This window comes from Sapajus apella, unplaced genomic scaffold (genome assembly GCF_009761245.1).
Source record: "Sapajus apella isolate SASKATOON/1434 unplaced genomic scaffold, GSC_monkey_1.0 scaffold5, whole genome shotgun sequence".
In the NCBI taxonomy this organism is placed as follows: domain Eukaryota; kingdom Metazoa; phylum Chordata; class Mammalia; order Primates; family Cebidae; genus Sapajus; species Sapajus apella.
Window position 1 is genome coordinate 4,625,951 of NW_022436945.1, and position 72,089 is coordinate 4,698,039.

At 37.4% G+C, this 72,089-nt stretch overlaps 2 protein-coding genes and 2 long non-coding RNA genes across 12 annotated transcripts in view; 1 reads left to right on the top strand and 3 right to left on the bottom strand.

Moving 5' to 3' along the window:
• Positions 1 to 29,801: 29,801 nt before the first annotated feature.
• Positions 29,802 to 32,410, bottom strand: LOC116546535. The gene is made up of 2 exons (XR_004266752.1): positions 31,134 to 32,410; positions 29,802 to 30,607 (listed from the first exon to the last, which is right to left on the bottom strand). It is a non-coding gene; the product is annotated as an uncharacterized LOC116546535 (long non-coding RNA).
• A 2,631-nt stretch (positions 32,411 to 35,041) lies between these two features.
• LOC116546541 lies at positions 35,042 to 52,962 on the bottom strand. Of its 2 annotated transcripts, XR_004266758.1 has the most exons (4): positions 52,838 to 52,962; positions 45,684 to 45,765; positions 45,202 to 45,295; positions 35,042 to 36,232 (listed from the first exon to the last, which is right to left on the bottom strand). It is a non-coding gene; the product is annotated as an uncharacterized LOC116546541 (long non-coding RNA). The 2 variants fall into 2 exon arrangements; XR_004266755.1 differs by lacking the exon at positions 52,838 to 52,962 and having other exon boundaries at positions 45,684 to 51,243.
• An 11,206-nt stretch (positions 52,963 to 64,168) lies between these two features.
• LOC116546609 lies at positions 64,169 to 65,761 on the bottom strand. The gene has a single exon (XM_032272808.1). The coding sequence runs from the start codon at positions 65,643 to 65,645 to the stop codon at positions 65,148 to 65,150; it is 498 nt and encodes a 165-aa protein (XP_032128699.1). The 5' UTR covers positions 65,646 to 65,761; the 3' UTR covers positions 64,169 to 65,147.
• Positions 65,762 to 65,890: 129 nt separating this feature from the next.
• Positions 65,891 to 72,089, top strand: part of CPEB2 (cytoplasmic polyadenylation element binding protein 2) — a 66,087-nt gene continuing 59,888 nt past the window's right edge. For 2 of the 8 annotated variants that reach the window (XM_032272779.1, XM_032272787.1), the window contains exons 1-3: positions 65,891 to 67,701; positions 70,583 to 70,873; positions 71,609 to 71,698. In XM_032272779.1, coding sequence (XP_032128670.1) covers positions 66,007 to 67,701; positions 70,583 to 70,873; positions 71,609 to 71,698 — 2,076 coding nt within the window. In that variant the 5' untranslated portion in view covers positions 65,891 to 66,006. The remainder of the gene's footprint in view (positions 67,702 to 70,582; positions 70,874 to 71,608; positions 71,699 to 72,089) is intronic. The other 6 variants (XM_032272784.1, XM_032272792.1, XM_032272796.1 and 3 more) reach the window with 3 other exon arrangements.

Sequence of the window (72,089 nt, forward strand, 5' to 3'; positions counted from 1 at the left end):
TAAATATAGAATATATTATATAAAATATATAATAAATTATATATTAATATATATTGTTTATATGGTATAAATAATACAGATAATATAATCATATTATATATTATTTCCAACACAAATAATTTAAATATAATTATAATTTAAAGATAGTAATATTTTGAGATGAGGAAGCTTTGTTTCATAATATTAAGAAATGATAACTATAAAAGTGCCAGGTATGGTGGCACACATCTGTAGTCCCAGCTACTTGCGAAGCTGAGGCAAGAGGGTCACTTGAGCCCAGAAGTTTGAGACTATAGTGCTCTATGATCATGTCTGTGAACAGCCACTGCACTCCACATTAGGCAACATAGTGAGACCCTCTCTCTAAAAATATCAATAATAATAAAAGCAACATTCATTGAGCATTGATTATGAAATGGACTAAAGACTTCACATACAAGGTTACTCAAGTTTATAAGTTGTTGAATAAGGTTTTAAACCCAGACCTACCTGTCTCTAAAGATCATGGTTTATTCATGACTAGTTTAGGCTTTCCTTCATGTTATAAAGCTAACATATGCATAACAAATAGGAGTTAATATTTAAGAAATGCTTCCTATTTGCCAGTCCCAAGTTTATACTTTACATGTATTATGGAATTTAATCTACAATACACACACACACACACACACACACACACACACATACACATAGATAGGTATGGATACTATGTGCATATATACAATATATGAATGTATACAATATATGAATGTATACATATATCCACATCTGTGTGTATGTATATTTACATACATACAGTTGACCCTCGAACAATGTGGGGCATAGGGGTGCTGACCTGCTGACACCCCCACAGTCATAAGTCCCACAGACTTAACTACTAATAGCCTACTATTGACTGGAAGCTTTATTGAAAACATAAACAGTCAATTAACAAGTATTTTGTACGTTGCATGTATTATATACTGTGTTCTTATAACAAAGGAAGCTAGAGAAAATACTTTTAGAAAATCACAAAAAGAGAAAATATATGTGCTATTCCTTGAGTGTAAGTGGATCATCATAACAACCTTATCTTCATTATTTTCATGTTAAGCACACTAAGAAGGAGGAGGACAAAGAGGAAGGGTTGGTCTTACTTTTCAGGGGTTGCAGAGGTGGAAGAAAATTCGTACATAAGTGGACTCGCAGAATTCAAACCCATGTTATTCAAGGATCAACTGTATGTATAATAGAATCATAATCTATAGCTTATCTACTTACGTATATATGTGTATGCCATATAGTACCATTATCATGTTCTTTATACAGTTCAGGAAACTCAAGTTCAAGTTCTCAGTGAGCAAACGGTCCTGCAAATGTGAGCCTCGGCAGCCAGAATGCTAAGGACAAAGATTTGCCACCTGCTAACTCTTTGGGCTTCCAGGCCTGTGTGTCTCTGCTAACCTGAGACCACAAGGTCATTAAGCACCAGACCTGTGCTGTATTTATTATCATATTACCATACCTAACATTGCCTGGCACGCTTCAATAAATATTTGTTGAATGGAACTGATGAAGTTCAGGGAAAACTGTTACCAAGAGTAGGACTAGCATTTAGAGTCTGTGAGATTAGAGGAGAAGTAACAATTTCTGCCAGAAAAAGAAAACAGCCTGGCATTTCAAGAAGCAAATTTAAGTCCAAATGTTTAGTGAACTTCTCAGTGTTTATCTTTCTGGAGAACTTCTGTGTTTCTGGCAGTGGGTCAGATCTGGAGAACCATATGCAGTAAAGAGGTCACTCAATCTCACCCAGGCTGTCGAGAACAACCTTATAACCCTCTCATTGTGTGCCTCTCAGCCCAACACTGCTCAAGGACTGCAGAAACAGAAAAATGCTTTGACTATATTGGAAGTTTGGGGAATATGCTTGAGAAAGAGTTAAATTCCAGGTTTTCAAAAGTTCATCTTTTATATTTGAAGCATTAAAAAAAAATGAGGACAGTGTAAAGAAGGTCGTAAGATTTCCTAATGAGGTGACCTAGATTCATAAGCATAAAATGAATAATTAAGATTTGTGAGGGGACATAATGTAATACAAACCATGGTAATATATAGCATCCAAATTAGACCCAATCCAAATCTGACTTGTTTTTTTTTAAGTAAAAGGCAGTGGGTTTGCATTTAGATATTGGCTTTTGATTTTGTTGTTGTCATTGTTGCTGTTATGTTTGATTTCAAAGAACTTCTGTTTTTTCTGTGAAGTTGGTATATTGTGTTCATACTTTGTTTCTCTTTTCCAAACAAAAAAGAAAAATATGCATGTGTGTGGACACATGCCTGTATACACCTGAAAAAAGAAATAGGAATAAAGGAGGAGAAAAGATGACTTCTTTCAGATAAGGAAGGGAACAAAGGCACAAATGAGTGAGAGAGAATATAGCGAAGGACCCAGCATGGTGGCTCACGCCTGTAATCCCAGCACTTTGAGAGGCCAAGGCAGGTGGATCACTTGAGGTCAGGAGTTCAAGGCCAGCCTGGCCAACACGGCAAAACCTGGTCTCTACTAAAAACACATCCAGTTAGCTGGGTGTGGTAGCACACACCTGTAATCCCCGCTACTCTGGAGGTTGAAGCAGGAGAATCACAGTAACCCAGGAAGCAGAGGTTGCAGTGAGCCAATATCACACTACTGCACTCCATCCTGGGTGACAAAGTGAGATTCTGTCTCAAAAGAAAAAACAAAAAATCGAGAAATAGAGAATATAGCCAACAGCATCCTGAGCTCTGTGTCTGGGGTTCAGCAGTGGGGCAAAGGGTTCAGGTCCCACAGAGTGACTATCATAAAACTTAAGCCATCCAAGATGGGCAATCAGGACTAGGCTCACTGCTTAGAGCTAGTGGCTATATATATATATATATATATATATATATATATATATGATTTTGCAACTTACAAATAAGGGGAAAAGTTCCTGCTTCCCAGCCCTACCTGGAGCTATGGATTTTAGCAGCCTTCAAGCCCAAGAGGGACTGGAGGGCCCAGTCACCACCTCACATAGAACCAAGCTGATTTGGAGACTAGATTTACAGCATTCCCATTATTGTTGTGTGTGAAACAGGATGCCTGAAATGCTATGATGAGACCTAGAGACTTACATGGGCCTGAAGGCAAGGTAAAGGCAATTTTTAAATCATTAGGTAGGACAGAATTAGCATAGATAGAGACAGAAAATAATGAATAAAATTCTCTCATTTAACCCTAGCCCTATTTCCTAGCCTAACCCTAATAGAATAGAAACCAGGAGTCAGAAATGCCAGATACCTCTGACGTTCAAGATATAGTGAAAGAAAGAATAAAGGTGTGTGTAAGAAGCAGTTTGACTCCTAGGACACCTCATAAATTCCAAATGAGATAACTACCCTCCTCATTCCCACTTATACTCAGGACTGCAAAAGATAAGGCCGCACTTGAACCATGGAATCCAAAGCCTCTGGACTCAGTGATACCAGGTACACTTGAGGGAAGAGTGCATAACTAACAATGCTCAAAAGGAGAGTCCAGCTCCCTTTTTCACTTAACTCCAGGAAAGTCATCATCTAGGTTTATAAGTCCAGGCAGTAGCCTTGAGGATTCTGGACTATTGATCCCAGGTGAAAAGAAATGTAGTTACTGGACTACTAGAGATTCTGCAAGGAACTAGCTGACTGTCTGCTCGGTACCCAATAGCGAGGCCCATAATTCAGAAAGCCCTCACCCCATGTGTTAGGCTTTCAATGGGCTTTTAAATGTCTCACTTCTCAATATAAATGGACAGCAAAGAACTGTTTTTTGAAGAATACTTCTAACATGATAGATGAAAATAATTGTTAAAAAGTATCAAAAAATAGAGGAAATGCAGTAAGCAAGAATAAAGGTTTTTAAAATATCTCAAAGAGGTAAAACATTACATTTATGAGGTAAGAACAAATACTATTTGGACAATAAGAAAAAAAGAGCTCTTCCAAATTAAAAATATTACAGCAAAAATTTCAACTCCAATATAGTATTTAAAATATTAAAAAAAGAAATCTCCTGGAACCAAAGTAGAAAGAGCTAAAAATAGGAAACTTAAAAACAAGGGATCTGTTTAGGAGAACCAACAGCTAAATATTAGGAGTTCCAGAAAGAAAGAGTAAACACAGGGAAAGAAATGATAACAAAAGAGTACAAGAATTTCCCATGATTAAAGAATATGAGTCTAGAGATTAAAAGACCCCATTGGTGTCTTTTACACTGTGAGTACAAGAAATGAAAACAGTCTCTCACCAAGGCATATTATTATAAAACAGTAGAACAGTGAGGGTAAATAAAAGACAGGGTCCACAGAGGAGAAAAAAATACAAAATTTTATACACTCTTGCATCAGAGTGGAACTGAACTTCCTTATGGGAACACCAGATTCTACAAGACAATGGAGAAATATCTTCAGATGTGGAAGGAGAGATAGTGATTTTAAACTTAGAAGTCTATACCAGGACAAACCATTAACCAAGAGTGATAGTCAAATGAACAATTTTCCAAACTGGCAATATCTTTAAAAATTACCTGCCATGAATTCTTTCTTTTTTAAATTTTTATTTTAGGTTGCGGGTGTATGTGAAGGTTTGTTTATATACATAATCTCATGTCATGAGAATTTGTTGCACAGATTATTTCATCACACAGGTATTAAGCCTGGTACTCAATAGTTATTTTTCTGCTTTTCTCCCTACTTGCACCTCCAACTCTCACATAGACACACTGTCTGATGTTCCCTTCCTTGTGTTCATGTCATTAATTCTTATTCAGAAAAAGATTAAGGTATGTTCTACCAAACAAAGCCAACAACCTAAAAAGAGAAAATAAAGAATGAAAAACTAACCTGGGCTCCAATGCAAAGGTAAGGTAATTCTCATGATGATGGTACAGGACGTCACCAGGCAACAGCTGCTCACAAAGATGTAAAGCTTCAAAAATGACAAACCTGTCTTTTTCTGTGATTATTCCATACACCACTACCCCTAATATATTGCCTTAATTTCTCTGAATATACTGAAAAACGATTGCACTTTGTGAGTTGTGGAATGAATTAATGATAGATACATGGAAAAACTTGGCAAATAAAAAGTGAAGAATATATTAACTCTAGAGTAAATAGTATATAAACTATACACATACACATACAAACAAAAAAAGTTGATCTTAGTACCTTACCTTGCTCAATGGTGAAAAATATTTACATATCACAGTGTAAATACTTATTTAAACACAAATGTGATGCAACTATAATGGGAGACGAAGAGATAAATACCCATCTTCCAAAGTAAACAATAAATCAATACTATCAGAAACAAAAAAAAGCAGCATATTAATATATAAAACCGAAAAACCAAGAAGTAGCAATGCGTTTATGTTATTTGGTAATACGGAAGTAAATACACAAAGAAACACTACAAGATTTGAAATGGGTTGCCCCTGGTTACTGATAATTTGGAGTGGATCCTAATACTGTAGAACTATTTGACTTTAAAAATATTTTCTCATGATGCTATGATAAAATCTAATTAAATTTAAAAGGAAAATATTCAAAAATGTATTAATATGATGTACTACATTAAAAATATAAATAAAAACAATAGATACAGGAAATGCATTCAACATAACAAAATGACAAAATATTCATTTGTTAATTCATGACAAAATGTTTATCAAACAAGTAGTAGATAGAATTTAACTAAAATTAACTACAAATATATTTAACATAATGTACCTTTAGAAGCATTGAAATTAACTGAAGAAATAAAGTAAAGCTATCTTCTTTTTAACTTCCATTTGAGGCCCTAGACAATGTAATAAGGAAAAAAATAAGAGGTATAAAATTAGAAATCAATATTTCTCCCAGTAAAATTTTCTCATAGAAACCCAAAGATAATTTATAGAACTATTTAGAATTTTTTTTAGAAGTTCAGCAAGATTTCTAGATACAAGATCTATATACCAAAGTCAACAAAAAATTCTAGCAGAAGTGCAAAAATAAAGATCTCTTTTAAAATGTTTATAACATCATGTTTGCAATAGGAAAATGTTAGAAACCACTTAAATGTTCACCAGCAGAAAATTATTAAATTCTATACTGTTATAAACAAAATAAAAATGAACTAGAATTAGATATGTTAAAATGAATAAATCTCAAAATGTAACAAAAAATGTTGTCAATGTTAAAAATAGAATGTTGATATATTTAAATTTGAACAATACATTATGTATTTAGAATACATATTTTTATGTATACATAGAATAGTTAGTATAGTTAGAATGTTAGTGTTAAGTTCAATTGTTAGACACAAAGACTGACGAAGTAACAACAAACATGACTGTCTGTTTTTCTCTCATGTAAAAGATATGCAGAGAGATAACCATCCAAGGTTTACATATGGCAGACCCACAAGATAATCAGCAACAGCATTCTTCCATCTGTCTCTCTGCCCTTCCCAGGAAATATCTTTCATCCTAAGATCCTAGATGCTTGCTATAACTCTAATCAGCATATCAAAGTTCCAGTGGCAGGATGGAGAAAGAGTCAAAGGAGAGGTTTTCCTTTATTTGTAAGGAGATTTCCTTCTAGTTACACAAAACACTACTACCCAATTTTGATGGCCAAATCTTAGCACTTAGCAATACACTTACTGTGAGGGCAAGTGGGAAATATACTCTTCCCTATAAAAATTGAGATTTACCTGTTCCAAAGAAGAGAAGAAGAGATTATGGTAAGCAATTAGGTAATGACAAACATCCAATTCACAATAATATTCTAATGGGATTTAGCATTATCTCTGATGAATGAGAACATAAAACAGGATGGAAAAGGAACACAGAGGGGTTCAACTGTACTTCTGATTATTTACTTCTTAATAAATATTATTTAAAGCAAGTATTTCAAAACTGGTAAGATTTGACATAGCGAGGTGGTAGGTTTGCGAATATCTGTCATATTTATTTTTGCTTTCTATGTATTTTTAATATTCCATGTAATTAAAAAATTAACTTAATGTTCAAAAGGTCAATTTTGTACCATCATTCTTTAATTTTAAAAAAGTAATCTAAGTTTATACACACATAGATACAAGCTATAAGCTATACTTAGAAGACACAAGCTTCATTACAAACTGTCTCTTATATGAGGCTTCAGTTATTTTAACTTTAAAATAAAACCCTAGATTCATCAAATATCTCAAGTTCTGACTGCCTCTAAAAAATACTTGTTGTCGTTATTAATCAGCATTAGGTGAACTCCTACTATTAATACATGGAAATAGCTGATCACAAGGCTTTTTTTCCAAGCAATGCATCATAGATTATACCCTGGGTATCAATTGCCTATATTTATGGTTCCCCATACAAAGGCTGATGCATTCCTCTACTGATTCAAATTGTAGTTATAGGAAGAAAAGTGGAAATAAGACTCTTCTCTTAAGCATAGAAGACCATGAATACATTATTTCACTCCGTTTTTGACAAATATCTGTTTGAGTTCACCCTACAGATCCCTGCTTAATTGATGCTTCAGCCAAGAACTTTATGACACTCCCCCACCACCACACACAGATTAAATTAGGTGCCATTTCTTTTAAATTGTTATGGTGGTCCATGATTGCTTGTATCTTGTACTTCCCTATGCCACTCATCCCATATCCTTCCCTGTGCTCTGAATGCCTCTTTGTTCATCTGCCCCATAAGACTCCAGATTTCCTTGAAGGAAGGTTCACTGTTTCGATCACTGTGGTATTCCCAACATATAGCCCTGGGCATGGTACATAGCAGGTGTTCAATAAATATTTTTAAAATAAATGAGTAACTGAATGTCAGTCTTCTCTTTCTAGTATTATCCTAAACACTGGTGTTGCTGCTTAGTCAGGATAAAGACCCTTGTGGTCCAAAGGCTTCCCTTGTTACATCTAATTTACACAACTATAAAAACACTGTGGAAAGCCCAATTGCCAGAAACTCACCCCTGCATGGTCATTTTACAGTAAGTACTTTTGGAATTTCCCTCAACAAAAATATCAGAATTTAGAGGTCTTAATTGCTGGGAAAACAATTCCCACTACCAACAGAAGAGTCATGAGGCACAGCAATTCACATTGCCCTACTGAAGGATTTAGTGTGGATAATGGATTACTGGAATTCCTAAATCATGAAGAGAAATGGCAAAGAACAAAATCCCTGTCCGATGCTCAGGCACCTCATTCATTTCTTGTTTTTCCAGTAAGTTCACATTAGACACAACCCTTAACTTTTTCAGATCTCATCTCTTGTGGAGATACATGCATCTTCCCAAAGCATTACAAAATCAGAGCCTGAAGCATCTTAGGCTATACGATTCCTTAACCTTCTCTGGCTCAAAAATCACACAACTAAAAATTTAGGGTTCCATCCACCTTTTACAAAGAAGGCAATATATTTAAGGAAACCATTGTTATGTTTATTAGCGATATATATATATATATTAGGATAAGATTAAAGACTTAAAAATCACAAGATGTATTGTCGAGAATATTGTTATTACTGTTTGTAGTGAATTAGTGTTCCTTCAAAATTCATGTCCACACAGAACCTCACAATGTGATATTTGTAAACAATGTCTTTGAATATGTAATTAAATCAGGATCTCAAGATGAAATTATCCTGGATTTAGAGTAGATCCTAAATCCAAAAACTGGTGTCTTCACAAGAGGTGAGGACACAGAGAAATACTCAGGGAAAAGACCATGTGAAAATAAAGAGGCAGAGATTGGAGTTATGCTGTAACAAGCCAAATAGACCCAGAACCCACCAGAAGCTGGAAGACTCAAGGAAATATCTTTCCCTAGAGCTTTCAGAGGGAACGTGACTCTGCTAATACCTTGATTTCAACTTTCTAGCAGCCACACCTGTGAGAGAGTAAAATTGCTGTTTTAAGACACCCAGTTTGTAGTACTTTGTTATGGCATCCCTAAGAAACTAGTTTGGTTTGAAAACACCAAAACCAGTTGCTTGGTGCAAATGGTAAAAATATGTCTACACAAAATACAATAATAAGAAATAATATTATCACCGGGAAGGATATTAGGAAAAAGAAATTCTTAAGAAGCATTAGAAAATCTTGGTCCTATCCAGGTCCCATCATCTGTGGTAAGTATAGAACTAAAAATACTTACTAGGTAGATAATCAGTGTTTCTCTCAAATGACCAGTAAAAGCAGCCAATGATATAAATAAAACTAGACTAAAAATTTCAGAAACTTTTTTTTAAATAGAGAAAAGGGAATAATCACCCAGCAATCTATCACCCTGTTGGTCAGCATTAGTATTTTGTTAATATTTCTTTCTGGGAGAAAAATATCCAAAATTATGTTCAAATAAAAATATACGTTCTATTTTTAACATTTAGCATTTTCGCAAACCATATTTCTGTACTGTTACAAACTGTTTCACAGGCAAAAATGTCAAACTTTATTGATAACAATTGATAAAATGCTAAATCACATTTTATTGACTCCTACATAGATAAAATGTAATACTTCATTGAGAGGTTCTTACATAATTTACTTCAAGTATTCCCTATTGATGGACATAGATTATTTTCATTGTTTTTTCTGCTACAAATAGTTATCCAGTAAATATCTTGTTTCAGAACTTTTAACAATATTCATGATTATTTTCTTAGGATGGATTCCAAAAAGGTAAAAGGAGAAAGGACTCCTGGGTCAGGTAGTATAAAAATTTTAAAGACAAAATACTTTCCAAAATACTCTCTAAAAAGAGTATACCAATTTATACTTCAACCATCAGTGTGTGAAGGTAAGAACAGAAAATGGTAGTCTATATATTGAAATATTTGCTAATTTCATAAGCAACAAATGATGCCTCATTATTTTAATTTGTATTTTTTTAGGGACTAGAATAAAAGAAAAACACAAATGCCTATGTTATGACCCAGCAATTCCACTCCTAAATGCATGAATACATCCACCAATTCATTTCCAGGCATATATCCAGGAGAAATGAGTGGCATCTTCACCATAGCTGTTTCATTCATAATGGTCAAACACTGGAAACAACTCAAATGTCCCTCATCAGCAGAATGTACATGTAAATTGTGGTGTATTCATAAAATAAAACACTACAGAAAAAATTTTAAAAAGAACTAACTACTACCACATATCTCACAGACATCACATTACATAAAAGAAGCCAGAAAAAAAGGAAAAAAATACTGTTTAATTACATTTATATGGAGTTGAAGGTCAGGTAAATGTAGCTAATAGAAATTGAAATCAGAATAGTGATGGAGGGAAGTGAAGAGTGTTGGTTTTGACTGGGAAAGGGCATGGAAGTGGGTACGAAGTGTTGGAACATTTGTATATCTTAATCTGGGTGGTGCACAAATGAGCATATGCAGGTGTAAAATCAAACTGCATTTAAATTAGTTCAATTTATTACACGAAGCTTATACCTTTATGGAAAAGTAAAAATTATTTAAAGAAAAAAACAAAATGTAGATTTTGAAGGACACTACAAGTTGATGAACCTATTTGTGAAGGTCCTTTAAGGTAAATGGTTCATTGCTCCATTTACCTTAAAGTGAGAATTGGCTTCTGGATGATATCATGCTTTGCTGTTCAGAGAGTTTGGTAATGAACTCACTGAACTATTTACACATATGTTTGAAGGTTACAGAAAACTGAACTTGTGCCCAAAAGACTTAGAGAGTAAAGAAAGTCGTCTTAGCAATTACCATCTGGCAAATCTACTGCTTCAATTATTATTTAAATAACTCTTGTAAAGACAAAAATCATAAAAAGAAAAAGAAAAAATGCATGCTAAAATCTTCAGCAACCGGAGAATTGTACAAACACTAGGAATCAAAACTGCATTCTAATCCAGGTTCTACAGTAAATAATTTCCATAGCACCACACTTCCCTGGATTTCTATCTTTATTCTTTTTTTTTTTTCAGTCCCTTTTGGTAATTCCAAATCTTCCACTCTTCTAAATGTTGGTATGCTTTAGGGCACCATCTCCCTAGATAATTGCATATAATTCCATGACTTAAGTACCATGTATAAGCCAGTGCCTCCCAAATTTATATCTCCACACCTGACCTCTCACCTAAATTTCATACTCATAAATGTACCTTCCTGCTCAACATCCTCTTTAGACAGTTAATAGGCATCTCCAATTTTAGGCTTTGATTTTCCGTACACACTTGAGTCTCCAAAAACTACTCCTCTTCTAACTTCTTCAACTGAGGACAAAGTTAACCAAATTACTCAAAGTCCCATACCCAGCAATGGAAGAATCATAAAACTGGGAAATCCCTTTCCCATTTTTGCTTTTATTCAAAGTCTCTCCAAACAGGAAAGAAAACTTCATCAGTGCAAGCAATTTGTTTTGCTAATTGCTAATATCACCAGTGACTAGAACAATGCCTGGCATGTTTTAGGAACATGACAGGAACATGTGGGTTGAATGAATGAATGATGTATTAAACATCATAAATTCTTAATTGGAATAATTTCTAATTATATATAAAGAACCAATTTTAGTAGTACTATCATACATTCACTGTAGTGTTGTGAGGTTTAAATGAATTACATTATAGAAAATGTCTTGGGATTTTTTGCAATAAAATGGTAGATTGCTTTACTAGTCTCTGCAGGACAATGGCTTTCCAACTTTGACATTGGCATTTGTAGGTAAAAGCAGAAAGGTTTGCGTTTAAATCTGGACTCTGGATTTAACTTGGTGGGGAGGACCTTAGTTAATTGGGGAACCTTAGGTTATGTGTTTAATCTCTCTGGGTACTCTCATCCATAAATTGAATATAAGTAAATCTGCCTCACAAGATTGTATTACAAATTACTTTAAATGATACAACGTTTATGAGAGTGCCAAACAAGTCCAAGGTCCTCAAACACAACAACAATAACAACAACAAAATGATGACAGCAATTGCTGTCCTGACTGCCATGAAATGGTATAACATTGTGATTTTGATTTGCATTTCTCTAATGATCAGTGATGTTGGGCATTTTTGTTTTCATATGTTTGTCAGCCACAAAAATGTCTTCTTTTGAGAAATGTCAGTTTATGTCCTTTGCCCACTTTTTAGTGGGGTCGTTTTTTCCTGTAAATTTAAGTTCCTTGTAGATTTTGGATGTGAGACCTTTGTCAGATGGATAGATTGCAAAAATGTTCTCCTACTCTGTAGGTTGCCTGTTCACTATGATAATAGTTTCTTTCACTGTGCAGAAGCTCTTTAGTTTAATTAGATCCCATTTGTCAATTTTTGCTTTTGTCGCAATTGCTTTTGGCAATTTTGTCATGAAATCTTTGCCCATGCATATGTCCTGAGTGATATTGCCTAGAAAAATAGCTAATGCATGCTGGGCTTAATACCTAAGTGACAGGAGGATAGGTGCGGCAAACCACCAACAAATTTGAACATCCTGCACATGTACCCCAGAACTAAAAATAAAAATAAATCATGACAATAGAAAAACAGGCATATATATTTTTGTAAATTATACCATTATCATGATGTCTCCTTGAGGGGCCAAGTATATTTTTTAAATGGTTTTGGTCAACTCTTTCTTCGTACAGTTTCAGACATCTCTCTATAGATAGGAAGATTTCAGAACAAGTATGAAGTTAGGGATAAGAGACGGAAGAGGAGTGAAAGAAGTCCTTCTTAGACATATAGTGGATCCTCATTATTTGTGGCTTCCATATTTGTGAATTTGCCTACATGCTGAAATTTGTTTGTAATCCCAAAATCAATACAACTGGAGCTTTTGTGGCCATTCACAGAAGGGCACACAGTAGCAGAAATTTGAGCCTACACATTCCCAGCTAAGTCAAACCAGGTGATGTTCTGCCATTCTGTTTCAGCACTTATCCTTAAATAAGTGTAAATAAGTATCCTTCGTGAAGTATATTTTGTGCCATGTAATTCCCATTTTTGTGCTTCATGTTGGTGATTTTACTCGTTAGAGTGGCTTCAAAGCATAATGCTGAAGTTCCGTCTAGTTTTCCAAAGTGCAAGAAGCTATGATGTGAGAAAATACAAGTGTTAGATAAGCTCAATTCAGGCATGAATTATAATGCCATCTGTCACGGGTTCAATTTCAAGGAATCAACACTATATATTAAATAAGGTGCCTCTAAACAGAAACACACATAAAACACACAATTTTGTATTGATCAGTTGAGGAAGATACTGTGAACAGAGGCTCAAAGGAACCTAACCTGAAAAACAATTTCCCCCGGGGAACAATGGTTGAGTAATCTCTAATTCAGTTTTCCTAGCAACTCTTTTTTTTGTGAGATGGAGTCTCCCTCTGTCGCCCAGGCTCGAGTGTAGTGGCACGATCTCGGCTCACTTCAATCTCCGCCTCCCAGGTTCAAGCGATTCTCCTTTCTCAGCCTCCCAAGTAGCTGGGACTACAGGCACATGCCACCACGCTCGGCTAATTTATTTTTGTATTTTTAATAGAGACGGGGCTTCACTGTGTTAGCCAGGATGGTCTCCATCTCCTGACCTTGTGATCTGCCGCCCTTCACCTCTCAAAGTGCTGGGATTACAGGCATGACCTACTGCACCCAGCCCCTAGCAATTTTATAGAACACACCAACCATGAATTGTTGAATCGACCATACTTTAGAAAACCTAGAAATAATAATTTTTAATGAATTATACTATAAATACTACCATTGATAAAAGCATTAAATTGCTTTTATTGGAATTTACAGGAAAGTATAAATCATGTAGAATTAAATAAATTGCTAAAATTTATTCAATTTTCTTCCCAACAAGAAAAATAAATTCTTAAATGATCCCTCTAGATTGCTAAATTTAAAGGCATGAATATGATTGTGAATTTACTAAGAGAGTGGGATAATTATGTTTTTAAACCATGCTTCAATTTTATATACCATTCATGGATTCTTTGACATGAGAATATTATAATACTTATATTTCCCAACAGACACATCTTCTCTCTACCCCATCCTGAATTTATTAAATTATTACTGTGACATTGTCAAAGCTTACACCATTTGCATTTGAAGATGTGACCAGAAATTCAATAGTTTTTCAGATTTGCTGTATTTTTAAGCCGATTTCAATACTTAGCATCAGAACTTTGACTGGGTTTCCCCATTCCCAAGTAATGACTTTGCAATTATTCCTACTATAAATGATTATTGGAATAGAACTATATCGTTATCTGTAGGCCGGAGGGACACACCTCCACAATGCATATTACACACACACACACACACACACACACACACACACAAACACACACACATACCAGAAACCACTCCCCACCCAGGGACCCACTCGCAAAATACAAACTGGAAGAGATCTGGGCAGCACAACAAGCCACTCTCAGAGAAAGTTAAACATCCTTGGGAATGCTATTTCCAGTTTCAGAGGTCATGCTATAAGGCACATTGACAGTTTGGAGCTAACCTAGAAAGAAACAACTGCCATTAATGGAAAACCAAACATCATATGTTCTCACTAATAAGTGAGAGCTAAGCTATGAGGATTAGCTTAGCTTTGGGGACTCAGAGGGACAGGGTGGGAAAAAAGTAAGGGATAAAAGACTACAAGTTGGGTTCAGTGTATACTTCGCAGGTGATGGGTGCACCAAAATCTCAGAAATCGCCACTAAAGAAATTACTCATGTAACTAGATACCACCTCTTCCCCAGAGACCTATGGAAATAAAAAATTAAGAAAGAAAAGAAACAACTGCTTTCCTGTGTGTCATTGATTCTAAGACACATTTTCTTCCTATTTTAATATCTCTGAAAATGAGGTGTGCTTTGCTATTGATAACATGTCAGAGTTTAATTGGCAGTGGTTTTTGTTTGTTTCTTAGAAAAAAAATTAAAAATCATATTGCATCTTACAATTAATGGCATATTTGATTTAACGGGATACAGACTAGCATAGATCTGATGGGGCAGCCCATGGAGGAGATTGGGGGGGTGGTGGATGTTTGGCAGGAAGGGAAGAAGTCTGGTAACTGGGGCAGAAAATGGCAAAGGTGAATGAGTAGGAGGATTCACAGTCAGAGACTGGAAATACTTTAGTCAAAAGATTGTACAAAGGTCAACTTGTCCATGATCATCATCCTCAAATATTTGAAGGGCTGCCATGTGGAAGAAAAGAACATACTTGTTTTGTACGGCTCCTGAAGACAGAACGGGGGCCAGCATGTCAAGTAAATGATGCTGCATGGGGCTCAAGAAACTCAGGATTTTAGAAATTTGAGTTTGCCAGCAAATGGATAAACTTTCTTGTGAGAAAGTGAAACTTATGGAAAGGAGTCAAGAAGAGGCATATGGCTTTAAATGGTCTCCATGCCTTAAGTTTGAGGTTTAACAAAGCAACTTTTCTACTTAAGATTCCTATACTCTAAAAATTTATACCCATTTTAGCCTCTACCAGACAATAACTTCAGTAAATAATCACAAAGAAGAATAGAGAAATGTGTAGGAAGATGTTAATTGTAGAGTAGAGAAAGAAAAAGTCAATCAGTATATCCATTCATAAGGAAATGTTTAAATAAGTATTAAAATTTGATGAAATATAATACAGCTGTTGAAAATGACCATTATGAAGACCATGTACCAGCATGGAAAGCTGTGTCTGAAAGTCTTAAGAAAATAATGACACAAAATTACATCTTTACTGATTATATGTAAAAATATGTAATTTTCTGCATATGGAAAAAAAACTAGCTAGAAATACGGAAGTGAAAACAGGTGATTTTTTTGACTGGCAGAATTCTGGGTTCGTCTTTTTCTCTTTCATTTTAAATTTTCACTATTATTGTGGTTAGCAATTTTAGCAACCCTTGTTGTGGGGAAGTTAGTTTGTCTTATTTGAGGGACATCAGCTGGGACTTCTCTGATATTAATAACGTGCTGTAAACTCCTGGTGCTCCTTTCTGAAATATTTACAAAAGATGTCGTAAGTTGTTTGGACCTAATTACCTAATAAAAAGACCTGTCAGGTGTTTGTTTTAGACTACGGACCACATCAAAACATTACTGAGACAATAAAGGCAATGTGAACCAAAACAATTCTGGAATCAACTGTCATAGCCCCCACTCAAATAACTCATCATCTAGTCTCAAAAGCAAGATCATAAATAAATAAAACTAGTAAAATAGGTCATATAATCTAGATGAGTACAAAATGAGGAGGGGAAAGTAGGGTGGCAGAAGAGGGGAAGACAAGTAATTTTGATTGCCTGGAAGGTATCAAGGAACGCTGCACAGGAAGTATGATTTTTAAGATTGGTTGTTTTATTTCATCTAAATAATAAATGCTCTTATTTAAAAAAGAAATAAAATAAACTATACTGAGAAAATGGTAATCTCTTGTCCCAGTCACCATGAAAACTCCAGTCCTGCTCCCCATAGCCAATCTCTTTGAACAATTTTACCCGCTTCTCCTGGTAATTGTTACCATATCTTTAAATAGGATGCTTATATTGCTAAATCTTATTTTATAAATTTTCAACCTTTTGTATTGACTTCCTGTTATAGAAGTTAAGGGGTTAGCTTTCTTATGCCATCCTGAACCCACATCCCTCAATTTAATTATATATCAAATACTGGGTGCATCATTACCACTCTATAAATGTTGTTTATTACTAAACCATGTAATGCAGCATAATTACATATTCCTTCTCTTAGAACTTATTGTTTTTCCTTGGGTTCTTAATACACTCCGGTTTCTGTTCAATTTTTAAACATACTTACTATTACTTGTGTCCTAAATGCCCCAACAGATCTTTCAAAATCTATTAGTAATTTTTGCACATGCTGGGCTACAGTTTCAAACACTCTATCCATTTCTGCCTCCTGCCCTCCCTTCTTCGACCCATCCATCCTGCACCCTCTCTCCCACAGCCTACAGTTCTTCTGCTCCTATTGTGGACCCTTTGATCTCTAGGCCAGCTACCTGGCTTTCATGCTAAGCCTTCTTTTTTCCACCCTCCTCTACTCCAGGCATTATATGGCCTAGTTTTTTAATCCCACATATTTCTCTTCCTTGATTGACTCCCTCATTTTATAAAGAACATTCTTCATTTGCTTCCTAAGAAAAGATCTGTAGTGGGAAAAACGTTTGAGCCTTTCATGTCAGAAAACGTCTATATACTACCTTATACCCTCAATCGATGATTTGGCTTACTATGGAATAGTAGATTGAAAATAATTATCCCTCCAAGTTTTGAAAATAATGCACTTTTGTTCCAGTATTCAGTGTTGCCGAATGCTAGAACATTTGGAAGCCATTCTGAATTCTCAATTTTCTCTCTCTCTTTTCCCCTCCCTCCTTCCCTCCCTCCCTCCCTCTTTCTTTAATGTAGGGTCTTCTTGTGTACAGTGTGCTAAGCAACCAAGGAGCCTGTCGGTGTGGAAGCTCACATATTTCAGCTGTGAGAGATACTCCTACATTATTCATTTAATTATCTTATCCTTTCCTTTTTCTCTATCTTCTCTTTCTGAAACTCCTCATGCTTAGAGGTGAAGCTTCCTAGATTGAGATTCTAATTTTCTTTCCTTCCTTCTTATTCATCATTATTCCGTTTGTTTTTCAACAAAGTCATTTTCCAAAATTTTATGCACTTTTAAATTTCTTTTCTGGGGTGTGAAATAAAAATATTTTTCCCAAGAGCTCTTCAGTGCTCTGATGTTTCCTTTTCCCTAGCTTCCTGTTGTTATTCTAAAGATGTAACAAAATTTCTGGTCTTTCTGGAGTTATTAATGGCAGCTTTTTAAAAGATTTCCTCTGTTCCCAACATTGTCTCTATTTCACTGAATTCCTTTTCCTTATTGTTTTTCTTGGTTTATTTCTTTCATTGTTTGGTTGGCTGATCTTTTGTGTGTTTTCATCTCTTTCACGTGGAAAGTCTTTCTCAAAATACCCAGTTATCCTGGATTGTCCACTTGTTTTTTAAGAGTGAATCACCAAGTGTTTTATCTGAAGCACTGTAAGCATGGGCAGATACTTAATTGCTGGGTTTTACTTAGGGTAAAGAAAGGGCAAGCCATGCTTGCTGATGGAGAGTTCCACATGTCTGTCTCTAAAAATCTCTCTGGACTTACTTCATTTCTACACAAAATGACCTTTCATTCTGCTGCTATAGAAGTTAAAGAATACGACATTATGTCTGGCTGCTGGCTTTCAAAAGCAAGGGGGAAGGGTGCTGAGGGTCTCCAAGTTTGTTATATAGATTTTCTTTAATCCCATTTAACCCCATGCTATGCTACCTTACTCTTGCCAGATGTTGGTGTCCCTGACTAGACCATAGTCCCACTAGTTTATTCTCCAAAAATGATTTTTCTCCTGTGTGACAATAAAAGGCAGGGACGAAACCACCTTCTGGCTATGAAAGGCTGGGAGGAACCTGTACCCTCAGGGGTCTGCCAGTCACGCTGCTTAAGCCTGTCCCTCCAGCCTTCCACAGCTCCTGCACTCTTCTTGCAGAGCTCCTCAGGCTCCATGGGCAAGTCAACTGCAGGCATTTAAGAAGGCACTTTCTCTAGTCTGCTAAGTTGCTTGCCATGCCTGCATCTGTTTCCTATCTTCAGAAAAGTGGTTGAGCCATTCCATTCATTATTGTCTCTCCTACTATTCTTTTTGTTCTTGCAGATCAATATCTGTACTTATCTGCCAACATTTCAAGGGTTTGGGAGGGAGAGTGATAAGTCTATGTGGACAATGGGCTGTGATTAACTGGAAGCTTAATGTCAATTAAGAAAATGTAAACAAACAATGGAGTCAGCCAAGTGGCAAAACTAGAAAGGGCAGTCTAGGCACAGTTCTACATGATGGTCTTCTAGTAGACATAGAAAATCATCTGTTCCTGGGTAGCATCTTTTGTCTATGGAATACCACGCTACTTCTTTTGAAAATTGAATAGCACATAGTATTCAATTTTCAAGCTTAACACATGGAAAGATACAGACTTTATTCCAGGTTTCTCACTAAGCAGTTGTGTATCTATCAGGAAAATTTAACTTCTCTGAGTCCCCACTTCCTCATCTGTCAAAATTGGAGAAAAAATGTACCTACTTCATAAGGTTCTTGAGCCAATTAAATAAAAAGATGCTTCGTGATGGGTTTAGCCCTGTGTTCAGCTCTAGCAAAACAGTAAGCACTAATAAACATGAGCTAATGTCATTATCATCATCATCCTCTAATTATACAAATATACATCAATAGGGAAAATCTGACTAAAAAGACTGGCAAAAATAATTTAGATGAGCAGAAGAAAATTGTATGAAGAATTAGCAACAAAGTTACAAAAGACTTACATCAGATTCTGTTTCCTGACAGAAACTAGAGTTATTTGAAGGGTTAAATGAAACATGAATATTTGTGTAAGATGCTACTGGAAACTTATCACACATTACTTATTAAGTAGTAGTTATTTTGCTATCATTATTATTAAATATAGGAGTAGGACAAATAGAGCATCCTGAAAGTTTAGAAGTGGAAAGTTGAAATTTAACTGCAAATGACAGTGACTGACTGTCAGACTTAAAAACTAGCCTAAAGGCATACTCTGTTATTTCAGTCAATCCCTGGAAATAATGTAGGGTCCAGCCGAGTTCTCCTATAGGGCTTTGTACTTCCCTTAATACATATCATTACCCATGTATTTTCCTCAAGGGACTATAGCTGTGGTTAGGGAGGAATCCAGTTGGTCTAATTGTTCCCTCTATTTCCCCAACATGTAGCTTTTACCTAGCACACATAGTTTATAATAATAAATAAAAACTGCTTAAATCATCTAAATAAGTATTTGCAAGAGCAAGCTTGAGGGATAGAACAGAATATGCCTTTCATTTCATGCTCATGACCTCACAAACCCTCAAATATTCCATATTCTACCCTTTATTCTTTTAAAAAAATGAAAGTTCTTATGCATAAACTACGTACATTGAGCAGCACTGCAATAAACTACGCCATTTGACTCCAACTCTTCATAAATCTCCAAGGCTGGCAAATCCTACAAAAGCCTGCCCAGCAGTACTGATGCTGTACTTGACAAAAGCGTTAATAGCAAAGCATTTTAGGAAAGGCCTGCAGTGCTGACTGTATTTGTTTTTACCCAGTATACTTACCAGGCTTTTCTTATTAGCTAAACATCTTGTCACAGATTATTAAAATGAAATAATGGTTGTTAAAAAAATGAAAAAAAGATGCTGTCTGTCTGTAATGTCTTGAATTTTACTCTTTGTAGGCCTGCCAATTGTAAGATTCTACAATATTTCCTGTCACCAAGGAGAATGAATGGCTTTTGCTACACAGTACCCGGGGTTGAAAAGTATCCTAAGACAAAACAACATATTTTAATGATGCTCAAAGTACTTTCCCTTGTTTACATCATTTAGTTCTACCCAACAATCCAATGGGGATAATTCCATTCTTGCAGTGGAGAAACAAGGAGTTAGTGTGGACTAAGTGACAAACCAAAGTCGCACAGATTTGAGCGTGCAAGATAGTGGAAAAGTAGCCACATAAACAGCAGGGTGGGAGGAAGAAGACTTGGGTTCTTGTCCTGGGCCAAGTCTAATTAGCTAAGCAACCTTGGGCTAGACATCTCATTTCTCTGGGTCTCAGATTCCTTATTTAGAAAATGAGAAGTAGAATTTTTAAACAACCACGTGTTGCATGAACTCAGAGTGAGAACTCACTCCAACATTGGAAATCATATTTCAATGTGAGATTTGGAGGTGTCAAAACATCCAAACCATATCAGAGGTGGTTTGTTTAAGTGAGAACAACAACAAAAAAAAGAACAAAAATTCAGACTATCTTAAATAATAAAGAAATATATTTAGCTAAGGGAAAAAGAAACCTGGAAATCAGCTAGACTTCAGGATTTATTAACCTGAAAACTAGAGCTCAGTTCCTCTGCAGTTTTATGATCGCCCCTTACTCAGTGTATTTACTTCCCTCTGACATCCAGTGGTTTCTTCTTCAGTTATTGGAAATGTCTGACTCAGAACCCTTAGAAATTCCCCCTCTCCTCTCTCTAGCCTGAGCTTGATCAATTCATGAACGGAGTCCAGGGGCCTAGCAATGTGCTAACTGTCTTAGACCTGGATTCCTGAATCACTATGCTGGTTTTAGAGGAATTAGCTCTAAACCACTCATATTAACCTCCAGAGCTGAAGATGGAGCCATGGTTTTGAAATCAAGAGGTAGAGTAGGAGGTGCATCATTGAATGAATACTGGGATAGTTTACTTAGGGCAAATACAATAATGGGTATATAAACAGCAATATCCACTGCACTCAATAAAATAAAAAATAATATAAACACTCTGATGCAATATAATAGTCTTACAATGTTATTTTATAGTCTATATAACTATATAGACCATATAATACATAGTATTGTTATACTACATAACTCAAAATAATAAAAGCTATTTATGACAAACCCACAGCCAATAGCATACTGAATGGGCAAAAACTGGAAGCATTCCCTTTGAAAACTGGCACTAGACAAGGATACCCTCACTCACCATTCCTATTCAATATAGTGTTGGAAATTTTAGCCACAGCAATCAGGGAAGAAAAAAAATAAAGGGTATTCAATTAGGAAAAGAGGAAGTCAAATTGTCTCTATTTGCAGATAACATGATTATATAGTTAAAAGACCCCATCATCTCAGACCCCAAAATCTCCTTAAGATGATAAGCACCTTCAGCAAAGCCTCAGGATACAAAATCAATGTGCAAAAATCACAAGCATTCCTATATATCAATAATAGATAAACAGAGAGCCAAATCATGAGAGAACTCCCATAAACAATTGCCACAAAGGGAATAAAATACCTAGGAATACAACTAACAAAGGATGTGAAGGACCTCTTCAAGGAGAACTGCTCAAGGAAACAAGAGAGGACACAAACAGATGGAAAAACATTCCATGCTCATGGTTAGGAAGAATCAATATCATGAAAATGGCCATACTGCCCAAAGTAATTTATAGATTCAGTGCTATCCCCATCAAGATACCATTGACCTTCTTCACTGAACTGGAAAAAAACACCTTAAATTTCATATGGAAACAAAAGGGAGCCTGCATAGCCAGACAATCCTAAGCAAAAAGAACAAAGCTGGAGGCATCATGCTACCTGACTTCAAACCATACTACAAGGCTACAGTAATCAAAACATCATGGTGCTGGTACCAAAACAGAGATAGAGACCAATGGAAAAGAACAGAGGCCTTGAAGTAACACCACACATCTACAACCATCTGATATTGACAAACCTGACAAAAACAAGCAATGGGAAAGGATTCCCTGTTTAATAAATGGTATTGGGAAAACTAGCAAGCCATATGCAGAAAACTGAAACTGGACCCCTTCCTTACACCTTATACAAAAATTAACTCCAGATGGATTAAAGATTTAAGCATAAAACCTAAAACCATAAAAACCCTAGAAGAAAACCTAAGCAATACCATTCAGGACACAGGCATAGGCAAGGACTTCATGACTAAAACACCAAAAGCAATGGTAACAAAAGCCAAAATAGACAAATGGGATCTAATTCAACTCCGGACCTTCTGCACAGCAAAGGAAACAATTGCTAGAGTGAACTGGCAACCAATAGAATGGGAAAAAATTTTTGCAAGCTACCCATCTGACAAAGGGCTAATATCCAGAATCTACAAAGAACTAAAACAAATGTACAAGAAAAAAACAACCCACCAAAAAATGGGCAAAGGATACGAACGGACACTTTTCAAAAGAAGACATTTATGTGGCCAACAAACATGAAAAGATGCTCATCATCACTGATTATTAGAGAAATGCAAATCAAAACCACATTGAGATACCATCTCATGCCAGTTAGAATGGCAACATTAAAAAATCTGGAGACAGCAGATGCCAGAGAGGATGTGGAGAGACAGGAACACTTTTACACTGTTGGTTGGAGTGTAAATTAGTCCAACGATTGTGGAATATAGTGCAGTGATTCCTCAAGGATCTAGAAATAGAAATACAATTTGACCCAGAAATCCGATTACTGGGTATACACCCAAAGGATTATAAATTGTTCTATTATAAAGACACATGCACATATATGTTCATTGTGGCACTGTTTACAATTGCAAAAACCTGAAACCAACCCAAATGCCCATCAATGATAGACTGGATAAAGAAAATGTGGCCCATATACACCATGGAATACTATGCAGCCATAAAAAAGGATGAGTTCATTTCCTTTGAAGGGACATGAATTAATCTGGAAACCATCATTCTCAGCAAGCTGACACAAGAACAGAAAACCAAACACCACATGTTCCCACTAATAAATGGGTATTGAACAATAAGAACACATGGACACAGGGAGGGGAACATCACACACTGGGGCCTGTTGGCGGGTGGGGGGCTAGGAAAGGGATAGTGGGGGTGGGGAGATTGGGGAGGGATAACACTGGGAGAAATACCTAATGTAGCTAATGGGCAGATGGAGGCAGCAAACCACCATGGCATGTGTATACCTATGTAAAAATCCTGCAAGATCTGCACAAGTACCCCAGAACTTAAAGTAAATTACAAATATATATTAAAAAAAAGAAAGTGAACTTACAATAGATACTCAATAAATATTTGTTAATTGCTAACTGAAAAAATAAATAAATTTAAAAGTAAATACAAAAATTAAAAAAAAGATGAAGAAATCATAAAGGTATAACAGTGAAATGAGAGCAATGGGAAAGTTATCAGATAGACTCTGAACAGTAAATGTCCCAACAAATTAATTAAAGGTAAAAATGGTAATTTTGTCTTGAGCCTCCTGGCAGCCAAAGCAAAGAAGGAAGAATGATCGGTTAAAAGGGCCATATTACACTTTGGAGAAATAAAGATATTTCTGATCCAGAGGCCTCAGATAAAATATTTTTCTAACAAGTCTTCCTAAAAGGATCACTGCATGACAATGGAACTGTCAGTAGCATCCCTACAGTGTATGTAACAAGTTTGAAAACATCTATCAACACTAACACAAATTTAATTTACTTGCTCTGAGATATTTGGTCCAAACCAAGGCAATTCTCATATGTTCTGGATTAATTCAAGGATAAAATCTGGGGTGATCAGAGCCATGTCTCTCAAACTGGGGTAAAATTAGAACTTCTGGGGACACAACAGGAAGTAAAAATAGTATATATTCCTGGTGATAGGAAGGAAACCATTTTGGCTTGGCCTTTCTCTTGATAGCAACAGATTTAAAAGATTGTTTTATATTTAAACCAACATAAATATATTACAGAATAGAATACAAAATGCATAAATGCTATGAAAGAGAGACCACAAAACCTCAATGAAAGGATATCCCATTTGTGTGTACAGCCTTGACTTATACCCAGACCCCCAGAGGCATCATCTCATCTCATAGTCTTCTACCTTTCAGGTTTGTTCAGGGGAAAGGTTTCAAGACACTTTCCTCTACATTTTCCTCATTTGGCCTACTCCTAGTCATTTCCGATAGCTCCTTGTGCTTCTGTAATCATGTCATTCTGTACATTCTGCTGTAGTTATTTGTTTAACATCTGCCTCCCTTAATAGAATGGTAAGAAATTGGTTACCTTATCCTCCAATTCCTGATGCAGTGTCTGTTTGGGTATAAGGGGTTAATAAATTAATATGTTAATGAACTAAAGATGTCTAATCGTTATGGCCCTATTTGTTTCCCCTCAAAATTAATATGTTAAAGTCCTAACCCCAGTACTTCAGAATGTGACCTTATGTGGAGTAGGGCCTTTAAAAAGTAATCAACCTGAAACAAGGTTATATGGGTGATCCCAATAAAATATGACTGGTGTCCTTATAAGAAGAGGAGATTTGGACACAGAGACATGCATAGAAGAAAGATAATATGAAGACATGGTCAACAGGACAGCCCTGGAATAGACCTTCCCTCACAGTCTTCAGAAGGAACCAATTCTCTCCACACTTTGATCTCAGACTTTTAGCCTCCAGAATTACAAGACCATACATTTCTATTGTTTTAGTTTCTCACTCTGTGGTACTTTGTTACACAACCCTGGAAAACTAATACACTCATCTTCAAATCCTTCAGATGACCCCACCTCCCATGAATATGAATGTGAGTCTCTTTCCTTGCTCTCTTGTTCTCCATGCAATGGAATACACACTTCTCCACAGAAGGAGGAAGTAGGTCCTCAAATATTATACAATTTTAAGGTATTTTTTTCTTTAATATTATAATCCAGCAGCCTTCTACAATAGGCAGAAAAATCATAAAGATAGTTTAACTAAAAAGAGAGATGATAAGTGTCATTTTCATTTATAAAGAGAATTAAATTTTTGTGAACTAAACGTCCAAATTGGTATCTTAAAATTTCTTATTAAAAAACAATCCTGGTTCATTGAGTTTACTTATAAGCTTGGCTGTAGTTTACACTTAGAAGAAATGACTTTAATTTCATTATACACTACCAAATCAACCAAGTCATTGTACACGTAAACTTATCCCTATCTTACAAATGTTTTATTTTTTTTTTCCTGGTGCTTTACTCTAATTTTCCTTAATATTTTTTTCTTTATTGCATCTCAGTAACTGAGTGTTCCTTAAGCCAGACAGAGAAAACCAAAAGCAAAGATTCTCAATCATGGGATTGAGGCCGTTAGATCCCAGCGATTGTTTTCCAAGGAATAAATCAGAGTACTTTTCCACTTGAATCAGAGTGCCTTTCCAGGACTAGCTACAGGTTGATCTTGGAACAAATTTATTTGCCACGACAGAATAGAGAAAATGTAGCACTATTATTTACCACAAACCCTGAACACCTTTGCAAGAATACCAAAACCCTAGGTTAACATTGTTTCGCGTTGTATGACCCTGTGTTAACAATTAAACAGGGCAAAGCATTCTGTAAACATTTAAACCACTAATATACACTTGGCATCATCTATGAAGAATTTGGGTACCTGCCACACATTTGGAATTCAGGTGTGAATTATAAAGTGCTTAACAAATTTAAAATAACAGAAAGCAGGCCCGGGTCACTGCAGCAGGAGCACTAAGGGTAAAGGGAAGTGCTAGCTGACAACCTAACAACAAATGAGGAAGCAGGAAACCCATAAAAACTGCTCAGAAGCACATAAAACCCCAGCATTCATTTTTTATAGAGGCACAGAATGCTAAGTGTGCCACAGGCCCCAAGACATTAACGTAATACAACCCAACAGGTTACATGGTCACTGCAGTGCTCTCTGGAAAGGCAAAGGGATCAGGAACCAGGCACTCGGAAGGCCCCCTGATTAGCCAGGCCACTTGGAAAAGTCATTTAATCTCTCAAAGCTGCTCTTTAACTTCAAATAAAAATAATAATTCTGTCACTCCCTACTTCACAGGCTCATGGTGGGGATCAAAAGTAAAAGAGCTCCTGCGTAGAGTCACTGACTGGATTTCACACCTCGTTCCCTCCTCTCTCTTGGCTTCCAGCACCCCACACACTGTCCTGTTTCCCGCTAATGCATTGGCCATTCTTGCTCATACTGCTATGCAGGTTCCATTCTTTGATCTCTAAATTCTGGAGTACCCTAGACTTCACTCCTTATCCTTTTTCTCTGCTGTATCTCTAATCTCTCCTTAGGTAATCTCAAGTATGATCCCTTTTGCTGATCATTCCCACATTTTTATCTCCAATTTTAACCTTCCTTCTGAACCTCAGACTCACATATCTAACTATAAGCTTGACATCTTCACTTGATGCCTTAAAGGCAGCTCAAACTTCATATGGGCAAAATAGGCCTCCTGATTCTCTATGATCCAACCTCTTCTTTTCTTAATCTTCTCTATTTTCATCAATCTCATCCTCTCAATTGCTCAAGCCAAAAGAATCTAGGAGTTATCTGGATTTTTCTCTGTCCCTTGTCTCCCACATCCTACCTATCAGCAAGAACTGTCAACTCTTCCTCTGAAACAAATCTCAAATCTGTCCATTTTTCTTCACCACTACTACCATTGCCCTTGTCCAAGCCACCATCTTTGCTCATCTAAATGTCCAGAGATGACTCTCAACTGGTTCCCATTTTCCTATTACCCTAGGCAAACAGTTTTACATTTATTATAGCCTTTATACAAACTTAATTTAATGACATTATATAAATAAATAATAAGTATGTAAAAGATAGCATTTTTAATTTAAAAATCCACCAAACAATTAAAACATACATATGTATGTAAAAAAAAAAAAGATCAATAAAGGCCTAGAAGGATACACACAAAATCTATGACACATTTAATTTCTTCAAAAAAAATTGGAATAAGGATGAAGGACAAAATGGATTTGACTTTAACACATAACATTCCCTTCTTTTAAAAAACACAAGAACTTGGAGCAAACATGTCAGTATGCTAAATGTTGATTCTTGGTCAGATATTTTGATACTGTTCTCTGTAAATTCCTTCTGATTTCTTTCAAAATAAAAAAGTAAACACATAAAAGAGGGCATAGAAAACATAAAAAAGGACAAGGGTAAAAGGAGGATAGAAAAAGTATAAAAGGATAATGTCCCTGATATAAAAAAATACATTAAAACTTCAAATATAAAATGTTCTACATATGGACATGTAGAAAAGTATTTCAATTTTTTGAAAAAGAAAGAAAAGTCTTGCTCTATTTCTAACTGAAATGTTTCTGTCTCCGCACTGTATAATATCTTGAAAATATAAATCAAATCATACAATCTATTTAGAGTCTTCCAATGGTGCAACACATTTAGAATAAAATTCATATTCCTTACCATAGTACACAAAGTCCTAACAAATCTGGTCTCTATCTGTCCAACATCTTCAGGCCCCAGCACCATCATCTAGGGCCCAGCCACATCACCTTTCTGTCTATCAATCACAAGTTCTTCTTCACGTGAAGCCCTTTGCCGTGGCACCTCATCTGCCTGGGTTGCACTTCTCCCATAAATGAACTTGACTGGAACCTTCTTGTCACATAAGCCTTTTCAAATAAAACTGCCTCAAAGAGACTTCTCTTGACCAACTGATCTAAGGGAGCCCCTTGACACTCGCAATTATATCACCCTATTATAATTCTTTTCACAGCACTGAAGACCGTCTGATATTTTACTGTGTGTTTATTTATTGGTATTTCTTCATGCATCTCTTTCATACCCCATCCTTCTCCCAGAACATAAACTCTATAATTGCAGAGGCTAGGTTATATCCCTAGGACTAAGAACTGTGACGATCATCTATAACGGGTATATTTGTCTCTATTGTAACATAACAAATTACCATAATCTTAGTGCCTCCAAACAGTAACCATTTATTAGTCCTGGGTCCTAGAGATCAGAAGTCCATTCACAGCTTGGCTAGGGTCTACGATCTGATGAGGGCACTAAAGGCTGAAATCAAGGTGTTGACTAGGTAACTTCTTATCTGGAGGCTCTGGAGAAGAATCTGCTTCCAAGCTCATTCAGAGTATTAGCAAAATCCAGCTTCATGATACTGTAAGACTGAGATCTCCGTTTCCTTACTGACTGTCAGCCAAGGGTTCCTGGAGGAAACCCACACTCCTTACCATCTGGGCCCCACTATCTTCAAGCTAGCAGTGGTGTGGCAAAGCCTTTTTATGCTTTCCATCTGACTTCTTCTTCTATTAACAGCTGGAAAACTCTGTTTTCAAGGACTCATCTGATTCAATAGGCCCCACTTGGATAATTTCCATATTTTAATGTCAACTGTGCCATATAAAAAAAATCCAATCACAAGAGCAAAATCCACTATATTAGTCAGTGTTCTCTAGAGGGACAGAACTGATAGGATAAATGTATTTATTTTATTTTTATTTTTATTTTATTGAGACGGAGTCTCACTTCTTTACCCAGGCTGGAATGCAATGGTGCAACCTCCACCTCGCAAGTTCAAGAAGTTTTCTTGCCTCAGCCTCCTGAGTAGCTGGAACTACAGGTGCTCACCACAACGGCTGGCTAATTTTTGTATTTTTAGTAGAGATGTGGTTTTGCTATGTTGGCAAAGCTGGACTTGAACTCCTGACCTCAAGTGATCCACCTGCCTTGGCCTCCCAAAGTGCTGGGATTACAGGCATGAGCCACTGCACCAGCCAGACAGATGTATTTAAAAAGGAGAGTTTATTCAGGAGTATTAACTTACACAGTCACAAGATCCCACAATAGGCCATCTTCAAGCTGAGGAGCAAGGAAGTCAGCTTGAGTCTGAAAGCTGAAGAACTTCAGTGTCCGATGTTCAAGGACAGGAAACATCCAGCACTGGAGAAAGATGTAGGCTGGGAGGCTAAGCCAGTCTGATCTCATGTTCTTCTGCTTGCTTCTATTCTGGTCATTCTGGCAGCTGATTAGATGGTACCCACACAGATTGACAGTGGGTCTGCCTTTTCCAGTCCACTGACTCAAATGTTAATTGCCTTGGGCAACACTCTCACAGATACATCCAGGATCAATACTTTGCATCCTTCAACCCAATCAAGTTGGCACTCAGTATTAAGCAGCATAATTCACCATATTTATGGTCCTGGGGTTATAAAAAAGATGTACAACAATAAGCAGGAAATCTTAGGACTTGTTTTAGAATGGCCTTTATCTATCTGCCTAAAAGAGAAGATATTTTATAAACATTTGGTTAATGAAAAAAATGAGTAACAAGAATAGTCATCTAAAATCACACATAATCTCACAAATGTTAGCGTTAAAGTAGTTTAATTCATAAAGAAGACCCTGTGACATCATGAAAGGCTTAAAGTGCGTGTGATTTGCCATGGTTAAGAAGAAAGTACACCAAAGCAAGACTAATTTGGGGTGAGGGGATAGCTTAGAAAGATAAACCCAAGTTAGCTGACACAGGCAGTTTAAAATAACAACAACACAGACTAATTGATAAGGCTTGGTTTCATTTGACTCAGCTGCTTACAAGCTCCGAGGCTGAACAATTTATTTAATATATCCAGTTTGGGTTTCTTCCTTCACAAATGGGCAACCACTCCACAGGTGGTTGTGAGGTTTAAATTATTGGATGCATGTTCATTATCTAGTACATTATCTAGAGCACAGTAACTACTTAAAAATTGTCATCCATCACTCTGGAAAAATCAGTTTGAAATAACAATTTCCCAGATTTGCTTCATCCAGGCAGTCTTTCAGTGAATTTTTGCAAGGTAAGAGTGAAGAGGGTTGGCAGTATGTTATAATGTTAGAAAATTAGTCAGAAATATATATTTCTGAATGGAAACTTATTAAATTGAATAATTCTTGGTGTATTACTTAAGGGCTATATTTCTTTCATTCTAAAAGAAAATAGCCTTATTGGGTTATACATAAAATACATATATTCTTAGAACTTGAATTGCCTGCTTTATTGACCATGAACTTCATGGATTCTAGTCTTGTGATTAGATTTTTTATATGGCACAGTTGACCTTAAAATATGGAAATTATCCAAGTGGGTCCTGTTGAGTCACATGAGTCCTCTGAAAACAGAGAGTTTTCCAGCTGGTAAAAAAAAAAGAAGAATATATATTTCTGACTAATTTCCAACATTAGAACATACCAGCAACTCTCTTCACTTTTACCCTGCAAAAATCCACTGAAAGACCTTTCCTGCATGAAGCAAATCTGGGATTGTCATTAGAAATAGCTGATATATAAAATATAAATAATAATTATATATTTATAATATATAATATAATTAATATCTATAATTATATATAATTTATTATAATATCTAACTTATAATCTATATAAATATAATTAAATCTATATAATTATAGATATTGATTATGTAATATATAATCATATATATATATATGTAGATATATAAACTCAATGTTCTTTTTCAAATGACCTGGACAACTTTCTGAACCTCAATTTCTAGGAAGTTGCCATACTTGAAGACCAACAAATTCACTGCAGTCAGTTTTCCTTTCACTACTGAAAAGAAATTCTTATGTATTTAGATAAGAATCTTGCAAAGTAATTGAATAAAGTTTAATGAATGTATTTTATTAAGAATACCTACCTTTAGATACTGCAGTCTCAGCACAGCAAAGAGGTCCTAATGGAAGAAGCAACAGTGCAGAGACAGTAAATCCCAGCTCTGCCACTTAATAGCTCTTTGGCACTGGACAAGTTAACATAAGCTCTCTGTGCTTCAGTGTTCTCATCTGCAAAATGGTAACAGTAACTAATCATATGGATGATGCAAACACCAAGTCATTCACTATAAGTAAAATATTTAGAACAATGTCTGGCATAGAGTAAATTCTGTACATATTTATTGACTAAAATTAGGGCTTTAAGGAACAAATAGAACCTGACTAAGGGAACAAGATACCTGCATCTCATGCTCTGTGAATACTCCTAATTAGTAGATGGCACTATTAAGTTGCTGCTTTTCTCCACCACCACCACCCCATCTTTTTTTTTTTTTTTCACTTCTGTTTTTTTTTTCTGATGAGCTGCTGTATCAATTCAGATTCTCTGAGAGGTAGGCACCAAAACGATTAGATAAACAAGATATTTAATGAGGAAAACACATGTGAAAGATAAAGAAAAAAGGAGCAGAAGTGGTAAAGAAGACTTTCCAATCATCATACAGATTGGATACTTGCGCAAGGAGAGAGAGAAAGAAGAATTGGCCAGGAAAAGTTCAGACTACAGTGAGGTTCTAAGAAAATCTCAGCCAAGCCCATAAGGAGTCAACAAGCAAGCACAACACTGCCTGTTAGTGGAATCCCATGTTGGGTAGAGAAGGAATGGCCCCAGTGCCCATGCCATAACCAGATGTTGGCTAGGAGGAGTCCAGGTGAAGCACAACATTGGCAGCTTTGAATGTGAAAGTCCAACAGCTGCCATCAGCTGTGCTTTCCACAAAAGGTCCTCTTGAAAGAGGATCTGAGTGGCACACTTCTTTGGTTGCCACAGCCCCTGTGATTGCATTTATGCAGGTGAAATGCACACATAACATGATGTCCACTGACCGTTTTTGTTAGGCCATCATTTAAAGACCATTGCTGGGAGGTGGGCACCTGCAGGTATCACTGAATACCCTAATGTTCTTTGGGGATCAGCCAGGAGGAAGCAGCTGAGGCTAGTGATGGCTCTCTGATGGGGTCTACCTCTAAGGAAGACTGACGCATTGCTGGTTAAATGTGTCTATGCACTGATGCATTGAACCTTTCCTAAGTTTGGCATTTGCTGATCATGGAGTCCAGTACTAAGGAAACTCCTATGACATGAAGACCAATACAGGAATAATATGTATGTATACATATTATATGTATAGATAGGTGTGTGTGTGTGTGTGTGTGTGTGTGTGTGTGTGTGTGCATATTACTTAGAGGCTATAATTATTTCATTTAAAAAAAATAGGCTTATTGGGTCCCACAGAAAATATATACATTCCTGGAACTTAAATTGCCTGTTCTATTCAATAGAAGAATGCCATTAAGAAAGTTGGCACTGCTTTTTAGCCACCAAAATGATAATATACAGAATTATTTGTAAAACATCAAGAATAAGGCAACTTTCTAAGTTTCTCATCAAGAAATTAGATCACAGGCCAACTTTCCAAGCTCAACAGTCCCAGCTGGCTCTCTGGCCTGTGTGTGGACCACAACTCCATAGCATACCTGGTGCTACGAGGGGCCCAGGGCACAGAATAAAAAGACTAAGTGCCATGGCTTGGGAGGACCCTGCCTAGTGGGTCAAGCTGACAAGGACAAAAGTGCTATAGAGGTGTGTAAAGGCACTACGTGAATTCAGAAGAATGAGCCTAAACTCATCACTATGGAAAGAATAATGAATAGCTGGGAACTCCAGGTAGCAAGCTGTGCTATAATGGTGCTGTGCTGCTACATACACCTGACATCCAGCTTTTTCCTCATCCTACTCCACACCTTTGCTTCTAGTTTAACCTGGGCTCTCCAAGTACAGATGAGGTCAGTGTGATCCTTGCCACCCCAGTCCCTATCATTTATTTATTTACCAATTTCTTAATCAAGGACATATTGAATACAAAGTGCATTTAGAATTATAGTTTGTACTGATCCCAGGTCCATACACAATATATATCTATATTGTTATATTAATTTGCAATATTAACGAACTCAAATCACTTAGGCAATGAATAGAAGGCTACAAAGTGTAATTCCAGCAGTTATAAATTAGCCTGTTTCTCATCTATATTTTGCAGAGATAGCATGAAAGGTTGAAGGATTTTATTAGTCCATTTCCACACTGCTGACAAATACATATCCAAGACTAGGCAATTTACAAAACAAAGAAGTTTATTGGACTTACAGTTCCATGTGGCTGGGCAGGCCTCACAATCATGGCAGAAGTTGAGGAGGAGCAAGTCTTGTCTTACATGGATGGCAGCAGGCAAAGTGAAAGCTCCTGTAGGGAGACTCCTGTTTTTAAAACCAACAGATCTCATGAGACCCATTCACTATCACGAGAACAGCACGGGAAGGACCCAGCCCAAATGATTCAGTTATCTCCCACTAGGTCCCTCTCACAACTTGTGGGAATTATGGGAGCTACAAGATGAGATTTGGATGGTGACACAGAGCAAAATCATATCAACTACTATGAGGTTTGCCGCCAGAATAGCAGCATTTATCATGTATGACCTGAACAACTTTCTGAACCTCATTTTCCTTGCCATAATCTGGAAAATAGAGATAACAATACTTATCTTGCAAAGTATTCATTAAATTTCATATGAAAAGAGCAAAGTACAGTGACTGAAATAACATAAAATGAAAGGTAGAAAATAAACTAAGATGTTTAAAAAGCAAATTTAGATTTTTGAAAATAATTTAGAAGGTGGACAAATGCTCCTAAACAAGAAAAAAAATTCAGGAATCCTAAAGAAAGAGTGTAATAGATTTGAATACATAAAATAATTAACATCTCCGTGATGAAATATAGCATAAACAAATGTATATGAGCATATAAAAGGCCAGGAAAACATAGTTGCAATGAACATAATGAAGATTAATAGCCATTTTACTTAGAAAGTTTCTGCAAATTAATAAGAAAAATACAACACCAGAGAAAAAATGACCAAATATTATATATCAGCAATTCACAGAATTATAAATAGCCAATAAAGACCTGAAAACATTCTCAGCTTAGCTGCTTCTTAAGTAACACAAATTAAAACAAATAAGTGATTCCACTGTTTTTACTCATCATATGAACGCAACAATGTAAATATTGATAACATCCCTTATAGGTAAATATGTGGGAAAATGGATATACTACTTGAGAGTACATTGAGTCAAGGTGTCTGCTTGTGTAGTAAGCTTCACTATTATGATGCTTGGTTCCAAAAAATGGGGAAAGACCATTTGAACTAACTTAATTTTTTTAAAGCAAATTATTACTGTTTACTATTATCATCATGAAGAGATTGGGATATTTCCTGAATCTTAACACTGCTCACGTAGTTTCACTGCAGGAACTGGGAACTAGGCACTCAAATTACATTTGGACTTAATCTTGGGGGATCTTCTCGGGGTATGGGCTTCATACTTCTCTGTCTTGGTGACAACTAACTGTTCATTTGGTGAAAAACAGCAACCAACAAATTCTGAGTTTAAAGTCCTTAATAGCTTCAACCATCAGAAAATTATTGATTCAAGTCACAAGTTTCCTGCGCCCCAAAATTCCAAAGAAGTCAGTTTCTCAACCTGATTCAATCCAATGAATACTCCTGGACCAATAATTGATGACCTCAGAGATGTGGTTGTGATTGGCGCAGCTTGAGTCTGGACTCACTCCTGACCCAGCACACTGCATCAGAAGATGAGTTCCCATTAACTTGGCTGCTCTCAGCAGAAGGATGAGGGAAGTCATAATTCCCAGAGGAAGGGACTGTTATTCCCAGAAGAAAAACATGCTAGGCAGATACAAAAGGGCTTAAAATATACAGGCACTCAGTATATTTTTTAATAAATTAGATAATTAAAAATAAATCGGTAGAATCAATTATTGGAAGAGGAATTTACAATATCTATCAAGACTTTACATAATCTTACATCCACTAATTCCATATATACACAAAAAGTATTAATTTATTAACTTGTTCATCAAATATTTGGTGCATGGTGTGTGCTTACTATTGTAAGACCTAGAATAATAGTAGTAAAAAATGATACAGTTTTTATGTATTTACATTTGAAAGGAGAACAGAGATTATAAATAAGTGATTGTCACATAGTAAACATTTATTATTAAGCATTCTATCCAATTTCAAGATGTCACAAACTTATAATATAAGTGTATTTTTTCTTTATGCTCAGGAGCTTTCAATATCTTCAAAGCTCCATCTATGCTATCATACACTGGCAATTGAAAACGGTGTCATGTTATATCTAATTTTTACAGAATTGTACACTTTACAAAAAGTTTTCACATCTACCATCTAATTTCTCTCATGTATCAACACTCCAAATTAGGTAAAGGCAGGATTTTTATTACTGTGATTATCATTGAATCTCCTCTCCAGAGCCAAGGAAAATGCAAGATATAAAGTAAGCACCAAATAAGAATTTATTAAGGAATCAAAATTAAGAGGCATGGCTTAAACACAGAGCTGCTCAGGTAACATAGCAAGTCATCTAACTCAGGGGTTCTAGCTCCAATTTTTATGTTTTTCCAGCTACACCATGTTTGCAATTCCTGGAATCCTGGAATCATAATATTTTAGGTACCTTCATTTTACTTTGCAGCTGCCATTCCTTCTAAGTATAGGGATCTTGAAATTTGTTTGGCTTTTAAAAGAAATAATTAGGTATTTTGTTCATGATATTTCACAAAACAAAAATTGCTCTTGTAAAACTTGAAACAAATAGCAACTGGAATTTAAAGTATGAAGCATAGAAAGAAGTTCTGGTAACACCCAGATTTGAGCCTCAGGAGAAATCTAAGACTCTTGTTTTAATTTTAACCACATATGTGTGACTTGGACAACTTATTCTGCCTCTACAAAATGAGGTGGTTATTCCAATTGAATAATTTCTTCTGGATCCAAAATGTGATGATATGTCTACATTTTCAGCCATGCCTGTTCCATAATTGTGGACCTCAATGGTTGTGTTTTAGTTGACTCTGATAACAAGGAAATGCATTGTTAACCATTTCTGGCAGCTATGTGAGTAAATGAGTGTTTTAGGCTCCACAAATGAGGTTGCAAACCTAATTATGACAAAGAACAAGATTTGGTTATGTTACTTGGTTAAATGGGTCAACAGAAGAGAATTAAAGCCCATTCTTTTTCTTGGAGAAGTCTCATCAAATGCCGTGACTTTGCAGATGCCTGGGTAAATGCACTGAATGGAAATTACTGAAAAAGAAAGTCTGTTCTTATGCAATCTCTTTGTGCTGAAAATCTAATGACAGAAGTAGTCCTGAGACAAGGTATAACACAATTAGTTATATCCTTCCAGATTACAAAGCAAAACAAGCACACATAGTCCCTCACCTAATTTTCCAGGCAGCTTCCTGTGGTGGAATATAAATGGGTTTTGGAATCCTATGAACCCAGGTTGAAAATTCTGGCCTTTGCCCTGAATGACATTGGCTAAAGTATTTAAACTCCCTAAATCTCAAATTTCTCATATACAAAATTAGGATAATAATTTTTACCTTCTGAGATTTAATCACAAATGTATTTAAGCACTTGGTTGAGTCCTGTGACACCAAATAGATGATGAATAAACATGGATGTATCACAGTTTGTTTAACCATTCATCTATTAAAATACATCTGGGTTGTTTCCAGTTCTGCCTATTATAAATTAAGCTTCCTTGAATATTTACGCACAAGTTTCTGTAAAAATAAGTTTTCATTTCCCTGAATAACTCCCTCAAAGAAGAATTGCTGAATGATACGATAGCTGCATATTTAGTTTATAAAGAAATTGCCAACCTGTTTTCAAGAGTGACTGTGCCACTTTACATACCACCAGCAACATAAATGAGATCCAGTCTCTTCACATTCTCAATAGCATTTGGTATTGTCATAATTTCTTATTTGTCACATTCTGACAGGTATGTAGTGACAACTTATGATGACTTTAATTGGTATTTTCCCATTTGCTAATCAGGTTTTGTTTATTTTGAGAGTTCTTTATGTATTTTATATGTTGGCCCTTTTGTCAGGCAAGTGGTTTGCAAATATTGTCACCAGACTGTATCTTGTCTTTTCATTCCCTTAGTGTCATTCTCAACGCAAAAGTTTTTAATTTTGGTGAAGTCCAATTTATCCATTTTTTTCTTTTATGAATCTTACTTTTGGTGTGATATCTAAGAACCCTTCACCCAAGATTAGGTCACAGAGCTTCTCTCTTATGTTCTCTTCTAAAAGATTAAGTTTTGTGTTTAAATACTAATGAATTTTAAATCAATTTTTGTATGACATGTGAAGTTTAGGTTGAGGCTCATTTTTATTGCCTATAAATTACAATTGCTCTAACACTATTTGTTGAAAAGGTTATAATTCCATCTATGAATTGTTTTTCCATCTGTGTCAAAAACTGCCAAGAACATACTTTGGGGAAAGGACACTCTTCAATAAATGGTGCTAGGAAAATTGTATATCCATATGCAAAAGAATGAAACTAGACCACCATTTTGAACTCAATGTAAGACTCAATATAATAAAACTATTAAAATAAAACAAGGAAATGCTTCAGGACATTAATCTAGAAAAAATATTTTACAAATAAAACCTGAAAAGCACAGGCAACAAAAGCAAAAATAGACACATGTGATGAAATCAAACTAAAAATCTTCTGCCCATCCAAGGAAATAATCAGCAGAGTGAAAAGACAATCTACAGAATGAGAGAAAATATTTGCACACACTCACCCAACAAAAGATTAATATTCAGAATACGCAAGGAACTCAAACATCTAAACTACAAAAAATTTACTTAAAAATTTAAAAATAATAAAAATCAGCTGGACATATTTATGTTGTCTCTTTATATTCATTCTCTATTCTGTCCTTTTGATCTGTATGTCTATCTTTCCACCAATAACATGCAGTCTTGGTTACTATAGCTACATAAGTCTTGAACTTGGGCAGAGTGACTCCTCACACTATATTCTTCTTTTTCACAATTGTTTTAGCTATTCTAGTTCCCTTGCCTTTCTATATTACTGTTAGAATAATCTTGTCTGCATGTACAAAAAATATAGCTGGAATTTTGATGACAATATTATTAAATTTGTTTATCTACCTGGGGAGAATTGACATTTTTATCATGTTGAGTCTTCCAATCCATGAACATAGTATGTCTCTTCATTTATTTAGAAATTCTTTGATCTCTTTCATCAGTATTTTGCAGTTTTCAGTTTGCAACTCCTGTACATATTTTTTATATTTACACCTCAGTATTTAATTTTTGGAGCAATTGTAAATGTTATCATACTTTTAATTTTGATGTCTGTGTGTTCATTGCTAGCATATGCAAATGCAATTGATTTTTGTCTGTTTATATGGTATCCTGTAATCTTTCTGAACTTACTGATGAGTTTTGGGAGAGTTTTTAAAATCAGTTCTTTGAGGTTTACTATATAGACAACTATGTCTTCTACAAATAGTGAAAGTAGTATTTCTTCTTTTTTGATGTGTATGTCTTTTTCTTTTCTTGCCTTAACTGCAACTACTAGAAAGAACTTCAGTATTATGTATAATAAGAATGATGAAAGCAGACATCATGTATTTTTCTCAGTTTAAGGGGAAAGAATTTAGTAATTCATCACTAAGTAAAATGCTAAGCTGTAGATTTTTTTATAATTTTTTACATAAGCTGAGAAAGTTATCCTATATTTCTATTTTTATGATTGCTTTTATAATAAATACATGCTGAAGTCTGCCAAATGTTTTTTATTTTATTTTGCATCAACTAACATGATTGTGTGTTTTTTTCCTTCTTTCCTTTGGTAAGATGATGGGATACATTGGCTAATTTTTCAATATTGAACCTGACTTGCATCCTTAAAATAAATCTATTTTGGTCATGAAGTATAATTATTTTGATATATTATTGCATTATATTTGTTAATTTTTTATAAATCATTTTTGTTTATGAGGGATATTTACCTATAGTTTTCTTTTTTCTGTATTTCTTTTGAGTTTTCATTTCAAAATACCGTTAGCTTCATAAGTTTAATTAGGAAGTAGTTCTAGTTTGTTTTCTAGAGAGACTAGACTGTGCTGAATTGGTATTAATTCTTCTTCAACTATATGGTAGAATTCTTCAGTGAAACCATCTGGAACTGGATATTTCTTTTTAGGGGATGAATTAAGTCTATTCTCACACTGCTATAAAATACCTGAGACTGGGTAATTTATGAAGAAAAGAGGTTTCATTGACTCATAATTCCACAGGCTGTACAGGATGCATGACTTGAAGACCTCAGGAAACTTACAATCATAGCAGAAGGAAAGGGAAAGCAAACACATCTCCACATGTAGGAGAAGGAGGAATAGAAAGAGGGAGAAGGCGAAGTGCTATACATTTTCAAACAACCAGATCTCATAAGAACTCACTATCATGAGGATAGCAAGGAGGAAATCTACCCCCATGATGTAATCACCTCCCACCCGGTTCCTCCCCCAACATTAGGGATTACAATTCAACGAGATTTGGTTGGGGACACAGAGTCAAACCATATCAAATAGTTTTAAAATTACAAATTAAATTTTTATAAGTTGTTGGTCTACTAAAATTATCTGTTTCTTATTGGGTGTGTTGAGAGTTTGCCTTTTGAGAAATTGGTCCATTTTATCTGTTATCAAATGTTTCTATGTGGAGTTGTTCATATATTCACTTATTATCTAATGTCTTCAGGGTTTGTGGTGATAACAGTTGTTTCTTTTTTTATATTGGTAAATTGTATCTTCTTTTTTGCCAATCTTGCTAGAAATTTGCAAGAACCAGCTGTTTCTTTTTCTGTTTCTATTTTTTAATTTTGTTAATTTCTACTCTTATCTTTATTATTTCCTTTCTTCTGCCTGCCTTATTCTTCTTTTAGTTTCTTGAAATAGAAGCTAAGACTATTAACTTGAAATATGTCCTGTGTTCCACTGTAACCATTTAGTGCTATACATTTTTCTCTCAGTACTGCTTTAGCTGCATCCCACAAATTCTGATATGTATTATTTTTATTTTTATTTTTATTCAGTTCAATGTATTTTTTAAAATTTCCCTTGAGAGTTCTTATTTGACTAAAAGGTTATTTAGAAGTAAGTTGTCTAGTTTTAAAGGGACTGCAGGTTTTACTGTTATTTTTAAAAATAATTTCTACTTCGATTTCACTGTAGTCAGAGAACATGCTCTGGATGACTGGATTTTTGTTGTTCATTTTATCACTCAGAGTGTGATTTAAGTTGGCATATGTCCCATGGACAAAAATGTGCATTCTGTTATTGATGGGAGTGTTCTGTAAAGGTTGATTACATCCTATTGGTTCCATTAGTCTTGTGATTTGAATATTAGGTCTTTTGATATAGTCATATAAGTCCTGAGTCTCTGTTCAATTTCTAAGTTTATTTCCTATTGTTGAGAATGTATAATTTCTATTATTCTTTCTTTCAGTTTACTGATTCTTTCCTCTGTTCTTTCATTTAGCTGTTGAGTCCATCCACTGAGTTTTTAAATTTCTGTTACTGTATTTTCTGTTCTATAATCTGAGTTTATTTACAGCTTCCATTTCTTTGCTGAGACTATTTTATTCATTTGTTTCAAGCATGTTATAATTGCTCATTGAAGCATCTTTTATAATACTTGTTCTAACTTTTTCAGATAAATGGGAAAAGACAATCAGTACACTGAAAGAGAACAATGAAAATTATGCAATCTGAGCATCCCGAAAAAAAGAGAGACACTGGAGGACCTTTATGACTAAAATAAAAGCTCTAACATTCATGTCATCAGAATATGGGAAGGAGAAAAAGGGCAGAACTGAAAAAATAATGGTTGAAAACTCCTCAACTCTTAACATCTCTGTCATCTCAGTGTTGACATTCGCTGTTATTATTCATTTAAGAGAGATTTCCCTGGTTCTTGGTATAATGAATCATTTTCGACTGGAACCTAGACATTTTGGGTATTTTGTTAAGGAACTCCAGATTTTATTTTAGCTTTATACTTTTGTTAGTTATCTGTGGTATCACTCTGGCAGCAGCAGAAGTGGATATTGACTCATTACTTCCATGTAGAGATAGATGTCCAGGTTCCTCACTTGGCCCCTGTTGATAACTGAGAAGAACACAGGGCTCCATGGCACTACTGAGAGGAAGTGGGAGTCTCAGCTCCCCATTAGCCCTCCCCTGATACCACCCTGGATAAGAGTACAAATGACTCATCACTGCTTCCCGCATCCTCCAATGTCACCACAGGGATTGCATGGCCTCATTACCACTGAACACTAGCAAAAATCCAGATTCTCCATTAGGTATCCTCTGACATTAGCTCAGCAGAGGGAGGGAGTAGAACCTAATTACTGCAGGGTGCAGGTGGAAATCCAGGTTCGCAAGTGGTTTCCACTGACATTGTGAGTGGGGGCTTCATTACTTCTTGACAAGAATGAAAGTACTAGCTTTCTACTTGGCCTCCTACAGTAACACCATCCAATACCATCTAACATCATTCAGGTACGTTTAGGGTGCTGGGGAAAACACTTTGTTACAGCCTAGCAAGAGTGGAGCTCTAGGTAATCCACTTGGTCTTTGCTGCCATAGCTGATGGCTGGACCACATTTTCTTTTCCTGTAGTATTTGGCTGGAATAGGATGGTTATCATTTAAAGTTTTCTGTATTGCTAGACTGCCATTTTCCTCTTTTTTCTTTTTTTTCTACAGAGAGCAGGCTTTTTTGGGGGGGTTTTGTTGTTTGTTTGAATCTGTTAGCATTTACAGAGTTCTAGTTTCTCCAGCTCCAATTCTGGGATATACAAGGCAAAAAGGAAACCAAATGGCCTTACTGTCCCTGGGTTCCAAGATGCCTAGACAGTTACTCTTCTTTTATTTACCTTTTGGACTTTTAGAATTTTACTTTGTATATAATATTCAGGGTTATTTGTTGTCCTTAGTAGGAGAAAGAGGCGCAAATAATCTACTCTATCTTCAAGGAAGCAGAGGTTCTAAACATTTATTCTTAATAACATCTTACTATAAAAAACACTTTTAAATGGCATTGAATGAAATGTTAAAGTAGAATAAAGACTTCTTATAATGTCTAGTAATCTTATTTTTGTTATTCCTTACAAGATTAAGATTTGTAGGTGAGAACTGACCATATTCTTAGCAAAGGCATGTGTATGTCTACTCACCTATCTAATTTAAAGGTGTTTTTGGTAGGCAGATTATTAACTATGAATATGTAGTTTGATAATGCTAAATAAACCAGCCTTCCTCAAATAAATTCTCCTCTGGCTAATGTATAGCACTACCAGGCTTAAGCTTTATCCCTCTAACATATCTCTGTAATAGCTGCTGAAATATAAATATCTGTGGAAAATATATGGTACTACTCTAGCCCCTAATTGTGCTGGATACTTCCAACACTCACCAATAGAAAGGAATAGATACTTAACAAAACCAAACAAACATGACAGTTCACCAGAACCCCCAAGTATATTCTTTTAGACGCATACAGTCATGTACCTATATCTCTGCAACACATACGTACATACATCTCTGCAACACATACATACGTACATATGCATCTCAAACAACCAAATGGATAAAGAAGACCCAATTTAATCAGCGCTTCGAATTATAATATTTATTGACAACTGTTTGGTATGTTGAATAGTTACAAGAAGTTGGGTATAACATGTCTTCCCAATCACTTGAAGAGAGATAATTTGATTTTCCCATGTGTCTTTCAGCCATTCAGGAGCTAAGCTCAGAAAGTATTTATTAAGCACTTACTGTGTAACAGACACCATATTACTAGGGATAAGAATGTATAAGTCACTTCTTTATGCTTTCTCCTATTTGATGGCTCTTATACCAAAAACTTGTTTCTGTGAAATTGGCTGTCTTAATCATAAATTTGTAATGCATTTCAGAAACTGCTTTCCCATACCTCCACCCATTAATTCTTAAAATAAGGTAGAAATCTCTCCTATTATGTCTTATATTTAACAAATTAGGGTGGTGTGGTCAAGAAATTTCAGTGTCTTTCCCACCACATAACTAGAATTGCAGTGATGTCTTACATAGTGATCTTCTGGGCCTCCAAGCCCAGAATACTTTCATATCACACCTAGAAGCTGCTCAGTTTCTGAGAGCTGTTTACCCCAATGATCTGACCATCTTTGGTTAGGATTCCACCTTATGACTGTATTCATTTTCCTAAATCGTACTACTAAGCCAATAGTTCCATGAGGATAAAGCTCGTTATGAGTTGTTATAATTTTATGCATCTGTCCTTGTTTGCCTTCCCTTACTATTTGTTAATTTCAGAATGACTGCAATGGATACAGACACTGAAATGAGAAATAACCTTGACGTTTTTCCTTGTTATCCATCGACCTGCCTCTGCCCCTTCCTAGCTGTGTGGTCTCAGCTAAATTAATGAAATTCTCTTAACTGAGGTTTCTTATTTATAATATGGGTGTAATAATGCTTACCTCTCAGGACTGTTAAAACTGTAGAGAAAATTCATTGGTAGTGTGCAAAACTCCTAGGACAGTGTTTGGCAGGGAGCAGGCCCTCCTCTCCTTCCCACTGCATAGCAAACTTCTTGAGAATAGGAATATTTCTGCACAGTGCTTTGTACTTATCAGGCATTAGAAACAGATTTGCTGAATGAATGGATAAACTAATTCAATATTACAATGGTATCATACTCTATCAACTTACTGTATGTAAAGTTATTTTGGAATAATGCTAGAATAATAATGTAATAATGCTAATTATTCCAAAATAACTTTACATACAGTAAGTTGATAGAGTATTCTGGCACTATATATACTATATAGTCTTGTAGTATAGTCTACAAGATATATATACTTATACACTATATACACTATACATATCTTGACTAAAATTAAATATATGATCATTAGTCACACTAAATATTTTCACTTTAACATGTTTGCCCTATTGTTTATTTTATCTCTGATGCCTATAACAGCTCCCTGCTACCTGCCTTTATCCTTTCCTGTGAACTAATCATTCATTCATGCATGCAATTAACATTTGCTGACTACTTACTGTAGTAAGTAGTCAAACCAGGGTGCATGATTCATAAAACTCCTCTGTCTCAGCCACCAAAGGATTTATACACCATGAAAATAATAAAAATCCATAAACAATTTATAATTGGTGGAGGTATTATGATAGAAGTACAAAAAAGTGCTATGGTTATAAGAAAGATTCATTTTGCCTAGGGAGTTTGCTTACCAGAGCTTACATGCTAGAAAGTGATTCTTCTCTTCGTAAACTAAATTGACTTACTGGTAATAAAAATATAGCTTCCATTTGTATAGTATTTTGAAAGTGCTTTCACGTACATTTATTTTAATCCTCACAATGAATGCTCTACAGTGTAATGGTTTTCTTTAAGATGTACTTGTCAAAAAAAGGAAGATATGAGGCCAACTGATATGCAACATGGAAATTCATTTGAAACCTCATAGATAGAAGATATAAGCCAGAACTGTAAACAGTATTCGATTGGAACCTCATGGAAATCATTCCAAGAATTTTTGCTATTTCACTAATAGCAAAGACCAGTGTGTTCACCTTCATCCTTAGTGCCATCTCATTTCAAGCCTGACCTGCCATCTTGCTCTTAGGTTATTGTAACAGTCTTCTGACTGGATTATCTGATTTGTATCTCATTTCCCTCCAAGCCATTTGCCATATTGGGCACAAAATAGTTTTTCAATACAAATTGGACCACAATTATTTTCCCATTGAAAGCTGTTTTGTCCTACAGAGCTTCACATTCCCCATAAAGTCCAAATGCTTTTGTATGTATATAAAACTCTCCATCATTTAAACCTGTCAACTTGTTCAAATATTTTATTGGTCACTTTCTTCCAACCATACTTACTGATTTTACTCCAAGCCACCATACTGTCTCCATTTCCATGCCTTTATAGCTGCAGTCTTTGGCTGAGAATGCTTTTAGCTCTCCACCATTTTGTCTGGAACAATAATGGTAGACATATAAAGTATGGCGTTTTTCTTGTTTATAACTAGACTTACTTAACAACAATAGCAGAATCTTTACAGCATAATTTCACTCTTGTTTATTTTCCTCTTATTACTACATGAAATACAATTTGGGAATGATTAGTCTAGCTTTTTCTAGTAAAATCTCATAGAGAGATTATTATGTTTTGTTACTGCATATTAAACATTCATGACATTTATATTCATTTAACATAGAACTAAAACAAATTCTATTGTGAGCATATTTTGTACTACATGCTAAGTAATTAGCTGAGAATAAGTCAAACAGGGCATATCTGAGTGTAGCATTGATCTCATATTCAAATGAAATAGACAATAAATGAATAAATTAAATCTTACATATTGGTAATAAATGCTCCTAAGGAAATAAAGGATGTCCTGAGAAGGAGGATACTTCAGAGAGGACAGCCCATGAAGGTCTCTAGAAGGAAATGTATCTTAGATGAAATTTGAAAGATGAGGAGCCAGCCATGCAGTTGGGAGAAGAGTCAGCTGGGCCAAAGCAGCAGCAAGCACAGAAACTCTAAGTCAGAACAAAGCTTTGAGGATTTGAAGAACTAAATGACTAGGGTAGTTGAGCATGTGTGAGGGGTTGAGTGGTATGAGTTGATGATAGAACATACAGGGCCTTGTAGGCTAGGGCAACGAACCCACTGGATGACTTTAAGCAAATGATGAATTTGATCCAACACTGGCTGTTGGGCAAACAAAGACCCTCTAGGTCTGGGGTAATTGTGAAAAAACATTCTCTAGGCCTTATATGAAAGATCAAATTGATCCTCATTTCATATTAGTTATTTGTCATCATAGAAAACAATATGTTAATCTTGCCAGGACCAATATAAAACATCATAGAATATGTTAATAAAAGTATCTAGCATCCCTGAAGCCCTGAATCTCAGAAACTACAATACAAACTGCTGGGAATGTTCAAATCATGATAACCATATAAAGGTTCTATGTTAGATGTAGGTCCGGGAAGTGGATTTTCAGTGATGAATGCCTCTGTCTCAACTGGCTTGACTTTCCCTACTTCTCCAGCCTTGCTCAAACGGCCTCACCTCACCCCTTTGCTCCCTCTAGGCAATGCCCTCCTCCCTTTCTATAACATGTCCTACTATTTGTCTCCTCCAAGGCTTGGCTAATCTTGCTGATTCCTCTTCCTAGAATGTTCTTCCCATTTCCCTCTGACCATCTCACCCCCAACCTACACATCTTTTAAGATTCAACTCAAGTACTAACCTCTTCCATTGAAGCCTTTCCCCAACACCCCAGGTTGAAGTAACAATTCCCTCTTTTTTACCTGCTTACAACATGAACAGAGGGCCATTTAAAACCATCATTAAGCCTCTGTAAAGGCCAGAGCACTTGTCTTTATTTATTTAGTTATTTACTTACTTACTTACTCATTAGCCCCTGGCACAAGGCCTGGCTCATTTAACTGATTTCACTGACTTAGAGAATGGAAGGAAGGGAGGGAAGGAAGAAAGAAGAAACAACATCCATTTGTAGAGCTTATGACCTAGAGGAAGGACACCAATAATGCACATGAATGTATAAATGAAAATCTGTGGCCCCTGGTTTCAATAATATCAACAGAAAAACCACGCTGGCACTCAGTAATCAGTTTCTCATAAACTCAATGCAGCATCACATCTCTGCTTCATGAAGAAACACTGTTATGGATTTCAGTAAGAATCAGAAGTTTACTTTCAAATACTGAAATTCTCTAGCTTTACATTTTTATAGATTCACTCCCATCTTTCAAAGATTTTCACTTAGGAGGCTGAGGTGACAGGATCACTTGAGCATGGAAGGCAGAGGCCACTGTGAGCTGAGATTATGGTACTGCAGTCTATCCTGGGTGACAGAGGAAGACCTGTCTCAAAAACAGACAAACAAACAAACAAAATATGAAAACCAAATACCACATATCCTCACAAAAAAGCAAAGATCTTCTAAACTGTCACCACCTCTTGGAAGTCTTCTCCAGTTTAGAGGAGTCAAAATCATGAGACCCACAACAATTTCAGCACCGTAAATTAAGAGCAAGAACTCTGGGATAGTGTTTCTACTACTGGCTCTGTGGTTTCAGGCAAGCTGTCTAACACCTCTGTGACTTAGTTCACTAGCCTTTGTAATGAAGACAACACTAATACTTATCATGGACTTGAAAAGAGGACTGAATGTTCAGAATAATGCCTTGCACATAGAACTATATAAATATTAATATTTTATATTATAAATTGTTAATAGTTAATATTATAAATGTGAATATTATAGGAAAGAATTACTGAATTTTCTTCCTTTCTTCCATCCTTTCCTAAACAAGAATAATATAGGTACCTCTGTTTTAATTTCCATAACATTGCTTATTTTATAAGTTAAGGGCCTAAACATATTGGCCATAGAGAAAATACACTTTCACCATTTATATGAATAAACAAATCTACATTTAACTTACAAAACAGGATATTTCTCTTCAATAAATCCACTGTAATACTTGTTGCTTCAGAGTCTATATTAGTAATAGTGAAACTTGGCAAGATAACCAATCTTGTGTAATGGCAGAGAAATGGCAGGACAAACTTGCCTAAGATTTAGAAATTTCAAATAAGGCAGTATCTGTCAGATGTACAGTGACTTTTTTTTTCTGAACTAAAATGAGCTGAACGCAAGTATAAAGCTTATTATCAATCTCATTTTTACTTCCTTTAAAATCTTTTGTGAGTTGCTCCTAGTTAAAAGACTAGCCATCCAAAAAAAAAAAAAAAAAGAAAAGAAAATCTATGTGTGGTAGAGGATTAGGTAAAATAAATGCCTATAGGAGTTGAGAATCCATCATTCTTGTTTCCATTCTCCTATGAAGAGGGTAAATCTTATCCTCCTCAGCAAATGAACTACAGAAGGCTCCAAAGAGACTGAAGCCTTTAGACAGTACAGGGACCGCTGATGTTACGCCTAAGGAAACATTACAGTATGTCCTCAACAAGGATGAATAAATAACAAGTTAATAAATTATCTCTGTTTACATTTACAACCAACAAACCAATCATTTTAATACATTGTTTGTACCTAAATTTCAAGCATTCTCGATTATTAATAAAAGAGACTATGTTAGAATTCACAAGTAAGTTTGACATCTTGTAGTCTTTACAAAAATGAAGTTCCCAAGTCCCTCAAAGAAATATGTTCTGCTAGTTCAAAGGTCTTTCCGTGCCTTTTCCACAGTGTCTCTCTTCAGATTCTTCCTCCAGCCTCCAGCTACCAGCCCAGGCATTTTATCTTGTTGAGCAACAGGGGAGACAACTGGATTCGCAGGAAACAAGATGGCGTGAACAGAACACAGGAATGTAATTCATAATAAAAGGGTGATTTTGCCACTTACTGTGTGTCTTCACGAATATACTTAACTTTAGCTTTCAATTACCCACAAATCAAATGTAGATAATAGTATTGCCTCCTCCCTCCATCTTACAAAATTACTTTGAGGATACTAGAATTGTTTATAAAAGTAATTCTAAGCTGCAAAGTTTTACTAAAGAGAAGTCACTCTGATCCCACTCATTCCATAGCATAGGCTTTAGTACTCAGTGGCCTCTGGTTTTAGACTGTCTGAGTTTAAATCCAGGCTCTCACTCTTTGTGTCCTTGAATGAGTTCATGCTTCAGTTTCCTCATCTGTAAAATAGGACTAACAATAGCATCTATTTATAAAGCTATTATTAAATGTGAAATGGAATGGCACCTATGTGGCACTTAGAACAATGCCTAGTACCTAGAAAATAAGGGTATGATCCAGTAAGTACTTCTTTAAGTGGCTACTTTTTGAGTATAGTGGAGATTTGAGAATTCCAAAGAATGGATAAGATGGTTCCTATCCATCTTTGGAGATCTCACAAACTTGCAAAAAGTAGACACTTAGGTAAACAAGTGCTATGACAGAAATATAATGAGGCAAAGTACAAGGTACAGATTCATCCCTAGCTCCCTCCTCTGCCCTTTTGCCCTTATTCTGTTTCCCTGCTCTCCCTAGGTAAGTTTGCCTGATAATCCCATACATTTTCATGGCTTCGGCTATCAAATGCACACCAACAAAAACCAAGATCCATAGCCCAGAACTCTCTACTCTTACTCTCTGGTATCTCTACTTAGTTTACTCTTTCCCCCCATTCCTGACCCTGTACCTCTTTCGACTAACCCTTCAAGCCTAATAATTGGTCAATCTATGACAATTACATCAGAGAAACATGCCTACTCCTCAACCCCTGTACACATCTATTATATTTACCTTAACGATTGCAGCCGCCTCCTAAGTATCTCAGTGTCTCGTTTCAATCTCCTTATCTGCAACCCATTCCCCATTCAGACAAATGGGGTGTTCTAAAATTTATATCTGTTAACAATACTTCCTCTAAGAAAAGTTTCAATGGTTTGCCATTGCTTGCAGAACAGTGTCTTATTGGGCTGGCAGCACTCTTAACATAAGTCTGAGGTTCCTTTTTATTCTTATCCTCACTTTCCAGATCTCAACGCAAAGAATGCTCAGTGTCCGTTTCCAGATGGTATCTGTACCTTCCATTACTCTCCACTTCTGCTTTTGTTGATTATGCTCTCTCAAATGCCCCACCTGCTACCTATCCAACCACTCATCTTCTCCCTTACCCTTCAATGTACAGCTCAAATGCCACCAACTGCACATAATTTTCCCTGATTAAAAAATCCCTCAAGATTTATTGTTCTTTCACCTGGATTTGCATATAACATGTAGGTTGAACCATGTGGGTTACCAGTTTGTGTAGGTCAAAAGTGGTCAAATAACTGTAGTTTCCAGTTCTCGAACCTATAACATGAAATGTTCCTCTTATGGCATTTATCCCATTTCATCAGACCTTTTTCTTTAAGCATATTGCCCATGTACCTGTCATCTTCATCTTTCCATGCCCAGAACCTCACAAAGTGCCAGACAAGAAGTAGATACTCCAAGGAATGCGTGTTTGGATCTTAACACTTTGTTAAGCTATCTTAAGTCTAGGTCTTAATCTTACTCTCATTATTTGGGGTCTGCCAAAGGTAAACGTAGCCATCCAGGGCTGTCTGGAAGACAGTCAGGATTGTAGGGATTGCTTTCCTTTCCCCATTTACATCAAGACCCAAATCTCTACCTACTAACTAATTACCTAACCTAGGTAGGAAAACATTGGCCTCCTGGGTTGTCCTTTTTTTAGGCAGCAAATAATTTGCAATAATACCATTCAGGGCACTTAACACAATTCACTCATTCAGTCACAAGGCTGTGATTGGGAATATAGTTACTACTGGGAATATAGTAGTAACTAAGGCAGCTAGAGACTATGAGTTTGGAGGATTTTTGTTCTCTAATCTATTCTTCAAACTTTTTCCCTTAAGAATTACCTAAAGAAACTGTGTATTTTTCAATAAATAGCTTGTATATTTGAACACTTTTAAATGTCTTATACATCTTAAGTCCTCTAAAAATATTATAAGTTGAAATAATTATTGCAAAGGATGTAATTTCAGTATATATTTGATTTTATCACTTTAAATTACTATTATTTTTTAATGTATTCAATGAAATCTGAAAATCATAACAATTCGATATCCATGACTCTTTTTTTATTAGATTTTTTAATTTTAAATTTTTTTCTCTTTGAACTCACATTTGCATTATACTTTGCCCTTGAATTTGATACATTTATATAAAATCAAAACTGTGGTGCTTCATATTTAGCTCAATTAAAGGAACATGTGTACTACATATACTTGAAAATCAATAAGCCAAATTGTACTTTCCTTCCAGAAAAATTCTGCCTTTATTTTTCAATTTAAACAAATGTGTTAATTTGCATTGGAAAAAAATATTATTAAAACATTGAGCCTGGGCACCGTGGCTCATGCCTGCAATTCCAACACTTTGGGAGGCTGAGGCAGCTGTATCACTTGAGGTCAGGAGTTCGAGACCAGCCTGACCAACACAGTGAAACCCTGTCTCTACTAAAAATACAAAAATTAGCTGGTCATGGTGGTGGATGCCTATAATCCCAGTTACATGGGAGGCTGAGGCAGGAGAACTGCTTGAATCCAGGGGGCAGAGGTTGCAGTGAGCTGAGATCACACCACTGCCCTCCAGCCTGGGCAACAGAGAGAGACTCCATCTCAAAAATAAAAAAACAAAGAAACCCACAAACATTGAGAAATAAGTTATAAAATGAATCCTACAAGACAGATTATGAAAGGATATTAAACAATATAGATCTAACACAAGTAATGCAATTCATCAATTATAAAAGGAATATAAGTATGTTAATTCTTATCAACTAATTTTTATTAAGCAATGAATGTACAATTTATCAAATAATGACTGTATCATTTCTCTAATAAAAATGCATATCTCTCTCCAGTCAAAAGACAGAGAATGTAGAATGAATCAAACACAATTCAATCATATGCCATCTACAATAGACCTGCTAGATTCAAAGATATAAGTAAGTCCAAAGTGAAAAGACAGAAAATTATATACCATACAAACAGTATCCAAAAGAGAAATGGAGTGGCTATACTAGTATCAGACAAAATGGGCTTTAAGACAAGATTTGTTACTCGAGTCAAAAAAAGACATAATGATAAAAGGGTCAATTCATCAGGAAGACAAACAATAAAAACATAAATGCACCTAACAACAAAGCCTCCAAAAACATGAAGTAAAATACATAAGTTGAAAGGAGAAATAAACATTTAACAGTAATAATTGGAAACATCAATAACCTGCATCCAATAATGGCTGAAGACTTGAACAACAATATAAACTAACTAGATGTAACATATCTACAGAAAACTCTAAAATATAGCAGAGCGTACATTCTTGTCAAGTATACAGGAAAAAATTTCCATGATAAAATGTATGTTAAGAGGTCGTTAAAAAAACTCAATAAATTGAAAGGCTTTTAAATCACGCAAAGGATGTTCTTTGACTACCACAGAACACATTTAAAAGTCACAACAACAAATAAATTTGAAAAACACAAATATGTTAAAAGTAATCTAAATACTTTTAAATAATAAATGGCTTTAAAATGTACAAGGCAAATGAGAAAATTATCTGAGATTAATGAGACAAAAAACACAACATACCAAAACTTATTAGGTGGACCTTAAGCAGTAATCAGAGAGAAATTTGTAGCTGTAATGCTTATTTATGAAAAGAAGGAAGATCTCAAATTAATAATCTAAACTTCTATCTTACAAAACTACCAAAGAAGAATAAACTAAAACCAAAGCAAGCAGAATAAATATAATTATAAACATTAGAGCAAAAATAAATGAAATAGATAATAAATAGCAAACATTGATGAAATCAAAAGTTACTTATTTGAAAAAAATCAATAAAATTAATGAACTTTTAGTGAGGTTGAACAATAAAAGAAGAATCAAATTATTAAAATCAGAAATAAAAAAGAGGACCTCAGCATCAACCTCACAGAAGTAAAATGGATTAGAAGAGAATGCTACGGGCAGGATGCAGTGGCTCACATCTGTAATCCCAGCACTTTGGGAGGCCAAGACAGGAGGACCGCTTGAAGCCAGGAATTAAAGACCAGCCTGGATAACAAAGTAAGGCACCATCTCTACAAAAAAAACTAATTTTTAAAAATAAGTAAATAATAATTTTAAAAAGGAGAATGCTACTACAATTCCATGTCAACAAATTAGAAAACCTAGATGAAATAAACAAATTTCCAAACACCAACAACTCATACTGAAATAAGAAGAAAAGTCTGAATATACTTATAACAAATACAGATTGAATTAACAATTTTTAAACTTTCCACAAGGGATGTCTAGGCCCAAATGGCTTTACTTGTCAATTCTACCACAGACTTAAAGACGAATTAATATCAATCCTTCATATACTCTTAATAAAAAACTATAAGAAGTAATACTTCCCAATTCATTCTATGAGACCAGTATTAATTACTTTAATACCAATAGCAGACAAAAACATCACAAGAAATCCACAGACTAATAACCCCTACAAACATAGATGCCAATGTTCTCAACAAAATACTTGCAATCCAAGTTCAACAACATATAAAAAAGATTATACACCATAACTGAATGAAATGTATCCCAGGAATACCAGGTTGGCTTAGAATATGAAAATCAACCAATTTAATACACTCTATTAATAAAATAAACCATAAAACTGTAATCATCTTAAAAGATGGAAAAAAAGCAGTAAAGAGGCAATAACTTTTATATCAATTACATGATAAAATAATAATCTGCATATATTGATTTAAATAAAACATATTACTCAAGTTAATTTCACTTGTACCTTTTTACATTTTAAAATGTGGCTAGTGTACACCTGTAATTCTAGCAGTTTGGAAGGCCAAAGCAGGAAGATAGATTAAGTCCAGGAGTTGGAGGCCAACTCAGCAAGACCTCATCTCTACAAAAAGTTTTTTAAAAATTAGCTAGGCATTGCAACGCTTGTCTGTAGTCTTAGCTACTTGGGAAGCTGAGGTGGGAGGCTGCAATAAGCTATGAGCACACCACTGCACTCTAGCCTGGGTAACAGAGCCATACCCTGTCTCTAAATAATAAAATAAAATGTGACTACTAGAAACCTTCACATTACATATATAGCTCACATTTATGGCTTGCCTTATATTTCTATTGGACCACAACAGTGCTCTAACAGCATTTGGTATTTTCATACATATTTCTCAATGTTATTTGTCAGAGGAGAAAACAGAGAATAAGGATAGTTAACCTGCCCAGGTAAACATAACCTACCCCATAAGTGTCAGAACTGGTAGTGGGATTATTCAGTAACATCCTTAAAGTCAGAGTTTGCCCTAATTACATAACTGGTCTTCCTTAGAGGAATTAAATAGTCATTGAATATGTTTAACATTTAACTTTCAGAAATTTTTTCTGGTTTTCTGGATCTAGGAGGAACTTAGCTTTATTTTTTCTCTTTTTAATTTTTATTTATTTATTTATTTATTTTGGATATATCCCTTCAAGTGCTAGCAATACAGGATTTCACTGTCATTACCAGCCTCCATGTTGTCCAGTAACTGTTTTGCTTTGTTTTGCTTTGGTTATCTAGTCTCCAGGACTACCACTGTGTTCAATCTGGCTTTCTCATCTCCTCTTTACCTTAAACTGCATGGCAGATGACATCTACGGTGTTTTGTTTGTTTAAACATCTATTTTGTGTCAAACACTGTAGAAGACTCTCTACTTAAAATATTGCTAATTGTCATCACCATAGCCCCCACTTCACAGATAATGTTTGTCTTTTTACCTTCACAGATGCAAATACTGAGGTTCCCGAAGTTTAACTGCCAAAGTTACACAGTAACAGAGGAAGTTGGACTAAAAGCCAGGTCTCTCACTCTGTAGCCCTGGTGTGTCCATCATATCGCTCCTCCTTATCTCTTAATATGGGATGAATATGCATCAACTGTGGGCCTACAAACAAATAGTATTTTCATATATATGATTCAGGTCCTTATGAATTAGAGTTTCTTATTCTATGTACCAGTTTTTCTATTTTTTCTTATTGAAAATTGAGGTCTATGTTTTTTCTTATTGTTATGAATTATGTACTCCAGTGTTAGTACAATGGCTTACTCTATAAATGAATTTTGGATGTGACATGACATAAAGTCCTATAATCCTTTCTCAAGTCCCATGAAAAAAAGTAGACAGCAAAAGTGAATTGCTAGCACTGACAATGAAGCACAAACTAGGATTAAAATCAAATATCCCTCTTCCCTCCAAATGTTTTTCCTCTCTTGTCTTTACATTTAATCAATTCTTGTACAAAGCCTGGTGATAATGTCTGCTACCATGTAAGTGTCATATTTTTTTAAGTGAACATTCATGGCTCCTGAAATAAACATTTAAAATATTGAACCTTCTAAGATTTAAACATATTAAGGTCAAATTTGATAGATGCAATGCTCTTCATCTACTTAAAATCTATAAATTTAATATTTAGTCAAGATGCATTACTTTTCTCTGCCTAGAATAATTTATCAATTGAAGCTGTCAGCTTTCCAGAATGTGAAAAAAAGTACAATATATCCAACATATACTGCCAGGCCTCATTCTTACTATAGGAGAAAAATGAGTAAGCCTATGTGAGAAATATCTCTAAATTTCTGTGAGAGATGTTATTTTGAAAATAAGATGCTTTTGCTCTGAAGTGTCTATTACCAATTGCCATTCGTGTAGTTAGATGTCACTGTCAAGACTTGAAGGATTATCCCTTCCACTCCTTAACTTTTAGTAGAAGCAGGAACTGTTGATTTATTTTATTTATTTTTTTTTAATTTTTTTTTTTAACATTATAATTGTATATTACTGTGGGGCACATGTTGATGTTATGTTTAGAGTTGAATGATTGAATTAAGCTAGTTAACACATCCATCAGCTTAAATACTTACCATTTTAAATCTAACTGCAACTTTGTACCCTTTGACCAACATCTCCCTGTTCTCCCAGCCCCGAGCCTCTGATAACCACTATTCTATTCCCAGCTTCCATGAATTTGATTGTGTTAGATTCTACATATAAGTGACAACATTCAGTTTTTACCTTCCATGCCTGGCTTATTTCACATATATAACATCCTCCAGGTTCACCCATGTTGTTGCAAATAGCCAAATTTCATTCTTTTTTAAGGCTGAATAGTATTCCACAGTGTATATAGGTTACATTTGATTTACTCATTCATCTATTGGTGAACATTTAAGTTGTTTCCATGTCTTTGCTATTATGAATAATGCTGCAGTGAACTTAGGAGTGCAAACATAGTTTTTAAACATGGTTTAAAGTCCTCAGGACATACATACTCAAGCACCATTTTTAAGTGTATGTCTTTATGACTGTTTTTGCTCAGGTACTTGCTGAGCAGTGGCCCACTTTTTGTCTTTGCTTCTAGCACTAGCCTAAGGGCCAACTAATGAAGCAAGAGACTGAGAAATGGGGAGATGGGGGCATTAAGCTCAGTCTATGGAAACTATCTCAAGCAAATGACTATCTCTGGGCTTTGGTTTTCTAACAATAAAATAAAAATATTATTTACTTTATCTGCTAACAAAGTATATTTTAACAAGAAAAGGAAATAATAAATGGAAATCCCATTTCAAGCAAGGATGGAGATGAGTTTCAATGTGTAATTGCTTCTGCTTTCTTGCTAGATTTGTCTTACCTGATGAATATTCTGCATTCATCACAGCCCTCTACCCATGACCAGCCTGGCAAGGCCATATTGCAGGAAGTAGGATTCCAATTTAGTAGGACAGTTTCAGCCTACAATCTCACTGTTTATGACTCTGCCTAGACAATTAAGGTTGGGAATTATCACAACTAATGTCAACAGCATTTATTTAGAGCCTCTGTGAGAATACACAGAATAATGTGTATGTTTTCTATTCTTTTCATAGTTACACCCCTAGTGCCTTGCACAGTGTCTGGTACAGAGTAGGCACTCAGCAAAGAGCTTCTGAATACAAAAACCAATCAATAAAAACTAGGAAAATAAAATATATAAGGCATAACCACTGTTTCCAAAGACTTGTAATTTAATCGAGTTAACTTGGCCTTAAAGATACAAGATAGGCAGCAATAAAGAAGAAATCAGTCTATGTAAAGGCCCAAAGAGTATTGTGGAAGAAATTACTAGAGAGGTTGACAGCTTCTCTCTTAGGTGGGGGTATTAGAATGGGATGATAAATCTCCCAGGTGCCACAAAGGGTAACATAGACTTTTATTATGTTTAGGGGCTATACTTTGTCATCAGGGGAAGAGTCTTAATATTTTTGTCAATGAGTTCATCCTTGTATGGCGTAATAGCCAGAATGAAACTTTTAGTTTGAAATTGTCAAGGAAAATATTTTGTTATTGTTATTACGGTTGTTCATTTTTTTCTCCAGTAAGCATAAGTTAACAATCCTATAGTTCTCCAGAAAATGGCACATGTCCTTGTAAAGCATGCTTTGGAAACATCTGTCTCTTTCCTTCCTTCCATCTCCCTCCTTCCTTTCCTTACCTTGTTTTCTCCTTTTCTTCATCTTTTCTTCCTACAGCATTCATTGGGCAATTACTAATCAACAAATACTTAATTGGGCACTTGTGTTCCAGGCACATGAAAGACAAGGGGAATGCGGAGATACATAAAGGAATTACATTTGAGCAACGTGTCTGCAGTAGAATTGACAGGGCATGGTTGCCAATTGTCTTTGGAGGGCGAGAGAGATGAAGGAAGAGGATGACTCATGTTTCAGCTTGAGAAACTGGTTGTATGATGATGACATCAGCCAAGACAAGAAGCAAAATAGGAGAAGCAGATTTTGGGGAAGACGTTGAGTACAGGTATGGATACAGTGAATTGATATGGCTGAAGGACACCCAGGTCAAACTGTTAAATGGTAGTTGGAAATATGATTTTGACCATGAGGCTAAAGAGATCGATTCAGAAGACATTAGCATTTAGATGATGTTTGAAAATGTGGTAATAGATAAGTTTATCTAGAAAAATTAGATAGAAATATAGAAAAGGACCAAAAACATAAGCCTAAGGAACTGTAACACGTAAAGAATATGTAAGGAGAAAGTGACAGTGATGGAGGAAATTATGAAGGAAAGTTTAGAAAAGTAGGAGAACTAGAAGTAATTGAGGATGGTACTACTCTTGAGTGCCACATCAATAAAGTACCTTGAAGTTGGACAGGGTCAGAATCAATCTTAATTTATACTTTCTCTCTTCCCAACCCCAGAACTAATTAGCTCCCATCTCAATACCTCAAAGCTTTCCTATTCTGTGGGGTTAATCACATTTATGGGCTCTGCAACAAAAAGAAATCAGCAGCTTGAAGGTAAAGCATCCAGTTGACCTTAACTGTAGTTCCGCCTGAACCGGTTCTGTTTCTATGTGCTGGGGTCTTGACTCCTCTTTATTCAAGCTCCTGCAATGAACCCCTGTGTTTCTGGAGAGTGGAGTCTCAACTCCAGGCTCCTGAGACAGGAGTCCTAGCCCTTGTACTCCAGGGTTATCTATTCCCCAGTGTTAAAATCTTAGGATGACTTAGCTGTTTTCATGCATGTATCCTATCTCTGACAATGCCTATAATTATTTTGGGTTGTTTAAGAATCCTAGGAGCATCTGCATGATGCTTGGAGAGCTCCTGAAACCAAACAAACAATTTATAAACAAACTCTTGTATTACTATATTTTTTTTAGTTATCATTTCCTAAAATTACTATTTATTAATTCAACAATTCCTTTATTCAGTGCATGCATTTCACAACTCTTAAATGCCTCCTATGTTCTAAGTGCTGAGGATACAACGGTGAACAAAACAGGCATGAACATTTCCTCATGCGCTTGTGATCTCATAGAGAGGACAGATAAATACTGAGTTGGGTGGAAAAACAAACACCTTATGAGGAATAAAAAGCCTGGAGAAAAGGGGAGGTTGTTATTTTTTAATGTTTGTCAGTAAAGGCATCACTGGGTCAGGTGGAAAAACAAACACCTTATGAGGAATAAAAAGGCTGGAGAAAAGGGGAAGTTGTCATTTTATAATGTTTATCAGTAAAGACATCACTGAAAAATGACTTTAGCTAGAGACCTAAGTGAGAGAGATGAAGAAAAAAAAAACGATAAAAACATGATTAAGGCCCTGTTGCTACTCAGGGGAAAAGTATTCCAGGTGTGGGAACTGGGAGGGCAAAGGCCCTAAGGCTGAATTGGACTGGGCTGTTAGAGAAATAGGCATTCCACTGCAGGGAAACTTTCAGAGGGGCTAGTGGGGGCAGGAGCAATTCTGAAGAATCTTTTGGTTATTAAAATGTTTTGACTTTTATTCTGAGAAAATGTAAGTATCTTCTTAGAGGACTTGACATGACTTGTCTTCCATTTCAAAAGTCCCATCCTAGCTGCTATTTTGGGAATAAACTAGAGAGGGGCAAGATCAGAAGATGGAAGTTAGTAGGTGAGAGCAATGATGCAGAGGAGAAATAATAGTAGCCTGGCCCAGGCTGCTTGTGGTGAGGATGGGGAGAAGTCCTTGGATTCTGGATATACAGGCACGCCTCACTTTATTGTGCTCTGCTATACTGTGCTTCATTATGTTGTGCTTCTCAAAAAATCTATCAGCACAATTTTCCCAACAGCATGTGCTCATTTTGTGTCTCTGTGTTACATTCTGGTAATTATTGAGTTATTTCAAGCTTTGTCATTATTATTGTATCTATTTTGGGGATCTGTGATTGTAATATTTGATGTTACTAGTGTAACTGTTTTGGGGTACCACAAACCACAACCATATAAGACAATAATTTAATCAATAAATACATCAGGCCTCCCTATTCCCTGAGACACATCAATATTGAAATTAGACCAATTAATAAACCTCCGACGGCCTCTAAGCATTCAAGTGAAAGGAAGAAGCATATGTCTCTCACTTCACATGAAAAGCTAGAAATAATTACGCTTAGTGAGGAAGGTATGTGGAAACCTGAAATAGGCTGAAAGCTAGGCCTCTTGCACCAAGTAGTTAGCCAAGTTGTGAATGCAAAGGAAAAGTTATTGAAGGAAATTAAAAGTGAAATAGTGAACACACGAGCGATAGGAAAGTGAAACAGCTTCATTGCTGATACAGAAAAAGTATGAGTGGTGGTCTGGATAGAGAAGATTAAACCAGCCACAACATTCCCTTAAGCTGACGCCTAATCTAGAACAAGGCCCTAACTCTCTTCAATCTATGAAGGCTGAGAGAGGTGAGGAAGCTGCAGAAGAAAAAAGTTGGAAGCTAGCAGAGATGGCTTCATGTTTAAGGAAAGCAGCCATCTTTGTAAGATAAAAGTGCAAGGTAAAGCAAAAAGTGCTTCTGGAGAAGCTGCAGCAAGTTATCCAGAGATCTAGCTGAGATAATTGACCAAGGTGGCTACACTAAACAATAAGTTTTCATAGTAGAAAAGACAACTTTCTACTGGAAGAAAATATTATCCAGGACTTTCATAGCTGGAGAAGTCAATGCCTAGCTTCAAGCTTCAAAAAGACAGGCTGGCTCTTTTCTTAAGGGCTAATGCAGCTGGGGACCTTAAGTTAAAGCCAGTGCTCATTACTCATTCTGAAAATCCTAGGACTCTTAAGAATTATGCTAAGTCTACTCTGTCTGTGCTTAGTAAACGGAACCACTTAACTTGATATGAGCATAGTTTACTGAACATTTTAAGTCCCACTGTTGAGATCTATTGCCTAGAAAAAAAGATTCCTTTCTACTGCTCATTGACAATATACCTGGTCACCCAAGAGCTCTGATGGAGATGTACAAGAAGATAATTGTTGTTTTCATGCCTGCTAACCCAGCATCCATTCTGCAGCCCATGGATTCCGGAGTAATTTTGAGTTTCAAGTATTATTATTATTATTACTATTATTATTGAGACAAAGTCTGGCTCCGTCTCTGAGACCAGAGTGCAGTGGCACTATCTCGGCTCCCTGCAACCTCAGTCTTCTGAGTTCTCCTGCTTCAGCCTCCCAACTAGCTGGGATTACAGGCATGTGCCACCACACCCAGCTAATTTTTATAGTTTTAGAAATGAAGGTTTTTCCCCATGTTGGCAAGGCGGGTCTCGAACTCCTAACCTCAAATGATCTTTCTGCCTTGGCCTCCCAAAGTGCTTGGATTGTTTTGAAATAAAGCTGTTATTAAGTAATTCTTTTAATAATGCAAAAAACTCCTTTTTAAAATTCTATTTTCTTTTCAGAAATTTAAAATCACTAAGTTGTCACTACACCCAACCTCAAGTATTCTTTTAGAAATAAATTTCATAAGGCTAGAGCTGCCATAGACAGTGATTTCTCTGATAGATAAGGGCAAAGTAAATTGAAAACCTTCTGGAAGGGATTCACTATTCTAGCTGCCATTCAGAATATCTGTGACTCATGGGAGGTCAAAATATCAACATTAACTGGAGTTTTAACAGCAGCTGATTCCAAACCTCTTGGATGACTTTGAGGGGTTTGAGACTTCAGTGTAGGAAGTTACTGTAGATGTAGTAAAAATAGCAAGAAAACTAGAATTAGAAGTGGAGCCTGAGGATATGATTGAATTGCTGCAATCTTACAATAAAACTTAAATAGAGAAGAAGTTGCTGCTCATGGATAAGCAAAGAAAGAGGTTTCTTGAGATGGAATATACTCCTAGTGAAGATGCTATGAACACTGTTGAAATGTCAACAAAAGATTTAGAATATTACATAAATTTAGATAATAATTTAAATTATTATCTAAATAATAATTTAAGGGTTAGAGAGGATTGACTAATTTTGAAAGAAATTCTACTGTGGACAAAAATGCTATCAAACAGCATTGCATGCTGTGCAGAGAAATCTTTTGTGAAAGGGAGATTCAATAGATGTGACAAACTTCATTTTTGTCTTAAGAAATTGCCACAACCACCTCCAAATTTAGCTACCACCATGCTGATCAGTCAGCAGCTATGAACATCAAGACAAGAGCCTCCACTGACAAAAAGATTATGACTTGAAGGCTCAGATAATCATTAGCACTTTTTTAGCAGTATTATTGTGTACATTTTTCAGACATAATGCTATTGTGCACTTACTTAAACATAATTACAAGTTATCTTTATAACTGAAAGTTATATTTAGACTATAATGTGCTGTAAACATAACTTTTACATTGGGAAACCAAAAAATTGGTGTGATTCCTTTATTGGGATATTTGCTTTATTGTGGTCATCTGGAACCAAACCCACGATATCTCTAGGTTATGCCATAATTTAAAGATAGGATAAGCAACATGTTCTGATGGCTTGGATATGATGCAAGAAGGACAGAAATGAATTATGACTCCAAGATTTTTGGCCTGAGCAAACTAGAACAAAGGAGTGCCAAATGGGAACTAGAACAATGAGGCCCCATGGGGATTGGGACTAGTGAGGCAGGGAGTTTAATTTTGGGCATGTTTAATTTGAGGTGTCTGTGAGACACTCAGAGAGTCAAAAGGTCAAGCTGTTCAGGCAATGTAAAAGCAGAAAAAAAAGGCAGTAGCTAAAGGAGGGAGAATATAAGGTTAAAAGGTTTTGGCTTTATTTTTCAAAGGTGAGAACTAGTAAAGCATGTTTTTGTGCACACGGAAGTGTTTCCTGGAGAGGAAAGAAGTCATAAAGGAAAGAGAGGGAAAATTATGGGACACCATGTCTTGAGTAGGTTAGGGGTAGGATCTGCTCCGCCAGTCGAGCGGCTGGCTTTAAACAGGAATGTGGACAGAAGGGCCATCCGTTCTATCGGGAGGGAGGGCAAGGTGTGCAGGGACAGATGCAGGGAGACTGTGGAAGTCCTTCTGTTATTGTTTCTCTTTTCTCAGTGAAATAAGCATGTAACTCAGCAGCTGAGAGTGCTCTGTGCTAGCAGAAGCATGTAGAAGAGATGTGACAGGTTTACAGACAGAGCAGAATGTTTGAAATGGTCTTCTAGGACAGTAGTTTTAAATTTCAGCTCATAATCTGATAGAGGGTATTAAAACCAACTTTGTAATTTGAGATCAACTTAGTGATTTTAAAATGAAAATAGAATTTTTTAAGGAGTTTGTTGTATTATTAAAAGAATTGCTTAATGGCAGCTTTATTTCAGTTGCATGAGTGTGTATTTGCATGTATATTAGGTTATAGCAAAATATTTTTAAAAACACTTGCCCAGAATAGTGGGAGTAAATGAATAAGGAACTGTCAAAGACAAAGTCAAGGTCCTAGTTAATGATCATAAAGTCGAAATATTTCAGGTAAAAAACAAAAAACAAAAAAATCATAAAATGGACTCATAAGATCTTGGCATGAAAACTGCTAGAGGACCATAGTCCCTTCCCTACCACCTGCTGCTCCTTCTCCCTACCCTACTCCACTCCCCATGCTAGGAAACCTTTTCATTTGAATATTTCCAGTACTAGGGGAAGATCACCAGCTTACAAGATGTCAGAAAGTAACTTTCTGCTCTAAAAAAATGGGGCCCTCACAAAAGCAGTGAGCAGAGGCTCTGGCAGGATTTGGAATTTTGTATACTTAATATGAAGTTTGACATTATTATGTAATAACAAACTTGATGGCTTTTCCCCATTTCAGAGAGCTGTAGATCCTCAAAAACCAAACTAGTACCAGAGCACTAAGAAATCTTGTTTTTGTTCAAACTCTAGCCCAGAAAGCCACCAGCTAGCTTTTAAAAATATGCTCTTTCTCATCCTTACTAACTGGCAGTGTTAATGGATGATTGAGCTAAAGTTTATGCCTATATTTTCTTCCTATTTCAAGATTTGTTGTTGGAACTGCAAATGATTTCAATCAAATGATTTCAGACAACTGTACTCGGAAAAAAATTCATCCGTTTTTAAGACTTTACATTTCTTAGTTGCAGAATTAGTTTTTTTCCCTGCAAAATACATTAAAAAAATGAATATTTAAGAAGATATCAAAATGTAATGTGAAAATAACCATTTATATTTTAAAGTCTGAGCTCAGGTTATTTTCTAGACATTGTAATTTAGAATAATAAAAGTACTTCTCCAGTTTTACATTTTGCCTGATTGTTAAAAATGATTCTGAGATTATTAAGATGATTCTATTCACCTGACCAAGTTCTGAACCATGTATGAGTTTTTTAGAAAGTACTTTTTCCTTATTGTAAATGCAACATACAACTTAGTTCATTAGACAGGATATCAGAGACAAAGCTTATACATGAAATACAGTCCCCCCGAACAATGCTGCTCTCTTTCTCCAGTGTTTATTTTGATGTAAATTTGAGACACTGAATAGAATTCAAATTTAACTAATAGAGAATGAAGGCTTGTAAAAATGTACACTCTGCCTACATCAGTAAGAGTATGCTAATGTATAACATCAAATATTTAATCTTAGTCTACTTGTAAACCAAAATCAAGTAAAGCCTGAATCTACCTTCTATTGTTTTGGGGTTAGAGTCTATATTCTAGGACTCACTTAGTAGTTTCACTTCTCTAAGCATCAAGTAAAACAGTTAAAATTACCAAACAGGAATATGAAGTTCATCTCATCATGTATTATGGACCAATCACTCTGTTATTCTTTATCTAGACCTTCAAATACTTTATGTAAAATGTTTCTATACGAAAGGAAACACACGGGATTAGTTCCTCCTCTAATACTTCTAAAGAGCTCTACCATGGAAAGCTCTCTTCCTTCCATTTTGCAAGTCTCAACAAGTCTGCTGCTGAGTCAGAACCTCCTTTTTTCCCTGATGTAAGAAATCTTTCTCTCTTGAAAATTCATAAAGCTTAGGAAATGTTTAGTCTCCCTGGGGGGAAGGGGCGGGAACCCCGGAATGAATGTGGTGGGGAGGAGTCCCACGCTGCAGCCCTGATGATGGCACATGAAACACTTTTAAGAAATGGAGCTGGCACGGGGTTACCATGGGAGCTTGCCGCGGAACCCGTTCCACGCATCAGAGTGTGTAAATAACCACGCGGAGTGTGTTTGTTCCTCCTTACCCAAATGAAAATGCCTGGAATACAGCCGGGACTCCGAGGCTTCATGTTTACCCTACAGAAAACACTCTCGGCGGCTATAGGATGTCGGTGACAGCACCCCCTCCAGCGCCTAAAACATAGAAACAAACCTAGAGAGCGCTTCCTAAGGCGACGAGGAGGCCCTAAGTCGGGGACTCGGGGTCTAGAGGTGCGGGGCGACACGCTCCGCGGACTTCAAGCAGGCACAGCCCAGACGCGAGTTCGCCACAGGACCCCTCCCGACCCCGGGCTGGACCGGGCTCCCGCGTTGTGCTGGGGGTCTCGGGCGCCTATTTCTATGCGAGTTCGCACAGTGCAGGCGCCCGTCGGGGTCCCAGGCCTCAGTTTCCCCTGCGGGCCAGCCCCGCCCTGGGAACCCCGAGTGGTGAGGCTGGGCTTCTGCGACTGAGGGCGGAACGGAGGTGACAGGAAGGAGGCGGCACCGCGAGGGGCGGAGACGCGTGCGACCCGGGCAGGCTCTGCGCGGATCCCGCGCCAGGGAGGGGCCGTTGCCCAGGAACCGTCCCTTTCTCCCGCGCGCGCCCGCCCTAGTGCGCGCGCCCGCCCAGTACTCCAGTCGACCCCCGCCCCAACTGGCCTTTCCATTTCCCCTGACGCAGAGAAACCCAAGGAGACGTGACGCTCGCTCCCGCCCTCCAGGGAGCGCCAGCGCGCCCCCGGCTGAGTCTGCATATTAATGAGGGGCGGGGCGGGGCGACGGGGGCGCGGTGGCCTCAAGCCCGCGCGTGCCAGGACGCACCACGGGGGGCGGCGCGATTGTGAGGTGGCGCTGACGCACGTTCCGGGGTTCTTAAGCCGCCAGGGCGGTGGCGGCGGCGGCGGCGGCGGCGCCCGAGCAGGTCTCGGGAGGTGGCGGCGGTGATCGCCGCGAGGGGTGGTGGGGCCGAAGTCGGTGTCCACTGGCTCAGTCACGGTGTCCCTCTCTCACTGATTCCCTCTCCTTCCACCACGGCCACGCAGCTCAAGAGCCGGCGGCTTCCTAGGTGGGGCAGGGGACGAAGCGCTTCTCCTCCCGCTGCCGCCAGCCTGATAAATGAGGGATTTCGGGTTTGGGGTGCTGCAGACCGCCCCGCTCCGAAGCAGCAGCCCTGGGCCCTTGTTCAGCGGCGAGGCGTACGGTCCCTACGCTGAGGGGTCCGCCAACTCACTGCCCTCCGCCACGCCCTTCGGCCCGCTGTCGCCGCCACCGTTGCCTGTCACCGGCTTCTTAGAGGCCGCCTCCCCCTTCTCCATCCCCCTCGGCGGCGGCGCGGGCAACCCGGCCGCCGCCGCTTCCTCTTCCTCCTCGTTCCTGGCGCATCAGCAGACCATGCAGGATGAGCTGCTGCTGGGGCTGACACAGCAGCCAGCGCGGCCGCTTTCGGGGGCGGCGGCCGCGGAGAAACTCCCCAACCACCACCCCGGCGGCGGCACGATCGCGGGTGTGACCCACCTCCTCCCCTCCCAGGACTTCAAACCGAGTCTGCACCACCCCTCCTCCTCCTCCGCCTCCTCCTGCTGCTGCTGCCGCACCTCCTCCCCGCAGGACTTCAGTAAGCGGCAGCAGCAGCAGCTGAGCAGCCAGAAGAGGAAAGAGTTCAGCCCTCCCCACCTTCCCCACCCTCCGGACTCGAAGCTGCCGCCGCCTCCGCCGCTCTACTGCCCGGGCCGGTTCAGTCCGCCGCTGCCGCCGCCGCCGGCCGGCCATCTCCTCCAGCCCGCGCAGCTCGCCCAGCTCCAGCAGCAACAGCAGCCGCAGCAGTTCAGCCTCCCGCACCCGCAGCACCTCCCGTCGCAGGACTTCGCCCAGCGGCAGCGTCCAGCCGACCTGCCCCCGCTCCCACAGCTCCCGCCCTCGTCGCCCGCAGCCCCGCGGCGCCGCCACGGAGGCGTGGGCAGCCCTCGCAAGACCCCAGCCGCGGGCGAGGGCAGCGCCACCGAGTCCCCCAATGCGGGCTTGGCCCCCTCGACGCCGCCGGTGAACCCCGCACCGGGCTCCATGGAGTCCCCCAACCACCCTCTGCTCAACAGTCCTAGTAACCTCTTGCCCGGCGGGGCGCTCGGCGCGGGCGCCTTCAGCAGTCTGCAGAGCCCGGACCTTCCACACCCGGGCGGCGGCGGCGGCGGCGGCGGCGGCAGCGGCGGCGGGGGCGGGGGGCCCCCAGGAGGCGGAGGGGGAGGCGGCTCCGCGTCGCCGCCGCCGCTGCCCGGCTTCGGCACCCCCTGGTCGGTGCAGACCGCGTCGCCGCCACCCCAGCCCCAGCAGCAGCCGGCGCCCCAGCCGCCGCAGCAGCCGCCACCACCCCAGCAGCCGCCCCAGCCGCAGCCGCAGCCGCCCGGCTCGTCGGCCACCACCCCGAACGGCGGCGGCGGCTCGCTCAGCGCCATGCCGCCGCCCAGCCCCGACTCTGAGAACGGCTTCTACCCCGGGCTGCCGTCGTCCATGAACCCGGCCTTCTTCCCGAGCTTCTCGCCGGTGTCGCCGCATGGCTGCGCGGGGCTCAGCGTGCCGGCCAGCGGCGGCGGCGGCGGCGGCGGCGGCGGCGGCTTCGGCGGCCCCTTCTCGGCGACCGCCGTGCCCCCGCCGCCGCCGCCCGCCATGAATTTACCTCAACAGCAGCCCCCGCCGCCTACGGCGCCGCAGCAGCCGCAGAGCCGGAGGTCGCCCGTCAGCCCGCAGCTCCAGCAGCAGCACCAGGCGGCGGCCGCCGCCTTCCTACAGCAGAGGAACTCCTATAACCACCACCAGGTACGGCGGGCGGCAGCCTGGCTGCGCCACGGGGCCAGGAGACCGCGGGTGGGGGACGAAGGCGGCGGCGGGGAGGCCAGGGACCCGACCTTAGCTCGGAGAGAAACCGCGACGGGAGCCACTCGCCCAAGTAAGAGTGGGACTGAGAGAGCTGACAACCGTGACAGGACGCGGAACCCCAGCCTCCGGCAGGGCAGAAGGGCAGTGGCCACCGTGGGCTACGCGGATCTGGGAGACTAGGTCGCTCTGGGAGCCGCCGCTGGCCCGGCGCCCCCTCGAACGTCCCGGCGCGGCGGTGGGGGCTGGGGCAGGGGCTGAATAGCGCTGGGGCGGCGGACGGCCGGACGCGGCAACTCTCCCCGGCCCTCCTAGCCGGCGCACCCAGTGCCCCGGGCCCGGAGGGCCGCCGTCCCGGACCGCCGACTCGGGGAGGCGCGGCGAGGACCGGGGGCGGGTCGGGGACCTAGGAAGAGCGGCCGTGGGAAGTGAACTTGGGCAGGAGAAATACAATTGCCGGAGAAGGTGCGTGCGGGGGAGCCCTTGATTCTGCCCCGCCGTCCAATGAGGGAAGGCGGAAAGGCGTTTTTTTCTTTGGAGTTTGTTTCATTCTTAATTGGCCGGCGGGATCTCGCCGTGAAGCCACATCCCGCCGGGGGGTCCTTCGAGCCTCTCCCAAAGCTCCGCCCACGGTCAACCTGCCGGCAGCGCCGCACCCTGTGCCGCCAGCGAGTCGGGAGGGAGCAGCCGGCCGCGTTCCTCACCGGACCTGGTTCCCGCGGGGCCGCGTCCTCGGCTGTCACAGGACTGGGACAGAGAAACTGTTAGTGACGGCTCCGGTTCAAACCAAGATACCCCATGATTGCCCTAGTTAGTGTGCTTTTCAATGTTGGGGTTATGTTTTGTGGGTTTTAGGACAAAACTAAACTTGGAGCTGGGATTAGTGTATCTCCTAGACTTTTCGGTACATTCTTTGGTGGCCCTAACCTTCTACAAGGGATTATGTGGGCCGTGTGTATTTTAAGTAGGTAGTGTTATGAAATAACACTGGGCAGAGTATTTATCTGGATCTTTTCTGATTTAAGATTTTTGTTGTTGTTATTCCCTCAATACAATTTTTGGGTGACCGGTGGGTTGGTGAGTTGACGTTGAAAGAATGTCTTGTTAGTTTTTAATCTTGTTAGCATTTGTTTTTCCATTTTCGTGATTAAGGATTGAGAGAGAAGCAAAATTTGACCTTAACCCCATAACTTTTTCAGCTGACCAAAGTTTTCAAGGATTACCTAAGTGAAAGTTAACAGTTTATCTAAATAACCCAAAGTGACAGTTAACAGTTTTTGTTGAATCACTAATTTCTTTTTACAAAAGAGAATGTGGCCTATAAGGTTTGAAGATAGGGATATTGAAATAACTTTCCACTTTTACATGATTTTTATAATCCTCTGCAACTGTCTTTTGTGTCTCAGGGTCTTCATTTTGTTAACTGGAAACTTGTCCACAGAAAATTATCTATAGGTAATTTTGTATTCTTAAAGTTGTGATACAAAGCACTGGAATAACATATACCATGATCCATATTTAACTGTAATCTCCTTTTGGACAAAAAATATGTCTAGCCATGGAGTGTGACAGGCCACACAGCTTTCATAAAGAATTTTAGATCACTGGAAGACAGCTTTGAGCATTAACTTATTTAATAAGGAAAGTAAGGCCCTCAAGAATGAAGTGATTTGTCCATGGCTCCCTACTTATGCTTTGGGACTCTGTGGAGGGGGAAGGGGTAATATATATTCATAACTATGTTAGCATTTAAAAGTTTTTAAACGTTGGTGCTATAGATCAGGATTTTCTCTTTTAATTGTCTTATAAAAGGTTCAATTTTAAGAGAACCATATTTGTTTTTAGTAACTGCATGGCTCATACTTCTTTCACTACATCTTAACACCAAAGTATTAAAGTATAAACGTATTGACAGTAGAATTACCAGCGATGAGTACTTCTTTAAAAAAAAAATACCAAAAACCCAAAACTACAATTACAACCTTTCAGTGGGATTTCCATCCTTTAATGACTTAACTTTTCTTGCCCCAGGTTTTAGATTAGGATGTAATTTACTTTTGAAAATGAATCAACTTGATGGAGACTTGTATCAAGATCTCTACTGGAATAATCAAAGCATGTAGTTAATTGGCGGTATACCTCAGTGGATCCACCTATGGGCAACATCAGATAATTGCTTCACAGTTCATGGATAATTAAGTGATATAAAAACAAAAACACTTTAAAACAAACTATACTAAAACTGGAATAAAATGCCTTAACAGTTAAATAAGCAATGTAGAAAAATGACGTAGTTTCTATGCTGTTCTTATTCTAAAAGGCGTTTTTAATTTGTGCAATTGAGTAAATTACCACTTTTGTAGTAGTGCAACTTGTTTTGGAAACATGAAGTCTAAATATTTCACTTGGATGAGTAGGATATTTTAATTAACAAAGAACATATTTTTAGTTGTGTGCCTAGCATAATATGGTTGCTTTTAGATCACCGTGTAGATTATATCTTTAAGAATCTTCAAAGCTAATTTCAATTTATTTCTTCATATTTATCATGTATACAGTTATTTTTGAAGGAAAAAAAGTACATGGTTCTGTTTTCCTGTCATAAAATATCATGATATTTATAGTAGACAAGAAGATGAAAACTTTACCAGCATCAAATATGATTTCACGTAAAAAGATCTCAAGACTATTAACTTGTACAAGCTAGGAAAGATGTATTCTTTTGTCTTTATATATTTCATTATATAAATTCTTAGGTCTGAATTTTGAATTTGAATTGTAAACTCTTTAAATGCTGTAATTTAAATAGATATGTTTTCCCCAGCCTCTTCTGAAACAATCTCCCTGGAGCAACCATCAGAGCAGTGGCTGGGGCACTGGAAGTATGTCCTGGGGAGCAATGCATGGCAGAGATCACCGTAGAACCGGCAACATGGGAATTCCAGGAACTATGAATCAGATATCTCCATTGAAGAAACCGTTTTCTGGTAATGTCATTGCACCACCGAAATTTACTCGCTCAACTCCATCACTGACTCCAAAATCTTGGATTGAAGATAATGTTTTCAGAACAGACAACAATAGTAATACACTGTTACCCTTACAGGTAAGAATGGTATGTAAATAACCTTATCTCTCATGTTAATCTTTCAAAATAGGTAGTTGGGTGATGGTGGTAGTAGTATGTTAAAATTAACATTCTTTCAAATAAAGTTTTAATTTTTAAGCATGTAATTTAACAAAGGTTGAGATATCTATGCAGAGAAAATTGAGAGTATAAAAAAATTAAACACTCAATGGAAAATAAGCTTAGTAAAACATAGAAAACTTTGTTGTATTTTTTAAATACATGTTGAAGCTTTCAATTGGCAGCTCTTTAAGAATGCTTTACTTTATAAACTCTGATGGGCCACCAAAATTTTTTCTCCTATAACATAGCTAAGCTAAAATGTTCTGTAATTGTAACTATTCTTGGATTTGACTATAATCGGCTGTATATATATATATTAGGATATACTTAGTACAGCTATGATTGTGGCAAAATAATATTAGGGCTTTTCACATCTAATTTAAATTTATTTTCACTAAATTCACGTATTTTTCCTAAATGTGGCCTAATAGTTGTGATGATTAGACTGGCTTTTTTTTTTTTCAGGCTTTTTATTATTTTGTTGAAGTTTCCTTATGGCTATTGCAAGTGAGGTTTTTGTTTGGTTTTGTTTTTCTTAAACTGTTAATGGATGGAATAAGGATTTATGATAGAGCTTTATTTTTTATTTTCTTTCTTTCTTTGGGTGGGTTTGGGGAAGACAACTGCTCATTTCTGATGAAAACTTCTATGCTATTGAAGGTGAGATCTAGTTTGCAGTTGCCAGCTTGGGGCTCAGATTCACTCCAAGATAGTTGGTGCACTGCAGCCGGAACATCCAGAATAGACCAGGTAGGCTGCACAGTGTATACTTTTTAGGATTTCGGTTAGGAGTTTAGTATTTATATTATGAGTAGGATTTATTACTTATTTTCTTATTATACTTATGGTAGCATATGTTAGAGGACACTGAAGCAATTTATTTTTTAAGGATCACCGGATTTGAACTATTTAATATAAGAATTTTTTATTTTCAAATTTAAGAGCAATGAATAATCCTTTTATATTTCTAAAACATAATTTTTTTTTCGGAAAAAGGGATTATATACACAAGAGCACCTGACTTTAAACATCAGTCAAACTAAACAGATTGTATTTCTTTTCAAAATTATATGCAATTAGGTACAAAATCATGTTTACTTAACATCCAGCTTTGTATTTAATCAGTGTTTCATAGAACTTT

What these genes read in the sequence shown, in the direction of transcription:
- LOC116546609 (XM_032272808.1), bottom strand. Translation starts at nt 65,645, where the DNA reads ATGCAGACTCAGCCGGGGGCGCGCTGGCGCTCCCTGGAGGGCGGGAGC.